Raw genomic sequence first — 72089 nt, 5'->3', positions numbered from 1 at the left:
TACATCACTACTGGGAAAACCATAGCTTTAACTATACGGACCTTTGTCGGCAAGGTGATGTCTGTGCTTTTTAAGATGCTGTCTAGGTTTGTCATTGCTTTTCTCCCAAGAAGCAGGCGTCTTTTAATTTCGTGACTGCTGTCACCATCTGCAGTGATCAAGGAGCCCAAGAAGGTAAAATCTCTCACTGCCTCCATTTCTTCCCCTTCTATTTGCCAGGAGGTGATGGGACCAGTGGCCATGATCTTGGTTTTTTTGATGTTGAGCTTCAGACCATAATTTGCGCTCTCCTCTTTCACCCTCATTAAAAGGTTCTTTAATTCCTCCTCGCTTTCTGCCATCAAGGTTGTGTCATCTGCATATCTGAGGTTGTTGATATTTCTTCCGGCAATCTTAATTCCGTCTTGGGATTCATCTAGTCCAGCCTTTCGCATGATGAATTCTGCATATAAGTTAAATAAGCAGGGAGACAATATACAACCTTGTCGTACTCCTTTCCCAATTTTGAACCACTCAGTTGTTCCATATCCAGTTCTAACTGTAGCTTCTTGCCCCACATAGAGATTTCTCAGGAGACAGATGAGGTGATCAGGCACTCCCATTTCTTTAAGAACTTGCCATAGTTTGCTGTGGTCGACACAGTCAAAGGCTTTTGCATAGTCAATGAAGCAGAAGTAGACGTTTTTCTGGAACTCTCTAGCTTTCTCCATAATCCAGCGCATGTTTGCTATTTGGTCTCTGGTTCCTCTGCCCTTTCGAAATCCAGCTTGCACTTCTGGGAGTTCTCGGTCCACATACTGCCTAAGCCTGCCTTGTAGAATTTTAAGCATAACCTTGCTAGCGTGTGAAATGAGCGCAATTGTGCGGTAGTTGGAGCATTCTTTGGCACTGCCCTTCTTTGGAATTGGGATGTAGACTGATCTTCTCCAATCCTTATCTTACCTGGGAGTAAGCCCCATTGAACTACCGCTTACCAAACCTACTTAGGGTTGCACTGTATATTGGTCCTGTTTATAGTGTTGTCTCAGTGAATCCCTTGATACTATGCTCCCTTGGTTCCCTGAATGACTGGATTGTATGTTACTTCCCAAACTGGGCAACTCTGTCATCAAAAAGATTGCCTTCAGCACAAACTTAAAAACAACTGGACTAGACTACGGATTGCTGGTGAGCAGCTAGTTTTCACCATTATGACAGCACTGGCGGACTAAAGACAAACAGGTGCACATAAGGCTTAGGCATCATTTTAGAGATCCCTTCCCACAATCCCATCCCATATATCAAATCTCATGTATGAAAAGCTCATTTCTGAAATTACACTGTGGACCATTCTTGGCCTTTTCCAGTCCTTTATTTTCTTCTACTTCTCTTTGTTTAACCTTCCCAGGTTTCTGGCTGTCTGGTATTTCTAGGCAGACACACCAGATTGGTGTGTTTGTTTCTGTGTAAGCATGTGGAGCAGATATTTACTTACCTATATTTTCTGGATCCATAGATCCTACCCTCTAATCTCTGGAATCATTGAGGTTGTCCCTGCTGAAGTCCTTGTGCAAGTGGACTGACTTCCACTCATGCAGTGGAACATCTCCCTTCGGACACCCGGAGTGGCAACCCGTAGCATTGCTCCGTACGGCGCATGCACAGCGTCATACAGAGCGGTTTGCCGGTGGAGGCGCTCGAGCGCCGTGATCCTCTGCTCACATCCTGGTGCTAGAGTGGCGGCGGCGGCAAACCGCGAACAAGCCACGGAGCGAAGTTTTTTTAAAAAAAACTTCACCTGCTAGGTGCGCTCAAGCTCAAGTGGAGGCGAGGGGCAGGCCAGGGAGGGGCATCAGCCCCTCTCTGGCTCGTCCCTCGCCTCCACCCCAGCAGGAAGAAGCAAAGCGTGGCGGCCAAGCAAGTGAGCAAGCAGCCAGCTGCTGAGCGAGGCTTTTTACCGGGTGGTGGCTGGCTGCTCGCTTGCGGGTGGGGCACGCCCAGTGTCACCCCCCCTCCAGAGTGGCACCCGGGGCAGCCCACCCCCTACACCCCCTTGCTACGCCACGGCTCCTTCCCCCTCATGTACCTCCCCAAATCTGGGGTGGGATGCAGCAGCATGTGAGCAGGAGAGGAAGTGGAGGGGAAGTTCTGCTGCATGAGCAAAAGTCATTCTACCTGCACAATACCTTTGTGGGATCCAACCCCAATGTCCATGACCGTCCTAGTGCTTCATCCTTCTCACTGACTGTTGCTCAGATGCCATCTACAGTTATAGTGCTGTGGCAAAGCTGAGATAAGGTCAGCCATTCCTCCTGCAAGCTGCCACATAAACCGAGCTTGTTGCAAAAGACCCTTGTTTGAGACCCTTGACATCTTGCACATTATTCCCCAAGTACTGATACAATCCGCGGTTATGATACTCTCATGTTCATCATTGCTTGGCATCTCTCAAAGTCAAATTGAAAATATGATTTTTAGTGAGCACATTCTTGATGTTTCTGTTGTATCCTGATTATACGTTCCCCTTCAGTATCACCACGATTGAATTCTTTCTTTTATTTTTAAAAAACCCATTCTATATTTCTTCAAGCTTGGCCCTTGACTCTTCTGAATCATTGCAAGGTACTCATGGTGCTATACAGGGCTGTCTCAAGCATGTCGGGCGCCCTGGCACCGTGGTGCAGAGATTGCTCTGGCGCCGTGGTGCAGAGATTGCTCTGGCGCCCCCGCCCTGGTGGGCAGGCGCAGTGTGCAGCGCGGAGCCCCCCTGCCGGCCCCGCGCCACCCAGCCTACCCCTAGAGCCAGCCCTGGTGCTATAATATCCTTTAGAAATGAATTGAGGAGTAGCTTTAAGTTAATGCTGGGACCCATCAAAAGAGCTCTTTTTTTCTGCTTCTGACTTTTAGGAATTTTTTAGCATCCTTTATGCATCACAAAACTACATATAACATACAAACAAACAAACACCTCCCAACCTCCTTTTGCCTTAATTGTACTTGCCTTGCAATACCGTAAGTATAAATGATGCATGGTAATGCCCCCTTTTGTAATTGCTTTAAATTAAAAATCAATTAGAAGCTTGCTAATTACAGGCTAGTGACTTTAGGTCAGGACTGAGATCAGTGGTTGAACAGATAGAGGGCATGCATTTACACATCTTCAGTTTCATGGAGGCCACATTTCTACTGGAGGTGGGTTTGTAATTACTACTACTGACAGGGCTTAAAAAAGAAAGAAAGAAAGAAAGAAAGAAAGAAAGAAAGAAAGAAAGAAAGAAAGAAAGAAAGAAGGAAGGGGAAACCTCTGAACAGGACAAATATGTTTGTTTATTTCCCAGTTTAGTGCTAATACCAGGTGTGGCAGTGCATGACAACATCACTGTTGTATGCTGGGCTGGCTCTTTCTTGTACCTCCCCTAGGTGATCATATTAACTTCATGCTGCTATAGTGCTTAGGTACCGAAATCATCTGATGGAGGGCATCAAAAACAGCTTGACATTGAGCTGGTCAAACCATTTCCTCCCTTTATATCAAACCAACTTGCACACATTGTTCTTTGATTTACTGTGTTCAAACCATTGATTAAGATCAACATCTGCTTCTCTCTCAAAATTTGGAAGGCATCTTTTCCATGATGCTTTATTGTCATTCTATGAAATATTTAAAAAAATTATTCTGAACATTTATGCCTCTGCATTTCCGTTTCAGCTCGTTCCAAGTTTATATTCACAACATGAGATCCACAAAAAAATTAAGTGAAAGCGGAGATTCTCAGGAAGGAATGATTATTGCCCATATTTTAGTGGTTCTGTGTGCCAGGCTCGCCAGCTGGGGCTTGGCAACCACAGCACCCATGAAAATCCTGTTGTAATATTAATTAGATGTAAAACATATATACAGTACATGATTTTTCCGCATTGTAACAGCATCATGGCATGTTTCAAAGGTAACTCTTGACACCAATGAAACCAACACACACCACACACCACACACACACACAGCATCCCACTTCAGTATCAAATTTCCATCAATCACTTGTGGTTGCATTATTTGGAGTATTGTCTCTTTGCCTTTCTTCATCTTCTTGGCATGGATTCTAGCATCTATTAGTTTTTAGACCTTTGAAACTCTTCCCTAAAATGCCCCTTTTCTGCCTTCTGGCTGAAATGTGTGACTCTTCTGGCTGAAATGTGTGACTCTTCCCTAGTGAAGTTGGTAATCTGTGTACAACGCAGTCGGACTGGGCAACAGGCTGTGATGATGGGTTTCCTTCTTGGTCTGCATCAAATCAGAATAAGAACATAAGAAGAGCTTGCTGGATCAGTCCAATGACCAGAATCCTGTTTTCTCAATGGTCAACCAGATACCGGAGGGAAAACCATAAGCGAGGCCTGAGCACAAGAGTACCCCCCCCCCACTCCTTGTGGCTTCCAGCAACTGGTATTCAGAACCATACAGAGTCCAACTGTAGAAGCAGAGCATAGCCATCAAGACTACTAACCATTAAACTATACTACCAGCTCTGTTGCACACCAGAGGCAGAAATTTCATTTCATTATGGGAGGAAAATGTTTTTGTTAGGTCAGAATAGGTCTACTGCTTTATCTGTTTCTGCTTCCTTCCACCTAGACCCTCTCGTGCAATATCCAGAAATTAAAATGCATAGTTAAAACTAACCGAGGGTCCAATCCGTTGCAATGCAGTAATCACAACTAAAGAATCCATGGCAGATGGCCCCCCGACCTTTGTTTTAAAACATCCAATGAAGAAGAGTTCACCATTTTCCTAGACGGTCTGTTCCCCCATCAGAGAGCTCTTACTGCCAGAAAATTCATCCCAATATTTAGTTAGAATCTCCTTTCTTGTAACGTGAATCCATTGGTTTGGGTCCTACCCTCTGGAGCAGCAGAAAACAAGCTTGATCCATCTTCCATATAACAGCCTTTCAGATATTTCAAGATGGCTCTCATCTCACTTGTCAAGGCTTATCCACATTCCTGTTTGCCCTGTGATTTTGTCTGAGAGGTTTCCTTTTTGTTCTACTGCTTTCCCTGGGAAAACCCACTATTTACTGCTGAATCCCCACAGAAAACCTGATTGACATTTGTTCCAATTCACGGGACAAACAGAAGTGCTGCTGGCCTTCGGCCTTCTCTTTTCCATGCTCAACATACCCAACAACTCCAACCATTCCTCATAAGGTTTGGATTCGAGAACCTTGATCATCTTGGTTGCCTCTGCACACATTCCAGCTTGACAATATCCTTCTGAAACTGTGGCACCCAGAACTGGACAAAGTATTCCAGGCGTGGTCTGATCAGACCTGACCAGAATAGAGTGGTAATATTTCTTTCCTTGATCTGGACACTATACTTCTGTTGATGCAACCTAGAATAGCATTATGGGTGGGTTTTTTTGTTTGTTTTTGTTTTGCTACTGCATCACAGTGTCGACTCACATTAAGCTTGAAAAAAAAGAACATAAGCAAAGGAGGCTGGGAGCCCTTTGGTTGGGGTGATGAATTAGGCATCCTTGATCGCTTCATTCAAACAGTTTGACCACTTTCAAGGGATTTCAATGTTTGATTGGGCCGCTTGTGGGGATGTGTTTTTGAAGGAAGGAAGCCTCCTGCTTGCTCATTTATGGAAATTATACCATAGCATAGGCAATTTGGCAACCAAAGGAGAGAGACAGAAAGAAAGAAAGAGACTTGGAGAAGATGCCACTCATCTCTCAAGGGAACTACTGGTGGTTTATAAGGGTGCGCAATGAATGGCAACACAGCTCAGTGAGGAAAGATAATGAAAATATCTTGTGTTTCAAGGCCTAAGGCAATTTCAGCCCTTGTTTCTTTTTATTACAAGAACCCAAAGCTAGGCTTTGTTTACTAAATCTTGCTTCGAAATTATTTACTTGCTTTGAAGGGAAAAGAAAAGATCCTGGATTTGACCCCAGTCCTACCCGCTTCATTTGCCAATCTCTTGCCAGGAAAGAAAATGACTGGCAAGCAAAAGCAGCCCATCTCCGCCCCCCTTGGCATCCAGATCTCATGCCGAGTCCAGCTCAGGGTTCACAGGCAATTTAGGTTTTTAAACACCAGTCCTTGGAAAAAAGATATCGGAAGTTATGAACCTCCCTTCTACCTGGTCAGATGATTTGCCCATTGAGCCAAGCCTTGTCTAATTTGAATGGCAGTGTTTGAGAAGCATTGCCTGCTCTTTGGCAGAGGTCTTTCGCATCCTCTGCTGCCATTTTCCAGGGTTGGCAGGGATTGAAGTATAGATCTCCGGCATGCAAAAGGTGTGCCTACCACCAAAGTATACACCTCCCTCCCCCGAAAAAAATATATAACAGAAGTTCTACTCCCTTCCTAATCAGGTCATGTAAAGAAATGATTCCACACCTGCCTCCCCGGGAGACTGCATCAGCAGCTTGAGTTGCTGACTCAGGAATCCTGCTACTAACAAATTTCTCTCTTCTGACATTTAATATGCATAAAAGGTTGCCAATACATTCTGAAATACGTGATTAATCTAATTTATTTTTAATCATATTTGGAAGTACTGTTCCCCTCCTATTAGCAAATTTTCTACTTTTCTTAACCATTTTAAAGCTTTCATAAAGGTCTCGTTTCTCCATTTAGCTGGTCCTGGAGCTGTCACCAAGCCACAATCAAACTTCGGTTGTCCCCAGTGAAGTGAATTGGGATTGTAAAGGGAAAATCAAGTATAAACACTATAGTCTTCTAGTGAACTTCTGCTGTAGTTCATAAATAATGGTCAGATTGAACCACTTGATTGATTGATTGATTGAAATGACAGGCTTCATATAGGAATTTTCCCTACTCATAATACCTGGAACTTTTCAGAAGGTATCTACTGCTGTAAAACTCTTTCCTGCGTTCCCAAGAGATACTGTGTGTGAAAGCACATGTGGCCTGTAAAAGATGCATATACGCACCAAGAAATGTGAACCAATTTAGAACTTGCAAAATTCACCACACTCCACCCCGATTCTTCAACGACACCTGGATTTGTGAATGAAATCCCAAATGGAGCTGAGAGAAGTTTGTCCATCTCTGAGTGCCATTGGTTGGCGAGGTCCTCCTGCCGCTGTCTTTTCTGGGTTTTTTATTAATAGGTTTTCATTCTACAGTTTCTTTTGAAAGCCCAATTTACACACACCCCAGCAAGGAACTTGAAAATGCAAAGAGAAGGTATTTCATATGCACAAGGTAAATAAATGGAAGGTATTTCTTTTTTCCTTTGACAAATTACAACTATACCATATGCTAAGTTTCTATTTGCAGCAACAGTAGTAGGCAAACTTCAAACAGAAGGCTTTTTTAAAAAAGAAAAGCTTGATGGGCCCTTATAAACTGCATACAGACACATTACGTTTTATAGTGTAGGAAGGAAAAACAAAATAAGAGAAATTAAGTCTGGAATGCTTGATTATCACACAAGGTTTCCATTTGAGTTTTGTTGAATGACTTGAGTAAGAACAGTACAGCCTCACTCCCACAATCTAAGCAATTTGAGGGCTCCCTTGAATCGCCCACTCCTTGATGCCTCATGTTGGGAATTATCCACCTTCCACCACAGGGAATAAAGGTACTCATCCTGAAGTACATCCACTCTAATTTGGGGGTCGGTGCTTCCAGTCTCTACAGTCCAGGCTTGCAAAGTCTGTCAACCTGTGCTAATCTCCCCTGTACATACACACAGCTCGTGGCAACGAGCAGTCACGCTTTATAGTGTGGGTGCCCTTTGCGGGATCGCTCACAGTGCTGCAGTTCCCAGGGAGCTTACTAGTAGAAGGGGGGCTGGCTTGCCTCTCAGTGTTATTATTTGGAGGTTCACGCCCAGCCTCAGTAATCAAGTTTTTTGCTGGGAGGTGGGACCAGCCCCATTTATAAATTGGGGGTGGAGCCGACGATAGCCAGGCAGTCGACTCTGGAGATTCACCCTCCCTTTGTTTAATGTTTTCTTGTTTGCAGGTTAACTTTTCCTTCCTGTTTACCGGGTGCTGCTACGGTCTTTGACTGGTTGCTGTTGAAGGACCGGGGAGAAATTTTCCTGCATTGGCAGGTTTTGTCTTCCCTGTAGCAATTCGTCACAACTTTGGAAGTTATGGCCCTGGGTGGAATCCTTTAGTCTTTTCTTCCCTTTAATGGGGGGGGGGGGGCGTGAAGTGGTGATTCATCCCCCTGCGGCAGCAATTCCAGGGTTAAAGGGGTTATATAATGGGTGGCACTGGCCATACACTGAAAGGTTGTCAGTGAACTACCCTGCATGTGGGGATATGGGCTGGGCTGCCTGCTACACTTGCAGAGCACCCCCAAATCCCACTTACCCTGATGTGCCCCAGTTCCCCCAGCTGGGGGGCTGGGAGGGATACATGCCCAAGGCCTAAGACAAGGTCTTCCTACATTCAGAAGTTTAATAAAGTTGTGGCCTAATTTTTAATTCCATAACGTTTTCAGAGTCTTTATTCCTTTTTTATAATCTCTGGGGGCTGGGGCTGTCACGCCTGGTCATGCAAGAGCCAGGACTGCATGCACAGTGTATGTGGTTTGCTCCATTTAAACAGCACGTGGTTATGCAGGACAGGAAGGGGGGAGAATTTCTGTCGCCATAGTCTGACTGTGCACTCCTGCAAGCTAATAGTCAAGCATTCTCTTTACATTTCTCTCTTTTCCTGTCATGAGACCTGTTTTCCTACTTTTTTTCTTCCCATTGCCAGACCTATGACAGAAGAGCACACTGGAAAATACTTTCACTGTCTCCTTGCACCCTGCTGATTGGCAGGTGTAAAAAAAAGAGGACAATGGGGGAAAGTGTCTTCACCATCACCTGCCCAGGTAGAGATAATGTCGCCAGTGAAGTGGGGAACACCCAGTGATTTTGATGTCCCTTCTCACTAGTTGCAGATCCTTTCTCTGTTTGATTTTTGCGTGTTTAGACCTTTAAACCTCCCCCCTTAAATAAATTGAGACAAGACTCAAATTTTGGTTTGGTTTTTGGCAGAATTTAGATCACAACTTTATTGATTACATCAGGTGAGTGGGGAAAATTCCTGCCATGCCCCTGTCCCAATGACAGACAACACACGACGGCATAGGTCAAGTGTGCAAACCCTAAAAGTAGGGAGAGGTGGGCGGGTGTTCTGATGCAGTGACCGAAAGAGGAAGCTCTGAGTCATGTGCATGGGCATATAATGGTCCCTTGATCGGTTTGGCTAGCGTCCCATTGGCCTGATTAAACCTAGCATCGAGGGACCTACCAATAGGGTGTTGTGGCTATCCAATCGTACCCACCCACAACACAGGGTTCGGTTGCCAGGTCCCACCGCAACACATGCCCTCTTTGTGAGGGAGGACACGATATACCCCACCTTTTAATTTGGGAGTAGGTCATGACACTTAAAACACAATACACAATTAAAACAAAATAACATACACTTTAAACCAAAACCATCTTCCATCTATCCATCAATTACACCAGTCAGAAAAAACATGTCATTCAGTGCACAAATAACTTTCAGGGACCATTCAGGAAGCCCAGCCGAGGAGAAGAGTTTTCAGTTGGTATCAAAAAATAACCAAGGTTTGAAGCAGAAATGTATTATGTTAATCTTACACTTATATCCTGCTTCATAGTCCTAAAGGGTTTTGAAAAGCGGTTTATGAATGGTTTTCACAATAAAAACAGCTTTCAAGTATAGCACCAGGAATGGAAATGTTTCCGTGGTGAGGTGAATATTCAAGTGGCATTTCCCACCCTCATCTTTGATCTTCCTTCATGTTGCCCTTCAGCCTCTGCTCACTAGGAGGTGTTTTGAGGTGAGAGAGTGGATCTGAGCAGCTAGATCTCTCTCAGGCCACGAAGGATGCAAGTTTTCCTTTCAGATCAGCGAAACGTATTTGTCAGGATCGGGATGCAAGTGACTAAGGCTTCAATCCTTAACTTGCCTGTGCTAGAGGAGCTTTGTTGACTTTAATAGGATTACATAGGTAATTAGGAAACTTAAAATTAATCCAGAATAGCTGCCTTTAAGAATTAGGCCAAGAACAGGTATCAGTTGGCCTTGAAAAACTTTCCCCAGCAATGCCTAGGATGTACATTTTTTGTTTGTTTTAAACATTTTGTGATATATATGTTATTAGAGGCAGTCTCTGGAATCAGAAGAGTTGGATGCTGCGGGCATTGTATGCAGTTTCAGTATTTAATTTGTTTTGAAATGAAAAGTTTACTTACTCTGAACACAGACACAAATCAAGGAATGAAGCCCTGCAACAAGCAGATGTTCATTGTCTCTTTATTTTCTTGCCTTCTGCCTGGCTCTTCATTTCCTCACCTCCAATATCTGACTAGTTTGTTGTTGTTTTCCTTCTCATTTTTATTCAGTAATTATTCAACCACAGGCTTACATGCTGTCCATTTCAAAAGAAGCAATACTATTAGAACATACATTATCTCCTAGCCTATGACTTCGGCTAGACATTTGAACCAACTTCTCACCGTATTGTACTAGCATGGAAGCCTCTACCCATGATGCTGGGATAGCCATGCGTGTGCCTGATCCTTAGCGGTGGGGCAAATGAAATGGTTTCTTCCTACCCAGTCGTTGTAATCCTTTCCACTAGGGATGAGCGGCACTGTAGTCTAAACCACTGAGCCCCTTCGGTTTGCGGATCGGAAAGTCAGAAGTTTGAATCTGTGTGATGTGGTGAGCTCCCATTGCTCTGTCCCAGCTTTTGCCAACCTAGCAACTCAAAAGCACACTAGTGCAAGTAGATTAATAGGTATGCAGCGGGAAGGCAAATGGCATTTCCATGCACTCTGGCATTTGTCACAGTCCTCCATGAGCTAGTAGTGGTTTAGTCATGCTGGCCACATGACCTGGAAAGCTGTCTGTGGACAAAGCCGGCTCCCTTGGCCTGAAAAGCCCCATAGTCGCCTTTGACTGGACTTAACTGTCCAGGGGTCCTTTACCTTTACCTTACTAGGGATGAAAAACATATTTTGCCCCACCTACATGGTTCCAGTGTACATATGGTTACCACAATAGTAATCCATGGGAAAGCAGTTTCTCATATGGCTAGCCTAGTAAATCCTTGGTAAGCCTTGTGTATGAGCCCTTGGCATTGCTTGATTTCTCAATTCCTCAACGTGTTTCATGATTCTATACAAAATTGTGGGATCACTACTTAAAGACTGACCACTTCCATAATAACTTTGCTACAGTTAATACTCTTTACTTGCCCCAGGAGCGACAAACACCATTCATACCTTGACACTTGACACCTAAGAGGGCAAATGTAAGATGGGTAGAAAAAAATTCATAGTAGACAGTCTGTATATGGCTTTGTTCAAGTGTTGCCCTGTGACTATTAAGGCTATTTGATGGCTTTTAAAGATCTGGCTTGTTGCCAATGAGTTAGAATCTTTCTTCTCCCCCTCTATGAATTTGGAATGTTTTGCGCTTCAGTAATGGATACCTCCTGCAGGAAGACAAGATATGACTATTTCAAACAAAGCAATAAACAGTAATGTCTTTTCTCCTCTTAATTCGAGTTGTAAGCATGCCAGTTACCTAGAATGTTTGAAGTATGAACTTTGCTGATAAGAGTCTAGGCCATTTTGAGTGCTATTGACTAGGTGTTCAGTTTTTGTATATTAACGAAGATGTATAATGCATAGAGATTTCTTTTCCTTGTTTAGATTGCAGCCCATACTTCATTGCCTAAGTGCTACTCCAGCATCAATTGGAAGTATATAAATAATATGTATGGTTATATATTTGTTTGTCTAGGTCTTGAACAGCAGTAAATCAGAAACCTTTCTTGGGCTAACTTCAATTCCCAGAATGAGACCAATACATTTGAACTACTGTAGATTATTTGGATGTTGCTTGTCAAGATGGTTATTTAAATCAGGCACCAGTTCCTTCTCCCCACCCCCACCAACGCAGCAGCCTCCTGCAGTTTAAATTACTGCTATACATTTCTAAAACCAGTTATGAGCAGTTGTGGGGAAGTGAGTACTGCAAGTTCATGCATTCTTCAGTGGATGCATTCAAAATAGGCAGTCCTTGGTTGAGAAGAAGGAAGGAGAAATCTGCCGGCATTACTAGATCAATATTAAAACACCCTTCTGCTCTTAAACTATACACATCTTTATTACTTTGGGTTAAGTAAGAGCAAGAATGGCTAGCTTTCAATTCAGTTTAGGTTTGAAGATTTTTCTGATGTGGATAGTTATTTCACTACTTGACTACATTTGAATACATCTTCAGTCTGACTGCCTGAAGAGGGCTTCTTTCTTTGTTACATGTCTAACAAGTTAATGCTTTACATATACTTGAATAGCCAGTGGTGCAAGTATGTTTTATGAGTCAACATACTTTTGAGCCTCTGTTCAATTTTCTTCTGTTCTAGGTGCACCATTTATTCAGCAGATTTCATGTGCAACTTTCGGAGGTTGAGAGTGTCACTATCTTTACCAAGGGCATAAGGCCTGAACAATGGGGTCTTGGGGTCTGAGGAGGGATGGTGGAGAAATTGTTTTCATTTTTTGAACCAATATGTGAATTGAAGCACAATTATCCTTTGAAATGTGCACTTTAACACTTTGCAGCGCAGTTCTCCAACCACAAAATGTGCATAAAATGGGTATATTAGGGCAAGGTGAGCATAAAAATACATGCATTCATGAAACTGCTGGCAAACAAATGAGGGCAGGTTAGTCAAAATTCCATGAACAATGTGTCTATTAGGGAAAGTTCACATAAAATTATGGTTAATTTTAACGAGGATTTTCTTAAAAAAGAAACCCAAACAAACCATAAATCATTGTAGAAATGCAGAGAATTGAATTTAAGATTGGGAAAATGAGAAACAGAGAGTAGCTGAGATTGACAGATTCACCCATCTCTGGGTCTGAGGCCAAGTCTTAGCTTATGTCAATACCTGGGGATATCTGTATTTTGGTATCAAAGTTCCCTTTTGGTGCACAAGGGCCTACAAGTGTAGCAGCCCTTATAACTGGCAGGCAATATGAAATTTATTGGTATATATTGGTATATATACTAGTTCTTCAATCTTTGTCTTGTCTACGTAACAGTAGTCTCTCCACAATGCAGGCTCTTCTACATCTCAAGGCCTAGACTCAGGGATGTTGAGCTGGAAAATACACTCTCCCAGTCTAGATTTGGATATGACAAATCACAGCTCCAGCCTTGCTTACAATCCTTTCTAAAGTGGTTGTACTTGGTGGTACAGTTTAATAGCAATAATCTAGTTAGTGCTGCTGAAAGGCTGAATTCTGCTATTAAAGAAGTTTTGCTATTTGGCTTCTGGTGGTCAGACTTCTCTTATTTCAGAGAACAATCAACTGTGGGTTGTTGTTTTTTAAAAAAAAGTTTGGCTCTTCACTGTTGTTCCTCACCTACGTTTTATCCAAACCATAGAAAGAATAGACTTCTGCCACAAACTCATTAAAATAGATCGGTTATTTCTGGGTGTTGTGTGTGCGTGTTTCTGAAAGTGCTTTATTTTCCTCAAAACTTTCTAGCTAGCATGTTTTAAAAGCCATTCATTTTAAGCCAGCTGAAATCTTCAAAAAATATATGTTGATAAATTTCAGGCCTCAGACATATAATTAATCTTCATATATTTTCCGGTAATGTAAACACACCTGTGGGATGTTTTCCATTGAAAACATGAAAAGAAAACCTGTAATATATCTCAGAGTGATAGCTTTATCATGACTGACAGAGCGGCTGGAGGCCTCTCTTTTAGGAGAATAATTTGGAAGTGTATAAAGGAGAGATTGATTTCTGCAATGCCCATTCTTTTCTTTCTAACATTCATCCCCAGTGTGTAAAATCCTCCCTCTTTTCTATGTGCAAAAGTCCAAAAAGGAATCTTTCCTCATATGTAGCACAGGCCAAGGCATGCACAATTTAATCAGTACCTTGTAGATGGGCAAAGTCCAAATTCCAGTGGAGTGTGCAATTTGCCAGTGTCGTGCTGTTTCAATCAAACTCTGTCTTGTCAAAACTTGTTCTTATTTTGGACATTTGGAAGAAGAAAGTTTAACATGCAGAGCTTTTCAGGAAGTGCAGGATAGAAAAAAGCATGTTTTTGGCCCTCATCAGATTTGTATTTATTTATTTATTTATTTAAAAACATCTAACATCAGAAATGCCATATTCCACCACACTGCTCCTGCTACAAGAAACTAAGAAAAGCCTATAGGGTGATGAAGAGGAAAAAGCCCATTGCGGCCATTACAGAGCCGAGCCTTGGGGAACACTCCTTGGGGAGAGAGAGTGCCTGTGAACAGTTCCTCCAATCCCTTGGGGTGTTTACTTGACTTACCTACCATTAGGTAAGTCGGAGCTGGTCCTGACCCAAAGGGGTCAGATGGACTTGGTCCTGCCCAACCAGGGCAGATGGAATGGTCCTGACCCAACGGGGGTCAGATGGAAATGGTCCTGTCCCTTAGAGTGGACAGATGGATTAACCAAAGCCTAAGCCAACACTCAGAATTAATATGTATTTTAAATAAAGTTGTGGCCAAAACCCAAACCTAAAATATCGTGTCAGTTGTGAGTTATTTCGGGATTTCTGGGAGCTTTGTCACACAATTGCCCCCTCTCCACTCTAGTGGGGAGGCAGTGGTGGGGTTTAAGGAGCAGAGCCTAGATCAGGGGTCCCCAGACTATGGCCCGCGGGCCAGATGCGGCCCAATTGGCCACCCAATCCGGCCCGCGACGACCCCCGCCGCCCGCTGCCGCCGCCCGCTCTCACAACGTGCTGCGCAGCGGCGCCATTCCAGGTCTGAAAAAATCGCCTAAAATCGTTTCTGCGCATGCGTATGGGCCTCTCCCGACCCAGAAGAGGTCATTTCCGGTGCACCTCCGGGTCGGGGGAGCTGCACTTCCGGGTCTGGGATGCCCATACGCATGCGCACAAACAATCTTCGGCGATTTTTTCGGCCTGGAAGCGTGCCACCGTGCCAGTAAATGGGTGTGCGCATGCGCACTGGCGCGCACCCCCCACCCTCCGGCCCGCCACGCGATCGGCGCGGCGGGCACCGGCCCAAAGGTGGGTAAGTCTGGGGACCCCTGGCCTAGATGATCTCTCTCTCTCTCTCTCTCTCTCTCTCTCTCTCTCTCTCTCTCTCTCTCTCTCTCTGTGTGTGTGTGTGTGTGTGTGTGTTGTTATGTAGAGAGGGTGTGTATGGTGAGCATGTGTGTGCTCAAAGTGTGATCTTTACGTATGTTGGAGGACCTGTATGTTGTTGTTAGTGCCTAAATCGAAGCAGGCTCTTGGTGACTTACAAGAGATTTAAAAACATACAAAAAAAATCAAAAAAGAAACTTTATTAACCATTGCAGCATTCTAGAAACCAAACACTGAAAAATGTAGTGTATAATCAGCAGCTCAGAACTGTTCCAGTAAATAAACCATAGGAGCCCATACACGTGATCACAATAGACCTATCTACCCAGGCAGTTTAAAAACACATCATATTATCTCTCACTTTTTTTCTCCAAGGAACTCAAGATGGCCTACAGAGTTCTCCCCATTTTATCCTCACAACAAGTCTGGGGGGTAGGTCATAGCTGCCTCCTGTTGAAAAGTCTCCTGTTGAAAAATCTGGGATCAGCATGACTTCCGGTGCCGGCGCTGCCCGATTTTTGGTGCCCAGACATGGGCAGAGTGGCATGTCCAGACATGCGCAGAAGTAGCCTCCCTGGCAGGTAGGAAATCAGGGGATTTACAGGATTTTTTTCTATTCGGGATAACAGTGGGAAACGGATTAAAATCCGGGGGTTTCCCGTGAAAAACGGGAGACTTGGCAGCTATGGGGTAGGTTACTCTGTGAGTGAGAGAAACTAGGCCAAGATCACCCAGTGAGCTTCATCATGGCCGAGTGGGAATTCGAACCCAGTTTTCCAGGTCTTAGTCCAACGCTCCAACTAGTACACCATACTGGATCACATTTATGTGTGTGCTAGGTGTTGTGTGTAAGAGAGAGAAGGTGTGGTGCAGCAGACTTTAGCTTTGGTGATGTGCATGTATCCCTCAGACCAAAAAGGGTTAGCCAGCCCTGCTTCAGATTTATACTCTAGACCAGGCATCCCCAAACTTCGGCCCTCCAGATGTTTTGGACTACAATTCCCATCTTCCCCGACCACTGGTCCTGTTAGCTAGGGATCATGGGAGTTGTAGGCCAAAACATCTGGAGGGCCGCAGTTTGGCGATGCCTGCTCTAGACTGTGCCCTTGGGAAAATAACTGAGGAATATTCCCAATTTTAGGAGGAATAAATGACATCCCAAGTCCAGTGAAGGCAAAAGGGCTGCATAGAAAACCCACAGAGATAACCTGCAGAAATACATTTCATGTAATATATAGAAAGAATCAAGATTTGGTTCAAACCTCGATAGGAAAAGAGAGCTACGGAGAGAAAATAAAAAAGAAAATGTTGCCATCTCCAGAGCTATTTGAAGCTGTGCAAAAATGAAAATAAGCATGTTTAACAGCAAAGGCTGTACACCGTTCAATAAAAGGTTGCCCTACCTGATCAAATAAATACAATTTGCCATAGTGTGTAAAGAGGATCTTTTCCAATTTAGCTATTTCCATTAATGTCTGAGTCTACTGATCAATAATAAGCTTTGCTTAGCTTCTCTCTTCATAAGAATCATCTCCTTGGCAGCTCCAGCTGTATTTTTGCAAAGTAACTATTGACAAGACCAAAAAACGAAACAAAACAAAAACCTCCCACCACAAACAAGTTCAATAATGAAGTTATAAATATGTTTGGATTTCGACTAAATTAATTATTTTGCTTTGCACTGCCAAAATGGTGAAACCACAGGGTCACTGGGGAGCTTTAGGAAGGAAAGTCAATCATCTCTATATCCACAATCACAAAAAGCAGTTTATTTGCAGCCATGGAAGAGTTCTGCTTGCAGCGACTGGGATGAATCACTGATTTAGATTAATTTTTTCCTCATGTATATTTGGCTCTTTTAAAAAACTTGAGGCAATGTAAGAAAATGCCTGGCAGGAGGAAGAGAAAGCTCAGTTGGTAAAATCTTAATGTCAGGGTTATGGGTTCAAACCCTATGTTGGGCAAAAGATTCCTGCATTGCAGCTGGTCGAACTAGATGACCTTCGTGGTTGCTTCCAACTCTATGATTCTTGCACCTCTACATCTATACTTCTGGAAATGTTCAGGCTCCATCAGCTCAGAAAAGGCTACTATGCCTGAAAAATTCATTCAGTTTTACTATGAATTTTTCTTTTAAAAACAAGGCTTTTTTCAAGACTTTACACCTGGCACAAAACCTATTGAACCTATTTATCTGAAATTATCCACTCATTGGGGCTAATTTTAAATAGCAACAGCAACCACCCATACATATTAGTTACTTTCGCAATGGAGATACCCAGCTGGGAAGGAGGAGAAAGAATAGCATGTTGAATACCATGTTGAATACCACGTTGAACTTTAAATCAGGACATTTGTTTATAAAAGCTGTAGGTTTTCATCAGCATTGAAAATTAATACAGTGGTACCTCGGGTTACAAACACCTCAGGTTAGAAACATTTCGGGTTACAGATTCCGCTAACCCGGAAGTAGTACCTTGGGTTAAGAACTTTACCTCAGGATGAGAACAGAAATTATTGTGCGGCGGCGGTGGCACAGCGGCAGTGGGAGGCCCCATTAGTGACACAGCGGCAGTGGCACAGCGGCAGTGGGAGGCCCCATTTGATTAAGAACGGTTTCAGGTTAAGAACGGACCTCTGGAACGAATTAAGTTCGTAACCAGAGGTACCACTGTATTTTTAAGATAGAGAATTATTTACAAGGAACCATGTAGACACAAGCAGAATGCTAAGCAGATGCCTAACACTGAACTCTCATCACATACCGGTACATGTTTAGTGAAGTTTATAGGCACAAGGGAGTGGACCTCCATGGTGGCCCCATGGCTCTGGAATTCATTTCCAGCAGACCTCCATGAAATTATTACATTGCAGATCTTTAGAAAGGCCCTGAAGCCCCCTTTCCTCCCTTGGTAGCTTACTCTTGAGAGAGATCTTTCTGCTCTTTGAGGCTGCTGAAGCTGTTAAATTGTACTTTAGTCTCTGGTTGAATGAGGTTTTATTACTATTGGTTTATTAATGCTGTGAATGTACAAGAAGTAGTAGTATTTTTTTCCCTTGTCTCTATTAGAAGCTGTATTTTCATATTTTCTGGTGTAAGCCGCCTTGAGTGAGTCATGAAGGTGGCCTATAAACATTTTTATGAACAGTAGCAGGAGGAGAGTGCAGCTAATCATGGTAATAAATATATAGCTGAACCGAGTGCATGGGAGACAGCATTGCACCCTCCCAGGCAGCACCCTGCGCTTTTGTACAAATGCTTTAAGATTCAGTGACCCACATCACAGTTTCATTAGTGGCTTTGGTCCAGTTTTAATTAGGTGATGATATGTGCATTATAGTCGTTTAATGGCGGGGAGGGTAATGGTGATTATATGGATACTGCTGAAAGTCCCCCTCAAATATTATGCTTATGATAGTCTACATTAAGCCTTGGGCTTTTCTGGGTCACCTCCATTTTAAGTGGGAAAGTGTGTAAGAATGTTAAAGTTCATTGAAATGGAGATCATTGCAGCAGTAGCACTCCAAATGCCGTGGCATGTAAGTGCATCAGCTTCCCTTGACAGTTGGATACCCAAATTTCTCTCTGTAATTAACTGTATTCTAAGGGTCCATTAAGATGGCAAGCGATAGCCCTAGGCTGCAGATTACTGGCATATTCATGGCCTTGGAAAGATTAGGACACCAGAAAAATAATTTCAGTATGTACGCCACAAGACTGAAATGTGAGAACACTCTTTGCTAGTGAGGGAAAAGACAAGTGGAAGGTCACTGCGAGAAGGATGGAAGACTTGATAGCTTTATTCAACAGATATTTCTTTTAAAAAATAAAAGTAAACCACCACTTTAACCAACTAAAACTCATGGATGGATGACATTTCATAGATGTTTGGAATGACAAGAACAACAAGAATCTAAAGGCCATTATGTCCAACCAAGGATTTGTGTATCTGAAGAAGTGTGCATGCACATGAAAGCTCATACCAACGACAAACTTAGTTGGTCTCTAAGGTGCTACTGGAAGGATTTTTTTGTTGTTGTTTCGACTACGCCAGACCTACACGGCTACCTACCTGTAACAAGGATCTCAAGGCAGCATCCTCTGAATAACCCCCAGAAAAACCACCACAGTGTATTACAATCGCAGTAGCAAAGCCGTGTCAATGTCAGTAGTGAAGATAACTTTAGGTGATTTAGACAAAAAAGCCCAGACTCTTTAATAACATGTATTTCCTTCACTTTCACCATAGCATCAGTTATCATAGCATTTCTATTTATATGGCTTATTTGACTACCTAGCATTAAAAAAAAAACAATTCATATTGCATTATCAGAAAGAAACAGAAGTTACCAAACAAAAAAATTAGCAGGTGATGACAATGGCTTAACAACTATAAAAGAACTGATAAGTTTATTCCTGTCTCTCACTTTGGTAGACTTAATTCAGCCTGGAACGCCCACTCTTCTCCTCCACATGGACTTGTTTGCAAAAGAAACAAAAGATGGAAATAAGTTGGCCTTCTAGCAGCTAGCAGCTGTATTTTTAATTTACTAAATATCTAACTCACGATTTCAATGCTTCAACTTTCCTAATTAAAAACACACACATTGAGAATTGAGAAATGCCAGGGTAAATAAATATCTAATGAAAGTTGGAAACATTCACAAAAAATGGAACAACTAAGGAAGATGGCTACCAAAAGAGAAAAACTTTATTCTTCTTAATTCTTTTGGGCATTCAAACCTCAAAAAGATATATTCTTTTATGTTTCTCCAGTCATAAGGCTTTGGTGGCTTTTGTGTTTTGTTTTGTTTTTTACTTTTTCACTATGGCCCAGTTTTGCTCCTTCTGTGATAATATTTCATGTGCAATTTGAAGAGATGCTTGATTTTTCCAAATCCTAGAAGTGGACTTCCTACAGAGAAAAGCTAACAAATGCCTTCAACAGATGTATTTAGTTAAGAGCACAAACTCTGCTGACCTGCTCTTAAAACTCCAAAATGGGTTCAGTGTGCCCTCCTGGATGCCTAATGATAATACACTGCTTTTGCTCCATTAACTGCTGTGTACGTGCAGCCATCATGCTGACTGGCTGCTAAGCACTTTACTGCCCATCTACATCTAAGTCAGTGATACTTAAAGCTAATCACATACTAACTACATATCCTAGTGACAAAGCTGCATTCCCACTCTGTCTGTATTGATCTCCCATCAGTCATTTGTAAGTGACCATGCTAGACACGGCCCTTGGGCATTTTTCCAATACAGAAGCCACTTAACATTAAAATTGCAGGATCTCTCTTGGCTGTTTTACAAGCCTTTATCAAAACCATTTAAAAACCTACCCTTAATCATAACGACTCTATGAATTCTTTTCACCTTTGAGCCTTGACCCCTTTAACATAACAGGAACATTTCTGTCCCTTGTTGCTTATTCACTGGTTTTATGCATTTTTTCTGTCCCCTCCACTCCACCTTTTCTCAAAATGCACCTGACTATTTGCTATTTCAGATTTAGCACTGTCCCCCAAAATTTAGGGGTCATGTAAATGAAATACTCGTTGTTGTTGTTGTTTATTGAATTTATATACTGTACTCATTTATGCTAAATCATTCCATACTGTCCTCTTATTTGTAAAAATGGGTCTATAAAGTTAAAGGGACCCCTGACCATTAGGTCCAGTCGTGACTGACTCTGGGGTTGCAGTGCTCATCTCGCGTTATTGGCCAAGCGAGCTGGCGTACAGCTTCCAGGTCATGTGGCCAGCATGACAAAGCCACTTCTGACAAACCAGAGCAGCGCACGGAAATGCCGTTTACCTTCCGGCTGTAGCGGTACCTATTTATCTACTTGCACTTTGATGTGCTTTCGAACTGCTAGGTTGGCAGGAGCTGGGACCGAGCAACGGGAGCTCACCCCGTCGCAGGGATTCGAACTGCCGACCTTCTGATTGGCAAGCCCTAGGCTCTGTGGTTTAACCCACAGTGCCACCCACATCCTATACAGATGGCTTAGTTTCAGGAGCTAAGAGGATTCCTAAAATGGTGCTTTCTAAAAGCATATGATTTGGTGTACTACTTCAGTAAAGCAAATATGTGCTTGGAATTGTGTTGGTCTAGCAGTCCCTTGTAGGTGTGGAGTACTCCATTAGTTTTGATGGTGATGTACCCAGTAAAATGAGTGTTCAGAGGTAGCCTTTTCATTAAAATGAATTGACAAGATTACACAGAAAATTCAGAATGGGATGGCACATGGGTATATATTTGTGTAACCCAAAGATGCACATAACAGGCATGGGATTGCAGCAGTATATCTTTATTTTAATCCATAATCATATGAATCTTTATTTTAATCCATAAGCAAGGATTCTTAGTATAGCTGAAGGCAATATATAGCACTGACATTATCAACTAGGAGCAGCATGTCAAAAAATAAAATACTCAGGCCAAGTCATCTTCATTTCTACTGGATATACATTTCAGATGATATATTTTGATTTATGTCTCCTGACATGCATTTGTTACATAAAGGTTGAGATTCTCTACAGAAAGAAATAGACCACACAGGATAGCAGTAGACAGGAAAGGGTAAAAAGTCTCACGACCCTTCTTTTGAAAATAACATCTTGGGAAATATGGATTTAAAACATCCAACTTTAGAGTAGAGAAAGTTAAAAAAACATACATGCCACATTTGATTCTGATTATCCACTGGAAAAATATATAAGGATTTGCACATTATATGAATCAGCTCTAAAGGTGTAGATTATCCTGTGAACTGCCCTGAGATGTGGGTAGAGGGTAGAAAGTTCATAACCACCATGCAAGTTTCATACATTTTCTAGGGTCAATCCTACCATTAGACAGAGTGCCTCAGTTTTTGATTGTCTTGAAAGGGATCCAAATAGTGATCACTCACTTTACGTAACAACCAGTGTTCAACATTCATAGTGTATGGAACAAGCATATAGAATAGAGATAATAGGGAGTCCTGACTCCTGAAGCATGCAAGCATGATGGAAGCAAGGGACAGAAGAAGGCAGAATTAGTATGAGAATAATGCAACAATATTTTTTTGAAGAAGTGTTGACTCTGGAAATAATGGGGTCCCATTTCAGGCAGAACACTTTCTTGGACCATCCCTGAACCAGTGTTTTACCAGCCCTGCTCTATATCAAGGAATGGTAGGAATAAGAGTACTTATGGTTGGTTCAAGCTCCTCAGAGATGAAATATTTGCAGTTCTTTTAAAAAAGTGACACTATGTTCAATGCTGATATATATGTCCATCAAAAAGCAAGCTCAGAGTGTTGATTATTATCTATGTCTTAATATTTCTTATCTTTTCTCCCATCTGATTCACTTTATCCTTAAATTTCATAACCTTGCTTCTGAGTAGATTGAGTTTAAAATAGGGTTCATTTTGTTCCATCTACAGAAACCCAATATTTGGCTATTGAATGTTGAATTTAAGGAAGCGGGTATGAAGCTCTTTGACCCCTACAAATCTATTTCTGGATTTTTATTTCTTTGCCCATACTTTAACAAAAGGGTAAATAAATAAATCTTCATTACCCAGAATCAGTAGATTCTTGTCTCATGTACCGGTATCTACTGTGCACTCTCTCTGCAGTGAAGCTACCCTGAATTAAAATGACTAGATACAAGCTTTTTAAAGTGCTAATCTGAGAGAAAGGAAAATCAACATTCAAATGGTAATTATTTAGAAAGTAAATTGATCAATTTGTTCTAAGCTCCATGAAGATGAACTGAGGTCAATCCACTTTGCCTATTAAGATTGTGAAGATATCTAGTTGGATTAGTTTCACAGTAAAAGCATGTTTTCCACTGGGGTTTCACAAGAAAATAGAACACCAAACTCTGTTAGGCATCAAGAAAAACAAAGTTTATATTTTACTGCAAATTGCCCAGTCAGTCTCCAGTACACTGACTATGTAAATAACCTCCCGGTTATTAGTTTCTAATACAGTAGCCCTCCCTGAGGTCAACGTAACTAAACAGAGCTACTTACCTTGGCTTCAATTTTTATCATTTAAATAAACTTTAAACTATACTTAGGATTATGAAAATTGTAGATTGTAAATGATTCAAAGAGGCTCGCTCCTTCAGCTTTGTGTAGGAGGTAGGAGGAAGCCTCCTTTAAAATCCACCAGAATGAGCAACTTAGAATGCAGGGGATCTGCAGCTCAACAGGCTGTTTCCTGGCTCAGCCAACCTTAAGTCCCCAATACCAGCTCAACAAAAGAGACATCTCTGTATCTTGTTCATTCTGGCTCAGATGGGGTTCAGATGGCAGAGCTGAAGCAGACTGAGCAGATGCCAGTGTAAATCCTAAAATGGGGCATTCTGGGAGGTCTGGTGGGGGGTTAGAATGAAGAGAGGAGATTTATGCTGGATCCTAAGCCCAATCAGTTCAGTCACATGACCTGGAAAGATGGCATAGAACACTACAACAGTATAGTTTTTCTTCTGCCATGCTAAGGCCCTGCTACTGAATGGGGTTTGGGTCTGAGTAATTTTACGCTGCCTTAACTTGCACTGGCCTGCTTTGTGCCAGATTCTTGTGCATAGGATTGCTCACAACATATACAGCCATCACAAATGCAAAGGCAGAAATCAACCAGCAAAGTGCAGAGAGCAGTAAACCTAAATTCAGACAAAGGAAAGCCGGGTGGTTGTGGTGAGGAGAGTTTTCAGCTGGCATCAAAACCTAAAGGCGTCAATGCTGATGATATATAAATGTGCATTTCTCTGTTTTCCCTAACCAATTCCCTGAGCTAGCCAGCCTCCATATTCCCTTCAAGGTCTGTGAAGTCCAAAGATGATCACACTTATTATTTATCTCAGCAATTTGGCAAGGAAGAGTTACCTGCGCCATTTCTATTGTCATCAAAGACGCTGATAATATTAAGAGAATGCTTTGTTGTTCACAATTCCTGATCTCGTTATCTGCACAAGAAAGCAGGGCATTTTTAAAAAAAGAAAGAAAGAAAATGTTTATTCCTGTGATGATCCCAGTATCCAATAGGCATTTCTTGTTGAATAAGCCTTGTTTCTCTTCTGCACAGCATGGGAGAAGCAATGCTATCATAAGAGTGGAAAAGAATCATTCATTGATGGGAGAAAAATTCAGCACAGCACTGATAAAAATTGCTGTTTCTCTTCACCACAGATCCCAGACAAGTACTGGATTTATTTATTTATTTATTTATTTATTGGTGGTTTTTTATTCCAGCATTTCTAGCTGTGACCTGAAACCTGCATATCACTTAAGGGAACTACATGTTCTTAGATTCTTGCTTAAGGCTGAGAACAGCTCCTCCCAACAATCACTTAACATCGAACCTGGAGAACTCAGAACCTTGTTCGCTATTTTGTAATATTTGGGTTAGCCTAACAAAGGTACAAGTTTGCAATGTTTTGTTTTGTTTGGAATCCAGCATGGCCTCTGCTACTGAAATTGATGTGACTTACTGTTCAGTCCTAGGCATGCCTATCCTGAAGTACCGGTAAGTCATAGTGAGCTCAATGAGACTTCCTTCCAAGTATATATTTGTCACATTGCAGCCTTAAGTTGCCTATTACCTTGACCTGAAGTGCATTCTGTATAGGTTGGGTTACAGCGAACATTCAAAAATCGGTATATGGGCTGCTCCCATTTTGAGGCCTTCGAAATATTATTGAAAGTAGTTAGTTAGTTACCGCTTAACTGCCATGTATTCATCATCTATGAATAGACCTGGTGTGTGTGCATGTAATTCTCACAATGGCATTCTTAAAAAAAAACAACCCCCAAAAACCCAATGAAGCTACAAAATTTCAACTGGTTCCAGGCTGTTTATAAAAGAAGCATCCTGATAAAGGATGGGTTCTCATTTTCGTGTGGGCAGGCAATCAATAATTTACTGCAGGTTTTTGTTTTGCTGCTGGACCCCTGACAAGGTGGCTTATTCTACAGCTTGGAAAAACCTCAGATTGTGTAACTGGGTGGTGCTCCAATACTGTATAAGTTTTCCAGATGTTACCACAAGATAACAGTCTAATAAAATGCCCACTTGACCATATCAGGAAACTACCACCCAATACAGAATGACTGACAGGGCAAATTAGGTGGAGGAGAGAACATAACTGATATCATGTTTGGATTTTATGGGTGCACAATTTGCTGTGTGTGTGTGTGTGTGTGTGTGTGTGTGTGTGTGTGTGTGTGTGTTGGAGTCCATACAAAACAAAAAGCCCTGAGCAAAGATTTGCACAAATTCATGGAAACTGAAAGGCATTGGTGAACTCCATATACTGTCTCCATTCTTCTCTATGCCTACCCTATCTTGGTCTCGTGATCCAACTCAGTCCCCCCTTCCCCCCAGTGGGAATATGCACACTGGAATGTACTGACACATAGCAGTCATCTATTCTTCACATATTTGCTGTGTGTAACACCAGCCTAAAGGTAAAGGTAAAGGGACCCCTGACCATTAGGTCCAGTCGTGGCCGACTCTGGGGTTGCAGCGCTCATCTCGCGTTATTGGCCAAGGGAGCTGGCATACAGCTTCCGGGTCATGTCGCCAGCATGACTAAGCCGCTTCTGGCAAAACCAGAGCAGCACACGGAAACGCCGTTTACCTTCCCGCTGTAGCGGTACCTATTTATCTACTTGCACTTTGAGGTGCTTTCAAACTGCTAGGTTGGCAGGAGCTGGGACCGAGCAACGGGAGCTCACCCCGTCACAGGGATTTGAACCGCCGACCTTCTGATCGGCAAGCCCTAGGCTCTGTGGTTTAACCCACAGCGCCACCCGCGTCCAGCCTAGTGTCTGCCAAATAGAAAAATGTCCTAAACTACATGCCTAATTTGGCAAATTTTATCCTTAGCATAAATAATCAGTTTTGGGGTTGTTGTTGGTTTTTTTTGCTATGGTCATAATACAATATTTGAATAACTGTACTAGATAACTCACACATTTCACCTTCATATTTTTATTGCTATGAAATTGGTGGAGGCAGAGAATCCAATCCTCCCTTATTGTTTTCTTTGCTTAAAAAAATGTTCCTCTTCTTTTCTGAAAAGTTCCCTTTATATTTATTTTTTCTCTTTTTTTAAAAAAATGAGTGAATTATTTAGTAACTAATATGAATTCTGAAAGCAGAAGGAAAGGCAGCAAATGCATTTTAAAGGCTACTTAAATCACTGTTGGTTGATCCTTCCCTTGAAATTTGCTGAGCCTTCCTCTAAATGCTAATTGTAACCTGGATTATTATTTGCACATCTTAAACCTTTGATACAATTCATGGGTGTGTTTTTTTCTTTAATGAAACTTGATGTAAGTACTATAGCATATTTACCTAAGTAGCACAGAAATCTGATTTGGCATATGGCTAGTATATGCTCTTAAACCCCAAGGCGCCAGGAAAAGGCATTAGACACAGTGACTAGTATATGTCAGGTGGTGAGGGAAGCTCTTTTGCTAACTGCAAACCAGTCAACCTCAAAATTCATTAAATTGGTATGAGTTCCAGCACTTATGATGATGAAGTTCCATCAAGTTCATCTTATGTGCAAAGTCAACTTTCATATACTTTGTTATGTAAGGAGGGAAGGGATGTGTTCTCAGCCACCATGCTAATGTTGACCTTTCTGTTGAGTTTCTGTGAAAAAGGGGACGAGCCCCTCAATCTGATTCTGGCTCTCTTTTCATCTTACATATCAAATGTGGCAGTTGCCATATTCAGACTTGCCCGTATCATTTTGTGTGCATAATCTCTTCTACGTGTGTCTCATACACTAGGGCTGTACAACTTGAACTGGGTCAAAGGTTTGGAGGGAATGGTGGCATTGAGAGCCAGTAAACCCACCCACTGGGATAATGAGGCAGTGGTGGTGGCGGCACATTACCTGGCAGAGCCCATGGAAGGCACCGCCACAGACCCTGTGAACTACTGGACAGCCCATCTCCAGGTTTGGTAGGATCTAGATTGGGTTGCCCAAGAACATGTTTCTTGCCACTCACCACCATCTCAAGCAAGAGGGTTTTCCAACTTGTGGTGGGCAACATAGTTACATGCCACTGCACCAGCTTAGATGCTGAGTTGGTGGAACAGTTAGTCTTCCTGAAAATAACTTTCCACTGCTGGAACATCAGCCTGATCAGCGCTTGTGAGCTAGTGGCTGGTCAAGGCACCCTCTGACTGTTGCTTCTACTTCTGTCCTCTCTCTCTCTCTCTCTCTCTCTCTCTCTCTCTCTCTCTCTCTCTCTGTCTCTCTCTCTCCCACCTTCCACCTGCCCACTTTTCTGTCCACCTCTGCTACCCTCTTCCTTCCACTGCCCTCCTTGCTGCCTTTCCAAGCAGCAACATTCGGTGTTTTTCAGATGTAAGCAGACCCACCCTCCCTGACAGAGCACACACATGCAGCCCTGATACTTCCACATGGTAATGGAGCCTCATGAGTGAGCATGGAGCATGCCGCACCTTGTCATTAAAAAAAAAATTGGCAGGAGGGGCAGGAAAACTGGTTGGGACATCTTCATTGCATCGGCCCAGTTCTGAACAGCTTTGCTTTGTTCCTGAACTCCTGGATCATGACTCCTCAGCACTGTGTCTGCTGCTGAGCCTGCACCATTTCTTGCTTGTAGGAAGATCTCTTTCTTACTTCCAGGTGTGTGTTGAGTGGGAGCCAAGACTAATTTTGGCATTGTTCAGAGTGGGTATAAACACTTTCCAGGTCACAAAGTTCTTGGAGTGATCAGCAAGCAGTAGTGCAAATTACAGATAGATCACTTTGAAGATTAGCCATATTTTAGAGACTTTGCATGCATAGATAGATAGATGATAGATAGAGATAGATAGATAGATAGATAGATAGATATAGATAGATAGATAGATAGATAGATAGATAGATAGATAGATAGATAGCTGATAGATATCCCAGAATACTAATTAGCAGGACTACCTAGCAATAATTTTAAATTATTACAGCACATCAACATACACCTGTGAGGTATGCCCTGCCAACCAATAGTATTCTACAGTCCCTTGTGCTGTCCAGGTGTTTGTTTTTAAATTACACCATAATCTGACTGAAAAGTAAAGTTCCAGCAAGTTCACTGAGAGTTATTCCCAGGACATGTGGCTACCATAATATAAATGCTTAACTGGTAGTCCATCCAATTGATTTGAACTCAGTTTGGCTTACTTCTGAGTAGACATGTTTAGGATTATCCCACATGATGTTTCAAAGATGGGAGGACCTTGCAAAGCAAATATATTTTAGGTTATTTTAAAATCCAACTTCCTCTTCTGCACTCTCTCCCATAAGCAGTTGTTTGAATCTGACATGAGTGTTGAAGATTACCATGCTGTGCCTTCTGAACATAGTGAATTTGGTGATCTGGTTCAACTGGACTTTTCCCACCGTTTTCCTTTTAAAAACAAAACAAAAACCCAGCCACTCTCATTAGCATCTGCCTCAAAAAGATTTCTTTGTGACCAGAAACATAACCTGATGCCACATTTGTGGAAAGGAGCGAAGAGCCTGTAAAGGGGAACACAGGCAGAATGACTGTTATGGCTTCTATCAAGTTTTCTCTGTCCAAAATAAAGGTTAAAAAGAGTGTGGAGCATGTGCTACCTCCAAACTGAGGCTGGCTGCTGAGGGCTTGGCGTATTGCCAGCCATGAATTTCTCTTCCAAGAGTTCTCTGCTGTTTTATTTATACCCTCTCAACATGTCTAAGTATTCTCCAACCGTCTACCCCTAGAAAATTAAGGGGAAAGCCTTTGCTCTCACTAGAGTATTTTTGATATTTAGCAGATCATTTAATTCTGGTGAGAAGGGCATTTACTGCTGCAGAACAGAGGCCAGAACCTCATTGTCAATAGACAAGCTCCACTTACATTCCTGGCCCTTCAGATTTACTGCTAACACACTGGCAGGCAGCAGCAGTGGATGTGATGTAATATTGGAAATGTTTCTGGCTGTTGGATGATATCTATGTATTGCCTGGCAATTATGACCAAACAGTCCAGATTTTTCAGAGGCAATGACCCTCCCTCCCTTCTGTTGGAAGTTCTTATTTCATCTGTGTTCCTTGCTTGTTCCTGTCTGTCCCCTTGGTTGAAATATCTCCCCTCCTCTTCTTTTGCCAATGCTGAATAGCAATCAGGATTCAAGTTTAAAACTAAAATCCTAAATGCAAGGTATAGCTGGGCCAAGGAGGATGCTACGGTTCTTTCTTTAGCTTGCATCTAATGAAAAGGAATGCAAATGAGATGCTATAAATACCATAATAATATAAAGGGTTTTCAAAAAGTAGCAGTTAACACTAAGAAAGTCTTACATGCAAACTTGGGGGGGGGGGAAGACTTATCAACCCAATTTTTGCAGCCACAAGGCATTCTGATCAATAAAAATAAAACATAACATACTCGCACATATATATTTGTATAATGCAGGAAGCTGTTCTTCCCAGTTCTCTCTGGAGTGCAGAAATGAGAAAGCATCTCTAAAACCTGGCTTTATTTACCTCTGAGGTTTGCAAAAGTGAAGGCGAAGTGAGTGATTTAGAATGTTAATTTTATTTAAAGCAGAACTAAAGCTTCAACAAACACGCCATGCTTATAGCTTGATATAAGAGGAAATTAGTGATATCTTCATACTTAAATAAATGTCTTTAGAAATAAAATATATTTTCTGTGTTTTGTTTCTATGATCTGCTTTGTTTCCGTGACATCAAATAGCAATTTAGGAAATCACAGCTTGGTTATCACCAGTGTCTAATTTTATTGATTTGTAATTTCAATATGGCAATGGTGTATGTGTCAGTATATTTCTCACTGTGTGATGGGGAGTTAATTTGGGTTGCTCCATGTGTGGCCACCAATTTAATATCCCCTTGGCATATACTTGTGAATGCAAAGCGAGATATACTCAGGGAATTTTCAGACATGGTATTTGTTCCATCTCTGATGCTCCAGCATCACAAGCCATATAGTTATTCTGCTTATCTACCCTCTTCTGAGGGACCCAGGTGGCACTGTGGGTTAAACCACAGAGCCTAGGGCTTGCTGATCAGAAGGTCAGCGGTTCGAATCCCTGTGACGGGGTGAGCTCCCGTTGCTTGGTCCCAGCTCCTGCCAACCTAGCAGTTCGAAAGTACATCAAAGTGCAAGTAGATAAATAGGTACCGCTACAGCGGGAAGGTAAACATTGTTTCTGTGTGCTGTGCTGCTCTGGTTCACCAGAAGTGGCTTTGTCATGCTGGCCACCTGGAAGCTATACGCCGACTCCCTCGGCCAATAATGCGAGATGAGCGCGCAACCCCAGAGTTGGGGACCTAATGGTCAGGGGTCCCTTTACCTTTTTACCCTCTTCTGACCCGTTACCCTGCCTCCCTCCAGGAAGAAAACTGGAGAATGAGGTCATTGTATTTGGCAGGGGTTACCAATGTGGCTCCCATGGGTTGACATATATCCACAGAGGTATTCCCTGTTGCACAGAGAGTCCCCTCACTTTCCCTGCTGAAATTAGGCATGGAAAAAAGCATTTGATTGTTACCAAGATAATTGGTAGAGTGGTCTTGGTTGTGGTGTGGGTGGGGGAAGGTGCCCATGAAAATTTAGTTTGCAAATGTGGCAATGGGCCAAAAAGGTTGGTGACCCCTGATACATGGTGTAACCTGCACAAAGTAATATTACATGATGTTATGGGAAATGGTGTGATATGATGCACCTGATTTTTGTGGGTGCCACTTCCTATTATTCTGCTTGTTGCTCATGGATGGAGGAACTGAGAAAAACCAACATACCTGCAAAGACCAAAATAGCAAGTTGTCTAGTAACTTTAGATATCATGCCTGCCATGAATTTGTTGAGAACCCAACTTGTTGAGTTTTGCTACTCAACTTTCTTCAAATTAAAACTGCATCAGAAGATTTTGCTTTAAAAAAATTAAAAAATAATAATGCACAACTTCATCCCAGGGCAAAAGGAGTCCTTGGAGGACCTCCTTCCTGGGACCTTGGGTATTGCACTTTGCAAGTGTTCGTTATCCTACATCAGGGGAATGAACATGCCCTGCCAACATTTCCTTCCATAACCTTTATTAAACACAAATGACAGGCTTGTGAAACCATTCACTTAATTAATTTCTTCTTAGTGTCATTCTGTAATGTCTTGATCTGTGTCCAAAATGTACATTTACCCATTTTCCCCATGGGATGAAGAACCTTAAAGTTCCTTTTGTTTTACAAAAGAAAAAAGTAATGGAGTCGTTCTTTTTAAATATATATAGAAGTCCTGTTTGCTCATTGTACTGTCAAATAAACCTCACATTAAACAGCTAGTAACATGATAATGGCATAGCTGCCAAGTTTTCCCTTTTCTCGCGAGGAAGCCTATTCAGCATAAGGGAATTTCCCTTAAAAAAAGGGAGAACTTGGCAGCTATGGATAATGGACCAGAATATGTTTTTGCCCATGCATATAAAAGTGTATCATGTTGATACAAGAGTTGCTCTTTCCTTAGTCCCTGGGCTTGACTTACAGAAATCTATTTAAATTTCAACTCAAATTGTCATTTTCTCTTTTCTCAGTTTAGGGGTTTTAATATTTGCAGTTGACCTTATACAGCAACCTATGAACCACGGTGCTTAATGTGAGCAAAATTACATCATGTAAGAAATTTCCTTTGGCCCGTTATCCTGGTCAGTGCAATGTCAAGGCTTAGAAAAAGTCACAAGGCTGCAAATTACCTGGTGGGAGGTATATGGAGAAAGGATGGTGGGAGGCATCTCCTTAAGTCTAGCACCGAAGTTCCTAATATTCTTAATGCTGTTGCAAGATCATAGTGAAGAATGGTCATTAGGTGTTCCATCTTGGCACCCTGTCAATGTGGAATATTTTATGCAAATTGAAATATCTTGTTCCGAGAAATAATAGATCTGTAGTGATATCATTCCCGTGTTACAGTGTGAAGGTTTTCATTGGAAAGATGGGTTGGCCACAACTAGGACATCTTGTTGAGCCTTAGAGGGATATATCAGATGACATTAAGCTAATGGCAAGAATCACATATACAAGAAAGAGGTCATAGACCAATTTTTTTATATTAAAAAAATTGATAAGGGATAATTGATTATCCAGATTTGCTTAACTAGGCAGAGGAAATTTCCGGAGAGTATGAATGTCAGAGGAACAGAAGCCAGAATAGGGGTCGTGATCACATGTATACCCAATAGTCTTTGGTGGATCATCAGATCTGGTACTCTAACACTAAGCAATGCTAGGGAAGAATATGTAATTGAGCAAATAAAAGAGGCACGGAAGCTCAAGCTACTTGCACACTTGAGCTTTAATAATGGGGACTAATGAGAGATGTCCTCTCAATTATAGTGAAGTGAATGGAGGTGGTGGCAGGGAGGGGGGCTTATAGGAGTGTTAATGCCTTTCAGGTTTTGGTATGTAACAAGTAAGTACCTAAATGCATCTGGATAAGAAGTAACAGTCCTCCCCATATTTCACTAGGAAACAACACACAAACACACACACAAACACAGCCTCTTGAACTACAAAGAAAATGCCTTTTTTGAGAGAAGAAAGATATACTATGGGCTTCCGGGTTCAGCGCCAGCGTCGATCGGCGGGGCTTTGTCTCGTCTCCGAGACGGCCCGTCTCTGCTAGGAGTGGGGAGGGCAGCGAGAGCGACGCTGCGCCCCTTAGAACCTCGGGAAGGGCGTCCCGAGGGCAATTTGCTCGGCACAGACCCAATCCGGACTCCCCAACTCTTCGGCTAGCTCTAATAAGAGCTCCGGAGCGAGGAGGGTAGAAGTCGCGGGGGCCATTTTGAGCGGCAACGTTATTCTAGCAGGGAGAAGCTTCAAGCCGAAGGCGGAGAGCGCTGGATTCTTCCGAAAATAAAACGATTGGAAAAGACTGTAAGTAACCTCATGATTTGGATTATTATAAAACAATTTGGATCTGGGAGAGAGGGGAGAAAAGAGGAAGCCACCCCCCCCCACGGCAACAAAAGAGACAGTAAATAGAAATCCGAAGCCATAAACAGAAGATTTACAATTCAAAGGATCCCTCAAAGGCATCAAAGAGAATCTCCCCTTTGATGCAGGGTGAAAAGGGGAGAGAGACTGCGGTTTATGACTGCTCTGCAATAAGAGGCACAGCCTAAGAAAAAAACCTTTCCACTCGGGAGCCGGCAGCCCAGACAACCCAGTGAGTTGTCAGGTTTTATAAGTCAAATTTTACTTCACTTTGTATTTCTGGACTTTGTGGAATTTCTTTTTTGGCTTAAGTGTTTGTGAAATGTGAGTTCGAACTTTATTGTCAATAAGACTTGAAGAATGCAGCCAGCTTGTTAAAATGGAGTCGAAAAATAAACTGTGATCATATTCCACCCCACGTGACAAGTTTTGACCTTGGCAGGACTGAAATATGTCAACAAAAAAGTGTTCCCCTGAGTTCCAGCGGTCTGTTTTGACCTTAATGTGGGAAACAAGAATAGAGTTATGTCAAGAGGAGACACGACGGCAAGAGTTACAGGAAAAATTCCAGGAGGTGATGGCGGAATATGATTTTTTAGGAGATGAAGCTTTTGACGCTGAAAAAGATGAATGTGAGAATGACAATGATGGGGAAGGAAAAGAAGAAGATGAGGATTGTGATGATTCAACACAAAATGAAGCACACCACGAAAAAAATGATGACTTTACTCTACAAAAAGTTGGATGGAGTGCCCTGCTTTTGAGGGGGGCACGATTGGTATCATTGGAACTCCAGAACGCCCACAGGGAAGAAGGAAAAAATATGCAGAGAAGAGAAGAAATTCAGGGGTCCTGTATGGTGGCCTGGATGACAAAAGACCGTAAACAGGGGGTGGGGTGAAGGGAAAGTGATGTTGTGATTAAGGATGGATTAACAGGTTTATAACTGGTCTGCTGATTTTGGAATTTACTGGATTGGGGGGGGAAGCCGGCAATCGGGGATGTAAGGTTAAATTGAGAATAGTTATAGTTTTAAAAGTGAATGGATTTTGGAAAATGTGGAAATATGGAGGCTTATAGAGGGAGAAAAAACAAAAATTAGGCACGGGAAGAGAAAATGGGAGTTTGATTTCTCAGTGATTTGAATATTAGATGAAAATGTTAACAATTGATTTATAAGTTGTATAAGATGCAAAGGTGTATTTTTATAAAGTAAGAAACTGTTGCAGATGATAAAAAAGGGATGAAAACCGGGGAAGGGGGGGGAGGGGAAGCCCATAAAATATGGTTTTACAACTATGAATGCAAGAAAAAATTTTTTTGTTTTGTATTGTTTTTTCTTTTTTCTTTTTTCGCCCTTTCTTTTTTTCCCCTTTTTTCCTATTTCTATTTTTCTCTTTTTCTCTTTTTTTTTTTTTTTTTGGTATGACAATAGATGGTTGGATGGATGTCCTCCTGCGTACTGCCCTGGTTTGCTGGAGCTCCCTGGTGGCAGGGGGGGGCTTTGGGGCCAGGGGAGGGGGGGAGGACAGAAACCCAAGCATAAAATGGACCATCTCTGACTGTTCACATACATGGGATACTTCTGTGGCAGGGGAGGACCCATGTGGGTGGGTAGGAAGGAGGTGGAAAAGGGGTTTAAGTATGTACCTTTTTTTTTTTGCTTTTTTGTATTTTGTAAAATTAATAAAAAGTATGTTCAAAAAAAAAAAAAAAAGAAAGATATACTATGGAATCTTGTCTTTTGGCATTTCATTTAAATAGCACTGCTTTCTCAAATTTATATTGCTAGGCAAACAAGTTGTCTACAACAAGGGGGGAATTTTCAGATAATCTTTTTATGTCACGCGAGAACAGTACACTATGCCTATTGACAGCATAGTAAAATGTAGGAGAAATGAGGAGTTGGGATGAGTGTGAAAGATTAGGGGTATTATATGGCCAAGCTTTTTACCTGAATCTTTTAAAAATAACTACTCTTTAGTGCCCCGTCTGTTTCCAGCAAAAGACAAAAACATACTGCTCTTCAGAAGCACTTTGGGAAACCCTGGGGAGTCTGATTGGCAAGGCCAGTTTTGCATTAAATTGTGAGTGACTCCATCAGATATGTGAAGTGACGCAAGCTCTCCTTTCATTTTGTAAAATGCACTTGAGCGCCAGGTACCCAAGAGATTACAAAAGCCCCTAAACTTTAGAAAAGAAAACCCAACTCCTTTCAGAGATTGGGATCAGGGAATGTGAATATGTCATTGAACGAAATGTGAACAACCTTATTTGAAAGGGGAATTTTAATTCTGAAAGGGCTACCCTTCTTGCCATGAATCAGTGATAAATTCTGAGGTGTGGGAATTTATCATGACGCCTCCTAAAGCCACGCCTGCAAAAAAGAAAAAAAATGTTCCTCATTTTTTCACATCCTTCTTGGTCTAGGGGGCTACATTTTTATGGGTCAATTTTGACAGGTAGGTGAAACAACCTACCTGTCAATCACCTGGCATCATTATTGTATCTGTTGGTCGACATGTGTATTGTTCTACCCCCCCCCCCCGGCCAACATTTTAATTGAAACTGTGTGGGACAGGTGATGTAGGCCAGCTGGACATGGCCTCACAGGCCCAACTGGGACCACTGCTGAGCTGAATTTGACCCATGGGGCAGAGGTTTACCGCTCTAATTTAATCTGATTCAAACTTGAATATTTCAATTTCACTCCACTTACTTGCCAGAGCAAGGAAAAACTATATGGCAGGTGACATCATCACACCTCTTCTGAAAATAGTGTTGAAACTGTGCTCCCCTGTTGTGCCCCTCCACCACAGCACTGCACACTGGACCCCAAGCTAGTCTCATTTTCATCAGGTGGTGATGATGTGCCTCATTGTCCTGTCCCCATGGCCTTCTGCTGTCCCACCATGCAGTCTGTCGTGACAGCGGCTCCACCATTTTGCAAAGCCCTGCCAGCAGACAATGGAAGTTGCGGCCTAAGTATGTAAATCAATGTGTACTTTTCAGTGGGACTTACCTTATGTCCATAGGATTTCTTCCCTAAGCTTTTATATTTAGGCATACATTTCATTGAAATAAATGGGGCATACTTTTGGGTCGGACTGTCTGAGGAATCCAGTGATAATGAATTACAAAAAGAACTGACCTCAGCTGCATTTCCCATATGGATCAGAACTTGGATCAACCAGCTTTCACACTTTCCAAATGTTCTGACACAGTTCTCAGCTGGAAAAAAGGGATATCAAAATACATTTGAAAATGTTTATTTTAAGACAAAATACATTTAGATGTTCTTATTTTGAGAGAAAAAAAATCAATTTTTTTGAAAGAAAATACATTTTTAATTATTTTCTCACTGGCATGACTAGCACCCCTGTTGAGGCTCTAGTGGGGTAAAAAGGCACATTGACATGGTTGCTCCAGCACTGTAGACCATTGCAAGCATCACAGAGAATGGGACTGAGCACAGGTCAGAGCACAAAATCATACCTATTGTGTGGTAGGGATGGTGATGAGTAAGGATTACTTCCGTGTCATCACTGGATTAGTCACCCAGCAGAGCACATTCAGGTGGTGAAGTTTGCAATGCCCTTCAAGGGCAAAGCCACTTGCATCTGGTCTGATCTTGGCTCTAGTGAAGTGTGGCAGGTTTTATAACATCGGCTGAAAGTAGTTCTCTTTCTCCAGACCTCTGGATAGGTATTTCAATATCTGGGGGGAAATATGACAAATGCAGTTGTTAACAATATGTACCTCCACATGTGGTGGGAATGCCTCAAAATCCAACTATTATGGATAACAACCATACGAGAAATATGCAAAATAACTAGAAATTACCCCAGAAATAGCCCTACTAAACATCTTCCAAGACAATCATGCCCACTCACATCACAAAGAGCTCATCACCCACCTACTCTCAGCAGCCAGAAACATCATAGCCAGACACTGGAGAGACCTGTCAGGAGTAAGCACGGACCAGTGGTACCAAATAGTATGGGAAACAGCCCTACTGGAAAAATTAACCAATAAACTGAAACTGACACAGGGACAAATAAAAGAAGAAGCCTTTACCCCGGTATGGCTCCCCTTTATCACATACACATCCCAACAAGACAACAACTAGAATCCACCAACAGCATATGAATCGATATGGCTAACCTGATTCAAAAACACCCACCCATCACACTCGCACATGAAAGCAAAGTTCACCATAGCCAGTCACAAACAACCACACCCTAGGCCAACCCCAACCTCTCTCATCATCAAATGAACACAAATGAATAGAGAAGAGAACCCACACAAGCGACACTGACACAAAACCCCCACACATACATTAAATAAAATAGAAACTTTGCCACCTGACCCCACCCCCACTCACCATGACCCCCTCCACCTCTTTCCCGCTTTTCTTCCTAATGTAACACTAATGTCTCAACAAATGAAACTGATCTGTAGAAAATGTAACTTGAAAAAGAGACATTGCGCATACTTTTGTAAACCAAGAAATCTTTAATAAAAAATACACATATATAGTTACAGTGTCTTTTATTTTGTTAGGATCTGCCCTTGGATCTCTTGTGCTGAGGGAAAGAATATAAACTATTCTAAGCAACTAAATAAATAAATGCAATTTTTCATGCAGACTTTACAGAAGTCACAGATTCATATCAAAATGGGATGGGTGTCTGGGACAACACCTGCAAAGATGACATAGAATGGAAATAGACTGATTTGCTCACCCGTAATTCTGGGTACACCATGCTTAGAAAAGAGGAAATGCTATGCCCACTGTAGTTTTAAAGACATCAAAAGGTTGTTGGCAAAGCCAATTTTGTGGCAGCAGTATGAAGGCATACAGGCAGGAATTCCTCTGTGAAACACACCAGATCCTGCACACTATTCCTGCAAATGACTGGGAACTGTAGTGAGTGCCCATTTAACCTAATTTAACAGGTTATCCTTTGACCTTTGAAAATATGGAAATGATTTCCATCTACTTTGTTTGCACTTAACTGAAACATCTAACCAAAAGTGGGTATTTGCTGCCAATATTTGGTCTTCTCATCTCTTACTAGTTTCTGGAAACAAGGCAAGCACTCTCTGCCTCCTCAGCTCCATCTTGATTTTGTTTTAATCCTACCTGTAAATGGTTTCATATGGTGTAAAGCCTTATTCCTGAAGCCTGCTTTTCATTGCACAAATTCAGGGATTCTATCTGAGATCGACAGTACTGACAGAATGTGATACAAGTTCCCCTTCACCTTGTTGACTGTCGGCATTCACAAGACGCTGGAAATCAGACTGAAAAGTTTGAAGAGGAAATTGAGAAAGAAGAGGCTAAATATGTTAGAAGCAAAATGAAATACAAGACTCCCGTGTTTTCCTGCTCCCACTTTCCTGTCTCATTCACCACAAATGTAAGGACCTCTTTTTGTGGAGATAAAACAAAGCTAAAAACAATTTTAAATTGCACAAATCCCCAGGTTTTTACTGCTGGAGTTTTCCCTTACCTGTTTCACTGCCATATCAAAGCATGGCTTTAGCCACTTTCCTCTGTGCTGATCAGAGAATGTGCTTTGAAGAGAGTCCTGGGACTGCCTCACCTCCCCTGCCACATGCTTGTTTTTTTTTCCTGAAGTGAGGTTCAACCTATGACAGACAATAAAATCACAGTAGAGTTGCCAAGTGGACAGAAAGCAACTGGCTCATGCCTCCATGTCTATGTGGTTCCCATTCACTGCCTCTGCCTTTTATGGTCCTTTGGTAGATGTTGAATTGCACATATCAAAACATTCTGCCTAGATTGCAGGGTAGGGATGGGGAGAAGTTCAATTCAGTTCCCATTGAAACATGAACATATCTAATTTCCTCCTTCCAGAACATTCTGAGGATCAAAGTGTAATCACCCTTCAAAATTCGCTCTTCTCTGAATTTTGCAATGTAGTTCCCCAGCCAAGAAATGTGTACAAAACTGCATATACTAGAGCAGGCATCCCCAAACTTTGGCCCTCCAGATGTTTTGGACTACAGTTCCCATCTTCCTTGACCACTGGTCCTGTTAGCTAAGGATCATGGGAGTTGTAGGCCAAAACATCTAGAGGGCCGCAGTTTGGGGATGCCTGTACTAGAGCAAGTTGTACTTATAAAATGCATATGTTGGTGAAAATAGCATACAAAAACACATTCTATTTGAGAAATGGTTTTGTAAGAATTTGGCTATTAGGTAAAATTGTAGACACAGGTGTGTATATTGGGAGAAATTTGCACTAAAATGCTGAAATTTTTTCAGGGTGTTTTTTTAATTTTTTAAACCACAAACTAATGTGGAGAACATAATTTAGGCTTAGAAAAATGAGAAACTGAGAGAAACCAAAATTGGCATATTCATCCATCTATAGTGGCAACTGCCAACTAGCTGAGAGGTGTCAAATGCAGTAAAAGTAGCAGCTACTTCTACGAATTTGACCCCAACTTGAAGAATAGGGAGGTACATACATGTAAGGGAAGAACTCTTGATATGTGGCATTGTCTGGCTTGGAGTGCCAAAACAACAGCCAGGAACAAAGTTGCCATGTGTGTTTTGTCATAAGCTTTGATAGGGAAACTGTCATTAATTTTGAAGAAGCAGGTATGGTATTGGGAGACGCATCTGTGTCTTTACAAAACACAGGTATTGGAATAGGTAATATATATGTCTCCTTCTTGATGATGGACACAAAATAACAATTTATGGACACTTTATATCCAAGGCAAATGGATATATAATGCAATTCTGGTATGATGTGTTTGTTTATCTTCACAACTTGGTGTGCTTTCCAAGAATGTAACCATGTCTTGCAAAATGCCACGAGAAGTAGCCCTTTGGGAATCTCCTTCCGTTAAACTCGCCGCACTTCACCCCTAATCTGTGAGAGTGAACAGCCTCTCGAATGATGTTGTTTGACAGTGGCTCAAGTCGGCTTTTGAATTCGGCAGCACCCCTGTTCGCATTCAGTGAATTATGGCTGCTGCTTAAATAAATATTTATATCGCTAACTGTTGAGCACTTTATTGTGACATTTTATTGTTTAGACTTCTTGGGGAGAAAAAGGTTAAATATAATTACCTCTTTGTTCTTAAATGATAAAAAGTGGGTAACATCTGTGCCGACTGCTGCGTGTGCAGCAATAATAGCTGAGTGTTAACAATAACACAATGACCCACTCATGTGAATGTCACTGCCTTTTACCTGAGTGTCTCCAGCAGCTAGGAAAATAATTTCTATTCACCAAAGACTAATTTTCACATTTAAAAAATCTTTATTATGGGTCTAGTGCAGCAGAATTGCTTGACACAGTAGGGAACCCATACTTAGAGTGGCAATATAAAGTATGAGGAAACGCCTCAAGTCACAATCAAGCTGGGCAGTAATTCAGGCTCCAGCATCTCCCAATTACACCAGAACGCCAGCAGATGGCGCAAAGCATCTCAGAATAAAACTGAGCATGCTCACTCATCCAGATACAATCAGTGGCTCAAAGGTGATGTTTATATTTATTTATTTATTTATTTATCTATGAGATGTGTGTGTGTTTGCCTACTCTGCCTTGAAGGCTATAGGCAGGCTCTAAAGTAAGGGTATATATAAATGCTAGCATGCCTACGCTTAAGGCAGCTCAACCACGGTCACCAAAACGTTGCAGCAAAATGAAAATTATCAACTCAACCGCCTTGGTAACTGCACCATCCCAGTTGCTAAAAGGCTGGCCAAGCAGAAATGGGTCAAAACGATTCCAGAAGACGCACAGGTTCAGATATTATCGGTGCACACACACTTAGTACCTACCTATTGTCTCCAGTCCAACTAACATTGATCATGACTAGGCCACATTGAAAACGACAGTAAACCGAGTGTGCTGAAGCCCCCTTTAAGACTGTTACAGGACATTGGGGGGGGGGTCTTTTATTTCTTAGGTATTCCAGGCTCCTGGTCTGGGAAGATATGGGAAAAGAATATCATGCTAGATCCATGGTTTCCATTATGGAGTCAAGAGCTATATTGTGAATACTACAGAGCTAAATTCATCTCGATTTTTTTTTCTTGCATTACTTTATCATTCTTTACCCTTATGATGTCCTTGAAGCCTTGATGGAGCTTTTAATTCATCCTATTGGTTAAGGGAGAAGATTGGAAGACATGACTTTTTTCTCCCTTTTAATTATTTTTTCCACATTCTTTGCCTTAGGATATATCATAGTGCCTTTAGGAACTTTAGTAACATGGTCTGTGAGATTTAATCATGGGGTGTAAATTGCTTTGAGAATCTCAGATGAAAACAGCTGCTGTCAAATGCCCAGACTGTTCTTGAAAGATGGACAAGGAAGTGGTCCATTTCAGTGTCCTTTGTGCAACAGCCTCATGATCCACAGTGAGCTCAGTCAGGCCTGCAAAAGGTGAACTTGATGTCTAAGGATTGACCATAAATGAAGCATCAGTTTATGACAAACTGGATAATTCTATAGGCCCCACATGCCTGTTTGATTTTGGCAAAGTGCAGGAAATTTTGTGATGCTTCACTGATGGAACATCTATCCAAATAACGTTGTATTACACAGAGTCAGCTGGGAGCAAAAGGCAAAAGAAGCATTCTAGTTTGGAAAAATTAAATCTGTTAAAGGAGCCCAAATGCCTCTACTCAAGCATCTTGCAGTGGTCAACCAGATACCTACAGAAAGAGGATATGGGTGCAATAGTCCCTTCTCTGCTCAGAGGTAGGTCCCATTTAATGCAGGGGGACCTATTCCCAGGTAAATGGCCATAGGACTACAGCTTCAATTGTTTTATTTTAGCCCAGCATTCTGTCTAGGAAGAGATACTTTCAGATAATCAGGAGAAATTAGGAGATGTTTCTGGGTCAGTGAAGTCATCCAGTTTCAGGCTTTAAAGGTCTGAGTAGCAAGAGCGCATGATGGTACCCTCGGATCATTCCTGGTCTTGTCATCTATAGCTTTGTCTTCGGTGGCTGGTCCTACTGTCAAACCCTCTTTCACACAAAGGGAATGAATCATTTCTTCAAGGTCACAGAGGATATCAATAGAAAAAGGCTTGAGATAGAAAACAGACCATGTGCGGCTGTAGGAGAAAATCCACCTCAGTGGCTCATCGGGCCATAGCAGAAGGACTGTTCTGAAAATTAAGAGTGACTGTGCAGCCAAAGAGCCATTTAGGTTTAGAGACAGTGATTACTGACTGTCTGATTGAAATGTGGGGGGATTTTTTTTTCGTCTATTGGATTTTTTTTTCTTCCACCTTCCATCTGAGATGTGACCAGTTGTATATTTTATTCATTAATTATATCATTTTTGGGCTGTTCAATTTTCCGATGATTTTCAATGAAAGAGACCAACATTTTTTGACATACATTACAGAGGTGAGTGCCTACTGTCTTCCGACATAGTAGGAGCATAAAGATTTAAATCACTAAGGTCAAGGGTTTTGCAAAGCTGGTCTTCCTAGAGCAAAAGAGAGTCACAATCTGAAAAGCCACTTAACAACTCTCATCAGGAACATTTTAAGGGGACAGGGAAGCCTCAAACCCACAGAAAAAAATCAGAAGCAGAATAATTCTCATGGTCCCCTCAGTGTGTATAAGCTGCGTGTTACTTTATTTTGCCCAGGTCAACAAATCTTTTGCCCCATGCCTCAGATCTGGCTGATAAAAGATTTATTCTCTATAGTTTATGTGAACAAAACATACTTGGCTACTAGGCGCAATGGCTATTTTTTACCTCCAAGGTTGGAGACAGGAATGCTTCTGACTACCAGTTTTTGGAAACCACAGGAGGAGTGGTTTGCTCTTGTACTCAGGCCCTCCTTGAGAATTTCACAAAGGCATCTGTGTGGCCAATGTGAGAACAGGACGCTGGACTAGATGGGGCAATAATCTAGCAGGCTCTTCTTATGTTTTAATGTTATATTACTAGAAATCTCTACCATCTCCTAGAGAACTAACTCACAATTATTAGATATTGGATTGAATCCCAAAGTACATTCTGATTTATTAAAGGAGTTCTTCCATGGATGGAATGTCATGTGATGCAGTGAAGGCTTCTGCTAGTGGAAGGATGCAGTTTTGGCCAAACCCCTCCTTTCTGCAGCCACCCGCCCCCATGCTTCCTCTCACACTGTTCAGCAGTGTCCCTTGCTCTCCAGAAGATATTTCCAGGAAGGAAGGAAGGAAGGAAGGAAGGAAGGAAGGAAGGAAGGAAGGAAGGAAGGAAGGAAGGAAGGGCTGCTGCAAAAAAACAGGTGCTAAGGGTACTCTTTCCATAAACTGAAGTCCACTCATGGCATCTTTGGGTCCAGTGCATTATATTTTAATAGATATTGTCTTTGAGTGCTGATTCCAGGCAAACCGCCCTGGAAGCTTTTATGATTGAATGCGTAATATTTACATTTATAAAGAAAACCAATAAAATAGTTCACAGCCAATATCTTGCTCTGTGTGCAGACACTAGAGCAGCCAGTTGGGAAGACTTGCTCAAGATTTTTCCTGATGCTCATATAAGTGTTGGGGAGGAGCCAAGTGCTGCCTGGGAAATCCCTTTATTTCTGTGTGACTTACACCATGCTTGTAGTACCACCCCATAAGGCTAATTTAGAAATACTCTTCCCAATATAATACATTTATTTTGCATAGACTTTTCCTTGTGAGCAATTCTCTCTAGCATTGTCATGTTTAGACCCATATTTCTATTTGGACTGATACAGTCTTATTTCCTAGAATGCTGCTAAGTAGAGATTGGCAATGTGTAAAGGCAAGTGAAGGAGCAATGGTGTCCCCTGGGTGACATCACTAGCAAGTCCAATAAAGTCCTACCCCCATTAAGATATCTGTGAGACAAATTTTTTAGCACCTTGAAAAAATTCCCAGCCAGCTGCTGCTGTAGAGGATCAATGAAGCTACTGAAGAACTTGTCAGAAGGACAAAGCTACACAAATATTGTCTTGTTGTGATCCTTATCAGTTAAAGAACTTTTGAGGAAATACCTCAGTGGAATGGTGACTAGCCACTGTCCTCCATGAGGCTGAGAGACAAATGTGGAGAGAGAGGGAATCCATAGCTCCCAGCTTAGGTGACACACCGTCCAATTCATTGCTAACCACCTCCCCATGACAGGAGATTACAGAATAGGGTCATGGCCATTCCAAAAAAAAAACACCACACAAAAACCCAGAGTGCTCCTCAGAATCCTCAGAAGAGGTGGGGCTAATAGGAAGTTCAGGCCAACCAGAAGGCCCCAGAGAGCATCATCCTGCTACCAAGGTGACAACTTTCCATGACTGAAATCTACTGATATCTGCTGTGAACTCTCCAAGGTGCTGACAACCCTGCTTTCTTTATTGGGATTTGACTGGATGATCAGAGTTGCCTTATTGTGACTCTGCTCTTCAAGACATAGCCTATGTTTCATCACTAACTGCCCTTAATATCAACCCAACCTCCCTGGGGCCCTAAGATAGAATGAAGGAAAGATGGCGGTACATTAGACTGTGATTCAAACTGGAGGATCTGAGTTACAAAGTCTAAATTAACACCTTGTGGAAGAGCTGTGAGTTTTAGGAGGACTCTGTAGTTTATCCCTTTCATTTGCATCATAATTTTGAGTAGCATTTGAGCCTTGTGCATACAAATAACAGGCAGGTGCAAGCCCCAGCTGTTGTTTGGGGTTATCATAATGAAAGGGGCTGGTAGAGCCCAGGGGGAGTGTAGAATGGGGGCAGAATGGTCTTGGGGAAGGGCTTGGTAGGTTGTGGGGCCCGCCGCTGTGTGAGAGAAAATCAGAAAGTAGTGCTAGAACATTTTACTCAGAAAGAGTCTATCCATCAGATCTCTAGGGAGTCGGTCAAAATCACATGTGATATAAGGGGGACTGTTGAAGAGCCAATGGGATACTGGATTTGAGGTAGAACACCATATATGGAATCCAAGGTTTAAGAACTGTATAAAAAGGAGAAGAACATAAGCTTGGGGGCATGAGTTCTTCTGGATGTGGACCATCAACTCTGTGGGCTGAGTGTGAAGTTGAGTGAAGTTGTGTGCAAGTATCTTTTAAATAAAGACAATCTTATTTGTTCTGATTGCACCACATATGCCACAAGTGATCAGCTCCAAGGGCCAGGTGGTTATGAAATTTCATAGGAGCTTCCAGATCAAACTTCTGGTACCAAATTGAAAGTCTCATAAGAATAGAATTATTATAGTATATTTGCTGTGCCCACCCAGCACCTTTCATAAACTGGAGGGTGATGCTGTGCAGTGGAAAACTCATGTGCAAAGTAGAACTTTGGTTTTCCAGGATTCTGCATCACAACAAAAGCTTACATACATGAGTAGAGCAGGCTCCCCATTGCAGATGTTATCCCTCCAATTTGCAGGAGGCAATGGCAGGTAGAGCTAATACCCTCATCCCTATTCTAGTATACTGATTTTACCTAGAAGATGAATGCCTGAAAAGGACTAAGGTGCCCTACAAACCCTTTCCATTTCTGGTCATCTTTAGAGGAAGAGTTGTGGTTATGGGTATTGCAGTGAGCACAAGAGGTTGCACAGTGTGCTTAACAATAACTTGTACTCCATTTTGCTTAAAAACCTTTCCTCCACTATTTTCATGTTGACTTGATTTAACATTGCACTGGAGTAAAATTAAGGGTGAAGGGGTAACATTAAAACCTTGATAAGAGTTAGAATTTACACTTCTGAAGACATACTTTGCCAATGAAAAGCATGCGATCTTATCGATCTAACCTTTAATCAACCCTGCCCTCTTTCTCTCCCTGTGTTCATTTTATTGAATTGTGTCTGAAACGACAGGTTCAGGATCTACATTATGTGGCACATAAAACATACTTCTTAGGACTACATAACAATAGTAGCCCACATAAACAGCCACACTGTTAATTAACACACACACACACACACACACACACACACACACACACACACACACACCAAGAACCCAGTGCAGCCTGGTATTTGGGGTTGCATAAGAGCTGTTTTACTTTTTAAAGAGTATTGGGGTGTGCATGTTACATCTACAGTTTCCCTGCCATGCAAATTTGCTTAAGTAATGCACAATTTGTATAAAGTACCTATATTAATATAATGCACTTTCTAATACCACTAAGAACAAATCTGGATCAGATAATATCCCTCAAACAACAGCAAAATACTATGTTTAGTTTTGCTTCCCTTGCCAAGAATTTTCCTTTGTCCATCAAAGGTTTCATCTCCCTCAGCTCAGAACTCTCTCTCTCTCTCACACACACACACACACGCACTATAATACTAAAAATGAAATTGCTTCTCAACAACAGAAACCAAACAGTTCAATATGTACTGCTAACTGCTAGAGTGGGGAGCCCTTTGACAGTTGCATTCCATGGCGGGGGTGATCTATAATTGGCCTGCATGCTAGCAGTGGTTTGGAGGCGCCAAAATATGAGTGGGGCCACCCTTTTCCTCTCTTTATGCTACCCCCTTCTATATCCCTCTCTCTCCTCCTATTTCCGTCACCCATTCTCTGTTTAGGGAAGTTTTTAATGTTTGGTGTTGTATTGTGTTTAATATTCAGTTGGAAGCCACCCAGAGTGGCTGGGGAAACCCAGCCAGATGGGTGGGGTATAAATAAAAAATTGTATTATTATTATTATTATTATTATTATTATTATTATTATTATTTCCTCTTGCCGAGGGAGCTATTGTTGTTTAGTCGTTTAGTCGTGTCAGACTCTTCATGACTCCATGGACCAGAGCACGCCAGGCACTCCTGTCTTCCACTGCCTCCCACAGTTTGGTCAGACTCATGTTGGTGGCTTCGAGAACACTATCCAACCATCTTGTCCTCTGTCATCCCCTTCTCCTTGTGCCCTCCATCTTTCCCAACATCAGGGTCTTTTCCAGGGAGTCTTCTCTTCTCATGAGGTGGCCAAAGTATTGGAGCCTCAGCTTCAGGTTCTGTCCTTACAATGAGCACTTAGGGCTTATTTCCTTAAGAATGGAGAGGTTTGATCTTCTTGCAGTCCATGGGACTCTCAAGAGTCTCCTCCAGCACCATAATTCAAAAGCATCAGTTCGTCAGCAATCAGCCTTCTTTATGGTCACACAGGGAGCTATAGAGACTACAGTGGTACCTCGGTTTACAAACACAATTGGTTATGGAAGTCTGTACTTAACCTGAAGCGTACTTAACCTGAAGCGAACTTTCCCATTGAAAGTAATGGAAAGTGGATTAATCTGTTCCAGACGGTCCATGGAGTACTTCAACTGAAGCGTACTTAACCTGAAGCGAACTTTCCCATTGAAAGTAATGGAAAGTAGATTAATCTGTTCCAGACAGGTCCGCAGAGTACTCAACCTGAAGTGTACTTAACCCGAGGTATGAGTGTAATTGGTTCCGGAAGTCCATAATTAACCTGAAGCGTACTTAACCTGAAGTGAACTTTCCCATTGAAAGTAATGGAAAGTGGTCCATTCCAGACAGGTCCGTGGAGTACTTAAACTGAAAATACTCAAACCGAGGCGTACTTAAGCCGAGGTATGACTGTACTAGAACTGATTGCTTGCAGACAGCTTCCCCTCTCTCATCCTCATGTCCATTTTGTCCCCCATTTCCCCCTTGCATCCATCCACCTTCTGTGCTCCCCCAACCTACGTGAAATTAGGTTGAGGACACGGGTGGCACATCCCTCTTCAAAAGCACAGTGCTTGAGTTTACTGAGGGCAGCTGCTCCTATTATGTCACAATAGCTGAACTTCTTTTTTGTATTATAATTCCCAACAGGCCAATGAAGAGGTTCTTCCTGAAGATTCTGATGAACACTAAGAGCTTGAACATTCAACATTCAGTGAGTTGGTCATAACAAAGAAGATGTGAGCTTTCCAGCTTTCTCTTTCACTCTCTGTGACAGTCCTAACACTTCATCTGAACATTTGGAAAGTCCATCCTCTCCAACATATGTCCATTCTCTCCAACAGTCGTTCCCTAACATTCATTGACTGTCATCATACCACTAAAAGGGGAATTACACTGCTGACCTTGACAAACAAATACAGAGAATTTTAAAGTTGGAATTGTATGCTAACACAATGCCTTAGAGTCTATGGCTCAGATACTGCAAGGAATTCCTAGTCATCTTCCAAACACATACCACTGAAGATACATTTTGTTTGGGTCTTTGCTTCCAAAATGAATAAATCAGCAAATAAGGGGGAATCAATTATCCATGCAAAATCTTTTATGTACAGAACTCCATAGAAATCAGTAGCAAATCCTTGCCAAGGTGGATGGCACAAATGACCCTAAATAGCCCAACACAGGTACATGATGGCTTCGTGACTTCTTAGTGAATTCCTGTGCTGATGTATTACCCTAATATCAGCACTTCTGCTAAAAGAGACTTGCATTCCCCCTGAGATGTAAGTAGGATATTTTCCAAGCAAGGAATGGAAAAACCCTTACCTTGTTAATAAATTATATACATTGATTAGTTATCTATCTATTTGGGTTCATTAGCCTGTTAAAATGCTATTTGGCAGAAAGACAAAAGTGTCCCTCTGTTTATTAAATAGAGTAGTGTGCTCAGCCCAGTGGAGTGATACTAATTTACATCCACAAGGAATTTGAATTAGGGTACTTTTCATTCTCTTTTCTTTCCAGTCTTCTGCTTTGGCCCTGACTTTCCAAAGCTCAAAGCTCAGCAAATGTAGAGCACACCTAAGAGAAATGATAGAAGTATTTTATATGCTGATAACCATCACAGTAAACTTCAGTAACTTCCAAATAGTAGGGTTTGGGGGGGGGGGACAGAAAAAACTATGAGTTGAATTGTACAACTCACACAATTGGTAAAAGAATAAACTACTGTTACTGTCATTCAAGGGTAGCAAAAAGGGGAAATAAATATTGCACAATGTTCTGTAACTTCAAAATCAGGAATGATGTGACACAACCCAAAGCCAGCAGAACCCCCTGAAGGTGGACAGATTCCTCCAATAGCACCATCACACCAGGTAACAGGACTCCCTTAAAAGGATGCTTCCAGCTTAGTTACATCATGTGACATAGTGCTGATGTGTCACTGAGTTACAATGTAGTACAGGATCACTGGAATGGGCTGTGCAGAGGCAATGAGTTGTTCTGAGCGACATACCTAGTTCTGTCATAAACAGAAGGTCCAAGCTGCTTTGTGGGTGAAACTGAGAGTCCACCTTTTAGATTTTTGTGGCTGAAATCCATTGATCAAATGCAACCCAAGTACAACCGCTGAAACTGTTACTGAGGAAGAAGCAGCTGATGGTTTGTACCTTGCCTAATATAGACATGACTGAAGGCGTTAACGCATAAACAGAAATGCCATCTGATGTTGTCATCTCTGTATTTTTCTGAATTTATCGAAATTAAGGAGTGTGGCTGAGGGAGTCAGCTCAGCAGTCAGTCATAGTTTAGGTTTTGCATTAATAATGTTTCTGCCAGATGGGCTTGGATACATAAAAAGATGTGGGAATGTGGCAATTTCAGGTAGTTTCTTCTATCAGGGTGGAAATGGAAAACCATAGCTCCCAAGTGTCTAATTGTTGTGATTTGAGCCATTTAAATATACGAGGCTGCATCCCCTGTTCACTCACCCATCTTTCCTGGAACATAGATCAGAACCATATCCATAAGGCTCATTTTGGCTTCTCAATAAGAAAGGGCAGCCAGGCAAGCCTCATCAATGTAAATAATGGATGCTCAAAGAAAACTGGTTAGCCTTCTCAAATCAGAGGTAACACTGAAGAGGAAGAGGGAATGCTTTATGATCGGCTTGTGTACTCATTCCAATGTCTGCATCTTGGTACAAGAAAAGTTAACTTGCCCATCTCAGAAAATGTTCCTTTGACTTTGGGGTTCTTACCCCCACATTAGAAAGGGAGTTCCCTAGCAACAGGTCTTTTCAGCTGGAAAAATAAGGTTCTCCATCCTGCCTTCTGATCTAAAACCTTACTATATTTGGAAACTACAGTATATGAAAAGGACACGTTGAGGTGCTTCTTATATAACAGTTACTTTCAGGAAATAACAAAACCAACAATGAGCTATATGCATATTGTGGCAAACCCCAAAGTTCTGGACAGCAACAATTATGGATATGAAACAAGAGACAATTTTTGGTGCAAAGATTACAAGCTGTTGGGGGTGGTACTATTGGAAGAGTGGCAAATGGTCAGTTGGGATGGTAAAATTTTACCATCAAGAATTTAAGACAGGAGGAAAAACCACATCTGGAAGTTTTGAATGTAGAGGTAGGTAGAGTTTCAAGCCCTATTCAAGCATGTGAGGCAGACCACAACAGGTTTATGCTTGAGTTTATACAGACATGCAGAGAATGATATCCATCAACACTTTAAAGAAATTCAGCTGAAAGTACAGAATTAGAACTGACAAAAGATGCCCTGATAGAAAGATCAAGCAGGAGCTTAAAAGAATCGATCCAAAGATCAAAGTTTTGCAGAGAATGAGAGCCATCATAAATGAGAAGATAATAGAAACTTGTCATTTTATCTATCTGAGAAAGATTAATCGAAACTACAAGCACATGGCTCAGGAGGGCATGGCGATGGTAAGCCTGAATGTCAGGTGTATAGGTGGGCAAAGTGGAGAAGTGGAGATGGGCAACAAGGAGGAATTACAATGTACCTATACAAATTGAAAATTCTAAAATTCAACACATGAAGATTAGATTTTTGATTGCCTGATACCTGCCTAGTCAATTACTAGCAATGAAAATGGAGTGATTGTTTCCATCTAAGAAGAGTTAGTATCTGTGGTTTTTAGAGCTGAAATATGGGGTTCCTTTCACAGCAGTTAAAAAAAAACAGCATTGAAAAGTGCCTACTTTCCGGAGTTTTTTGTTGATTGGTTTTCTTTGGGGATTTCCATCGGATATGCAGAAGGGTTTAAATCTTTCCTTTCCATGCAGTCCCTCTTGAGCTGCTCAGCTGATTGAGGTGAAGGTGAGAGTGCTGAGAATGGGGCTGGATTGTGGGGGGGGGGGTTGTTGCCTGGAGCCCACTGGGATGACCTGCTTGGGATGCAGTGGATCTCCAGCTTAGCTGGCTGATTCCTGTTTCATTTGGGGCTCAAATGACATTGTTCCCTGGCTCAGCTCAATATATGCTTGCCTAATTTGTCCATCCCAGCTCAGCCAGGCATCAGCTTGCTGAGCCAAAGCTGGTGGAGCTGAGACTGGTGTAAGCCCCCCCCCCCAAAGGAAACATAATGGGGGCGTGGCAGGATTTGGATCAGCAACCAGAGACTTGGGTTGGCTCCTAAGCCCATTAACCTCCATCATGTGATCTGGCAACCCACCATAAATGGCTTGTTTTACCTCTTCCAGGCTTAGGCAGAGAAGCAGCCTCAACGCTGAATGGGGGTTTGGATCTGATGTAACGTTACACCAGCTTAACTTAAGAACCATAATCTTCCACTAAATTTATGCCAACACCTACAGTGTTCAAGAAGGTTCCTTCCATTTGCAAGCCAACACTGGTAAGAGGCATCAAGGCTAGAGCTTTCATATCAATGTGACTACACTAAGTACAGTGGAGTCTGGAATTGCACCAACATACCAGCTGGAAATCTGTTCCTCTAGCTTCTTCCATGCACCCCAATGTATAGCAGAAATTGCAATATACATCTATTATCAAGAACTAGGGTTTTAAGATGGCAATTTGGTATTTGGGCTTTAAAGGGCATCCTGTGATGACAGACCATATGGTCATCTTCTGCCCTTTAATGTTCCTATGCAATAATGTATTTACAAGGCAACAGAGAGGCTAGGAAGATAATGCCATCTGCTGCCACTGAGACAGGAAGCACAAAATAGATTAGAAAGCTAATAAATGAAAGACTCCCAAGAAACTACCAGGCACCAACAGATATGTTTAATTTTTTATTCTTTCCATTTGCATAGTATTGAACAAGGTATACAGGGAGGGCAATTTGCTTGCTAGTAGAACAAATGGCCAAGCCCACAAATTTGATCTTTCTTTGATGGCAAAAAATAAATTAATGATACAAATTACTCGTTAATCTATTCAGTATTAAAGAATGGGTGGCTAGGGAGGTCTAGCAGTGGATCATTCATGTTTGAGTATTCATCATGTTATTGACTCAGTTGTGATCTGTTCAACAGTCTCGGCATAATTAAGTCTCCCGGCTTGCTTTTGTCAAAGCGACTGTATTTAGGTCACACTGAATTGCCATAAACACAGCTGGATTCCAGTAGACCAACCTCTCACAACCCAATATCCTCCAGATGTTTTTGACTACAAATCCCATCAACCCCAACCAATCAGGGATGATTATTTTATATGCATTTCATAGATTTATATACAGTGGTACCTCTACTTACGAATAACTCTACTTACGAATGTTTCTACTTACGAATGGAGCTCCGTCCACCATATTGGATGTGATTTAGATAGGATTTTTTCTACTTATTTTTAGATAGGGTTGCTTCTACTTACGAATTTTTTTCTCCCAATGCATTCCTATGGGATTCAACTTACAATTTTTTTCGACTTACGAATTTGCGTTCGGAACGCATTAAATTCGTAAGTAGAGGTACCACTGTATACTGCTTAATATCAGTCTCTAAGGGCACAACCCTAACCCTTTGCATTGCCTTCTTATACTTAGGATCGCTCCCTTAATCTAGCACATCATTTGACCCCAAGTTTCCTGGAATATAAACTTGTAAAAGATAAAAACTGCCACGGATCTGGCATAAATTATGCTGGCTGGGCATAATTTTGCTCCTTTATGCTGGCTGGGCGTAAGATTGCTCCTTTAGCGGGTTACAAAAAAATCAAGAGAGAATCTAAATCAAACAGCTGTAAACAAATCCATAGCTGCCAAGTTTTCCCTTTTCTCGTGAGGAAGCCTATTCAGCATAAGGGAAAATCCCTTTAAAAAAGGGATAACTTGGCAGCTATGCAAATCTGATCTAAAATGTGTCAGAAAAAGACCGTAGCAAAAATGGTCCAATAAACACTCCCAAACTAGATATCCTTCCATTAAACCCTGCACCTGGGAATGATACACGCACAGAGCCAGTGTGGTGTAGTGGTTAGAGTGCTGGACAAGGACCTGGGAGACCAGGATTCAAATCCTCACTTGACCATGAAGCTCACTGGGTGACCCTAGGCCAGTCACTGCCTCTTAACCTAAGCTACCCTACTAAGTTGTTGTGGGAATTAAATGAGGAGAGGGAGAACCATATATGCCACCTGGAGATGCTTAGAGAAAGTTGTGAGATACAAGTGCATATGAGGGATTTGACACACACACACACACACACACACACACACACACACACACAGCCCCTGAAATTCAGTGGAAGGGGTGATCTAAAAGTTACAGTCATAAATATTGGCGCTCCTGAGGTATAACCATTTGTGAATTTGTAACCCAGGTTATCCTGACCCAGACAACTTTCTAACTCATCTGTTTGGCAGCATACTAATATTGTTTAATTTGGATTATTAATTATCTCTATCCTGAAATACTGAAGGAAGATTTGAGTGGAAAAAACCGAAAAGTTTTTTAAAAAATCAGTGTTGATCAAGCACTACCCAGAGGAAAATCCCAGAATGACCTGAAATATTAAGATTAGGATGATTTCCAGAAGATTGTTGCTGGTCCCCAAAATGTCTGCCTAAACTAGAGGTTTTATAGAGTTTTTGGGAAATGCCAAGAAATTCCTAGAGCATTTCTAGGAATATCTGCTGCAGACCCAGATTCTAATATGGCTGAGATCATGCTGTCCTCTACATGATGCAAACAAAGCAAGGCCAGCTGTAGCATTTAGAAATGATGCTCTAAAATCCTGAAGGAAGTGCTGCAGCTTCCTTCACATTAACCTAATATGAAATAATCAAAGCAGGGTTAGATTACCCCTCTGCATTGTTTCAGTAGTGATTCCTTTAATCTACAAAATGAAGCCATTTCACATGATTAAACCAAATAGAAATAGTTCCGTTTAACTGATTCCACAGTCTCCAGCTGAACTTCTGCAGCCGAGGCTTCTTCCAAATATGGAGACAAGGACTTGAGAAAGCTGCCCCCAGGGAGAAAGAAGCTCCTGTTCCCCTGTGTCAGGCGACTATTAAAGGCATAGCCACTGAGCCAGTAGACAAGGTGGCAACTATAATTCCAATTCATGGATTTCACTGTGCATTTTCAACAGCCGCAGCGTGGGTGCTTGACAGGGGAATTACAAAGCAGGGAACAGGTACAAAATCTATGCTTCATGTAGCCTGAGAAATGACCCAGGCATTGCTGAAATCCCCTTGTTCTTTCATTACAGCGAAGTAGATCAGGGAACAAACAGCCTCCTCCTCTGGTGCCACCGAGTCAATCTGTTACAAAAATGCAGAGCCAAGAGTTGACACCCTTGTCATAAACAAATATCCAACCTAGTTTCCAATTTTGAAGGCAATGCCATCAATACAGAAAACATACTGACACAACTGTGGATATATATATATATATATATATATATATATATATATATATATATCCTCCTTTTTATGTTGTATCTGCCTCCTTCCCTCAGGAAAATTCATCAGCAAGGTGGTTGCGGAGAATTCATTGGCACCCGCCTCAGAAGCAAGGTGTTTCCCAGCCCTGTCCGGTGGTCTAAATAAAGCACCCAAGGAGTTAATGGAGTCTGCTGCTGAGTGTTTGCTTTCTTCTGTTTGAAATCAAACATCTGATCTTTATCTGAGGTGACAGGTTTAATGCCTTTCTTCTCTGACAAATTTTGAGCTGAAGAGGAATGCAAACACATATATCGGTGTGGTTTTATAAGTGCTCATTGGAGCAAGCCAATATTGGCAGACTTGCTCTCTAATAAACAGCCGAGCCATGAGCTGGTGCCACATGGTTAAAAAATAAAATAAAAAATGTATCTTTTACATCATTTACATGGCTTTGGTGGGATTTATCAGAGGTCAGGTAATTCAACATGGATTTGGGCTAGCAGGGAGGCGGATTGCTAGTTTCTTCATATTTGAGATTTTTAAAACCCAACCTTTATAATGCAATGGAATATCGCACTCATGAAAGGTTAACATTTTCGGTGCCAAGAGACTAAAAGACCATTGAAAATAGATGTAATTCGTATTACAAAGAGGCATGAAGGCAAAAGGCAACTATATTCAAATGTGAAATCTAGGGTCAAAGACACACATGAGGTGGGAATTGCAAACTGTTTGGCGGATGTGATTGAAAACCAACAAGGGAGCACAATCACATGACATGATTCTAAATACACATAATGGCTAACTATAGCACACCAGTATTTGGGCAAAAAGGAGTATGTAGGGGTGTGTGCACCAGGTCTATCCCAACATCTCTGTGTACTCTGGCCACCATTTCCTCCTCTCCCAACCTTTTACGTGATGACCACAAAGGTCTGCAAGAATATTCTTACCCTATTCAGCTGAATATGGTTACAACCCTTCCTTCATTCAAAGAGCATTGATTGTGTGAAGGGTCAAGAGAGGAGGGAAGACTAGGAATATTTCGCTAAGGAAGGGTACAATGCAGGTTCCCTAGCTTTTAAGATGACAGAGTTGATAGACTGGTCAATGGCTGTCACACTTAAAAATATTGTTGAGAGAGGCATCACTTATTAACCTCTTCCCTACATCACAATGTTAGTCAAGGCCTTCCTTTAGAGGGCAGCTTTTAGAACTTGACAGATGTAGTGGAACAGCCATTCCATGCCTTATGCTGTCTTTTTTATTTGGCATTGTTTATTCTCATTTTATAACTCTGTTCTATTAATTTTGATATGTGTTTTATGGGGCTTTTTAAACCATTGGACACTTCAGGGGCGTTTTGAGGCTGATAACAATAATACTAATTGCCAAGGGGAATCCCTACAGGGAGCCTCCTCCCGTCATCCTGACCTTCACCCAATGATACCATGAGCAGCGAGTCAGGAGGAGGGAATGAGGAATGGAGCGGAATGGAGGGAGGGCTCAGTGAGGCATCCGAGCCCTGGCTACGCTCTGGGGAACAGAGCGGGCAGGAAGGGCTTAGGGACGTGTCAGAGCCTTGGCACTGCTTCGATCGAGGGACAGCAGGTGAGGGGCTCAGCGAGACGCCGGAACCCAGGCACTGCCCCAGCCAGCAAGAGGGGAGACCTCTCATTCCGGCACCCAAATTGAGTCGCAAGCACACACGTAGGGCTAAGGGGCGGCGTTTTGGGGTGCCCAGGCTTTTATGCTGGCCCCGAAGCAGACAGAAGTCATTGCCGGATTCTGAAAGTAACTAGGTGGTCATGTTTTCTGCTATCTCTGCACTGTAAATAGTAAGCACAATAAAACTCTTAAAGACAGCGCGGACTGGAGCGTCTTTACTCGAGAGTAGCCACAACAACCCCCTGACACTAATCATAAATGGTTCAACGTATTCAGTTTAACTACCACATTTCAAGAAAGCAGGATTCAGACTGAAGGATTTTCACAGAAAAGTGACAAAGTTGGATGTCAAAGGACAAGTTGAAGACATCAAGATGTGTAGAGTCTGAGAAGGACAGATTAAGAGACACATGCTGTCTTCAACCATTTAAAGATGCTAAGAACTGGTTCGTAGAATCAAATTTATCACTTGAGTTCTCTGCAACTATTTATTACACACTTGCTTCTTGTTCACACATGCTTGCCATCACTTAATTTCTGTACGCTAGAATCCTGTTAGGCCAAACCAGATGCACGGTAAATATGCACTTGTCACTTGGGCTGTAACACAGTTGATTTTGCCATAATCCAAATGATAAACATGAATCTATGAACAAGTTCTCGAGGGCTATCAGTAGAATGAGTAAGCCAACTCTATTGCAAAACATTGTGTTGGGGACAATATGAAAATGTTCTGCGATGGTCCTATTCACGCATTCGTTGCTGAGAATCTCAGTTCAACTGGAACATCACTGCATGGGACCCAAATCTATGTGTACACTTAACACTGCCCTGACCAATGAGTGCAGCACTCTTGCAAAGGAAGCAGGGGGAACTGATAAAATTCAAGCTAAGAATCAGTAGTTAATGCCAAACATTCTCCCCATAGTAGTTACTGTACAGGGGAGTTTCCCTATCATAACTAATATTCTGTAAGTGCCCCTGGAACTTCAACCATATTTAATACATGCCAATGCCCTTATTTTGTATTAATTAATTCTGTATAGTAATCCGGATCTACAAATGTTGCTGGAGAGGACAAAGGTCTGCAATGCCCACCCGCTCTTCTCCCCCCACTCCCAGCATGTTTCCCATAGCTGTGGAAATGGTGGCAGCAGCAGCAGCAGCAGCAGTGAACAGCATGAGGAGAAAGAATGATTTCTTCCCTCCCACTGCTGCCATTGCTGCTGCCAAGGAAAGCCTGGGTCACAGATCACAACCATAGGTAAATCTCTTTCCTACAACTGGTACTCCTCTCAGTCCCAAATTTGTTCAGTCCCTTAGGCAGGGCTCAGCAAACGTTTCCAGCAGGGGGCCGGTCCACTGCTCAGACCTTGTGGGGGGGGGCGGACTATATTTTTAGGCATTGCATTTGTTGGACTGTTCCACCTTTCTCTTCTTAAGCCTAATACAGCACCATGGATTATTGTGGGACCTGGTCTTCTTCCAATTTCTAGGCTCCCCTACCCTTGACTTCTTTTCCTATCTCCCTGACACTCAGCTGTGTTTGTTGTTTTCCTCTTTTGCATTAGTCAAGACCTTTCAGGAAGCCACTTTAAACCCCAAATAAAGCTCTTTTTCTACTTTTGAACCATAAAAGGATGGTTTCTACGTGGACCAAATTGAAATTGTCTCTGTTGGGCCGTATAGCAACGGTTAAGATGAATGTATTGCCAAAAATGTTGTTTATGTTTCAATCATTGCCAATAATTGAAAAGATGACTTGTTTTAAGGAATGGCAAAAGGTGCTATCGAAATTTATATGGCAAGGGAAGAAGCCAAGAATTAAATATAAGATATTGACAGATGAAAAGCAAAGAGGAGGCTTCTCCCTGCCTGAGTTTAAAATTTATTATGAAGCAGCTGCCTTTTGCTGGTTGAAAGAGTGGTTTACATTGGAAAATGCAGATATTTTGGATTTAGAAGGTTATGATAATGTCTATGGTTGGCATGCATATGTGTGGTATGACAAGGTAAAGGCCCACGGAGGCTTTAAAAGGCATATAATTAGAAATTCATTGTATAAGGTTTGGTTCAGATATAAAAATTTATTAGAGAGGAAAACACCTAAATGGATTTCACCGTTGGAGGCCAAGGCTCGCAAAAGGTTAAACACGGAGGCCGGTTGGCCGAAATATAGAGATTTGCTGATTGAAGATGGAGACCAATTTAAGTTAAAAACATATGAGGAGTTGAAAGGTAAACTAGATGATTGGCTCCAATATCATCAGATAAATGAAGTGTATAAAATGGATAGAGTAATTGGTTTTCAAACAGAGAAGTCAAAGGTGGAAACAGAATTAATAGAACCTAAGACGAAAATACTTTCTAGAATGTACAAACTGTTGCTAGAATGGCATACAAAAGATGAGCAAACTAAAAATGCTATGATTTTGTGGGCAAAGGATGTGGGACATAACATTATGATGGAGGATTGGGAAAAGTTGTGGAAGGAGAATATTAAGTTTACTGTGTGTAGTTTATTAAAGGAGAATATAATGAAGAAGATGTACAGATGGTATCTTACACCAGTAAAGTTAGCAAAGATATACCACAACCATGATGACAAATGTTGGAAATGTAAGAAAGAAATAGGTTCATTTTACCACATGTGGTGGACATGTCCACTAGTGAATGACTTCTGGAACAAGATTTATAATGAACTTAAGAAAGTGTGGAAAAACACATTTGTTAAGAAACCAGAGGCATTCCTAGTGGGCATTGTAGGAAAGGAGATCCCTAAGAAGAAGGTTGTATATTGTCTCCCTGCTTATTTAACTTATATGCAGAATTCATCATGCGAAAGGCTGGACTAGATGAATCCCAAACCGGAATTAAGATTGCCGGAAGAAATATCAACAACCTCAGATATGCAGATGACACAACCTTGATGGCAGAAAGTGAGGAGGAATTAAAGAACCTTTTAATGAGGGTGAAAGAGGAGAGCGCAAAATATGGTCTGAAGCTCAACATCAAAAAAACCAAGATCATGGCCACCGGTCCCATCACCTCCTGGCAAATAGAAGGGGAAGAAATGGAGGCAGTGAGAGATTTTACTTTCTTGGGCTCCTTGATCACTGCAGATGGTGACAGCAGTCACGAAATTAAAAGACGCCTGCTTCTTGGGAGAAAAGCAATGACAAACCTAGACAGCATCTTAAAAAGCAGAGACATCACCTTGCCGACAAAGGTCCGTATAGTTAAAGCTATGGTTTTCCCAGTAGTGATGTATGGAAGTGAGAGCTGGACCATAAAGAAGGCTGATCGCCGAAGAATTGATGCTTTTGAATTATGGTGCTGGAGGAGACTCTTGAGAGTCCCATGGACTGCTAGAAGATCAAACCTATCCATTCTTAAGGAAATCAGCCCTGAGTGCTCCCTGGAAGGACAGATCGTGAAGCTGAGGCTCCAATACTTTGGCCACCTCATGAGAAGAGAAGAATCCTTGGAAAAGACCCTGATGTTGGGAAAGATTGAGGGCACTAGGAGAAGGGGACGACAGAGGACAAGATGGTTGGACAGTGTTCTCGAAGCTACGAACATGAGTTTGACCAAACTGCGGGAGGCAGTGGAAGACAGGAGTGCCTGGCGTGCTATGGTCCATGGGGTCACGAAGAGTCGGACACGACTAAACGACTAAACAACAACAAAAGAAGAAGGTATCTTTTTTTATGTATGCCACTACAGCAGCGAGACTTTTGATTGCTAAATATTGGAAGCAGCAAACATTACCAACGATCGACGAATGGCAGGTGAAGATGATGGAATTTATGGAACTGGCGGAGATGACCGGACGAATCCGCAACCAGGGAGAACAAGCGATTGAAAAGGAGTGGAAAGATTTTAAATTGTATTTAAAAAAGTATGCTAAAGTAATATTTTAGAATAGAAATTAAGTGGTAAATAAAACTGTGGAATAGTGGAAGAAGTTATCTAGAACAGGAAAATAAGAGATATATTATAAAAGGTGATTATTTGAAGGTAGAATTTGCTATTTAGAAATGTGAATAAGAACCACAGGGATGGGATGGGAATCCAAGGAGGTCCCAATTTACACTGTGATGAAGATAAGAGGTAATGGTATATATGTTTTTGTTTTTTGTTTCTTTTTTGTATTTTTCTATTTTCTATTTTTGTATTTGTCTTTTTTCTTATTGTTTCAAAATCTTGTTAACCTTTTGTTGGAAAATTAATAAAATATTAACATAAAAAAAGGATGGTTTCTAAGAACCCAAAGGAACTTGGCTTAAGTAAATGAAGCCTGGAGCCTGGTTGAATGTTTTGAGCAGCTAAGAGAATACTGGCAGCTTTCAAAATAAAGTCAGAGTGATTTGTTTCATTTTGAAAACTTAAGGAAAAAAAACTTTACTTTTACAGGTAAAATAGTAAGGCAGAGCATCCTGTCAATACTTTCCCTAACCCTTTCACCGTGAACCCTTCACAAGAAAGCCAAGTCTGCAATCCTGTATCCACTTACCTGGGTGTGGCCAGATGGGGACAGGATGGGCAGCAACTTAAGGCAGGAATGGCTACAAAGTGGCACCTCATTATCAATGTCCCAGGAGCTGCTGAATCTCCATTGTGTTAATGTTTAACAAAGTTCTGGCCCTAATTTAACTCAATGACCAGTGTTCCCCTCATCACTGTATTCTGAGCATGGACACAGAATCATAGAATCATAGAGTTGGAAGAGACCACAAGGGCCATCCAGTCCAACCCCCTGCCAAGCAGGAAACACCATCAAAGCATTCTTGACATATGGCTGTCAAGCCTCTGCTTAAAGACCTCCAAAGAAGGAGACTCCACCACACTCCTTGGTAGCAAATTCCACTGCTGAACAGCTCTTACTGCCAGGAAGTTCTTCCTATTGTCTAGGTGGAATCTTCTTTCTTGTAGTTTGAATCCATTGTTCTGTGTCCACTTCTCTGGAGCAGTAGAAAACAATCTTTCTCCCTCCTCTATATGACATCCTTTTATATATTTGAACATGGCTATCATATCACCCCTTAACCTTCTCTTCTCCAGGCTAAACATACCCAGCTCCCTAAGCCGTTCCTCATAAGGCATCATTTCCAGGCCTTTGACCAGTTTGGTTGCCCTCTTCTGGACACGTTCCAGCTTGTCAGAATCCTTCTACGGTGCTGCATTTCACAGACAAGGTTAGGCACTTTGGTAGTGATTAGTCTGGATGATGGGCCCTGGTTCTATACTGTTCACACACTTCCATTGTAATCCTATACACACGCACACAAAAATGGTGTACTGGGTATAACGTTGCAACCTTTAAGAAGAAGCAGAAATAGTAATCGTCTCCTTTCCTGCCCTCTCCTGGTGAAGCACATACAGTGAAACAATACAGGGCTCTTCCAGATTTCTTCTTCACTGGGCTTCCTTCAATATTGTATTAAAATCTGCATTTCCTTTTAGAGACAGAGGCATCCCCAGGAAAGGAAAGACTCCTGGAATATTCCTGTAATCAAACAGGACAGGAATTAAGTTACTCTTTGTTAACAGGAGAATATCTCCTCTTCCTTCATAACACACACACACCCCAATCTTTTAATTGATTTTCCAATGGGATACAATACCAATGAGAATTCAGATGAAAACAAAGAAACCATATCCAAGTTTGAGAGGAAAATATATTAAGTAACAAAGTTGATTGGATAGATCTGAACAGAGAGGTACCATCAACTTATAAAAGTGCAAAAGGATTGATGAAGCTAAAGAGAAAGATTCCCTGTCCCCCCATTACTTCCTATGTGTTCAGACATGACATCCAAAGCAAATGTACCATCTGTGTACTTAAGTACACAAATACAGTACGGTAATTCATATGTAATGTTCAATTATTGTGTACCTGAGTACACAATAGCTGAGGTGTTCAAATGAACAAGTGTACAGTCTTTTGCAGAAACACTTGTATGTGTGTAGAGAGATACCATGCCCCTGTGTTCAGTTAATGTATGAATGACCCCTTCAAGTCCCCTCAACATACAGTACAAGAGTTAAAGGGCACTGAAGCAGTAAAGTATGTTTGAAGTAACTGTTTGTGTGAACATGACCTAAGTTTGCCAGATCACAACTCTTAGCTTTCATCTAATTTAGAAAACTAATTCTGGTCAGATCACTTCCAACTGTATTGGATCACCCCTTCACATCCTCCTCCAGTTACTAAACACATGTTAGTATTTATATATTAGCTGCATCAGGGCAAGTGTCTAAGATGACATGAGCCAAGAGAATACAGATTGTGTGTGTGTGTGTGTGTGTGTGTGTGTGTGTGACATTCTCACACAAAAAAAGAAAGATCAGGCTTGCTCAATGGCATCCAAAAACTTTTCCATCTGCTGAGGTACATGATAATTGACATGTCTCCGGCAGGACTGTCGGACCACATGGATTCCAAACAATTACATTCCTCAGCTGTTAGATTTTCAAACGTGATCTATAGAGCGATGCTGACAGTAGATTTTCTGCCAGCAATAAAGGTGGCCTGATTCAGAGAATAATTATTGTATGCAAATGAATGCGATTTTCCTCTGCCCTTTTATGGATGGCTCCACTCTGCCATTCATCAGGGCCACAAATTTCAGTTGGTAGGATTTAAAGAGACAGGCGCCTCTAGAGCTTTGTCTGGACTTACTAAATCCCTGCTTAAGTATCTTCATAAATAGGTGGGCATATGCTATACGTGGATGCCTGATTTCTACCTCTTATCTATATATTACTGCTTAGGAAATGGTCAAGGAAAAAAACATCAGAGTACCTGTCCGTAAACTTCATGAATCTAATAGTAGTATCATTATTATTTTTTCAAAGCATGTCTAGTGTATAATCCTGAAATGGTAATATATACATAGTCAATTGCTATGTATGTACCTATCTGCTTTCCAGCCTATAGGATTTCTCCGGCACAATGCTTTTCTGATCTCAAATCATCCAGTAATAGGTGTGATGTCATCAATTCTTGGACGAAAGATGAGGAAAAAAATGTTGGATGCTCATGGTTCACCTTCCCTTTTGATGCCATTGTTATATCCCTGTAAAAACTGAGTTTGTGAGCCGAACGAGTAAATGTGAGTTGTAGGTGAGAACGAAAGGCAATCGTAACCAAGTCACTCTCTGATGCTGGCCACAAGAACATGAAAGCAAGCTCATAGGAAATTTGTAGTGCATAATGTGTCATTGTTAAATATCAGTTTCTGCATTTGTTCCCAGCATGTGGTGTGCATCCTCCTCCTTTGAGTATGGAGGGAAGAAGAATGTGACTGATATAAATGGAACCGGTCCATCTGTCAGTGGGCTGTCTTGTTACTCATCCTGTAACAATACACTGATGTCACAGTAGATGCAGAATGCTTCTCCTCTCCAGTACCACTGAAAAGCAAAGAGGATGTGTGTGAAGTGTTGTGTGTGTGTGTGTGTGTGTGTGTGTGTGTAGTAATATTTGTATATATATGTAGTAAGCACCACTAGAGGCCATCATACACTTGCCTAAATAAATGCCACATTAATACATTCATTTCAGGGAGAAACCAGAGGCAGAAGAATGGTCTCTTACATTGCCAGAATAAAATTGTTGAGTTGAATGAATAGTTCCTTCCAGTTCAGTGCAGCACAAAACATTTTTTTAATCAGGAAAAGGTTACAAATAACCATTAAGTGAGGAAAGACACAGTGATGTGAAATGCATTCTCATAGGAAGTGTGAAAAAGCACATTTATACTACTTAGGAGACTACATCAAAGCCAGTGCGTAAGTCTACATTGTGCCCCAGATATATCAAGCTGACATGCATAATTTGTCAACCGAGGTGAAATAGAAATTAATTATTTTCTAATTTCAAGTTGAAAAATTGGTATTGCGTAGCATTGTAGAGCAATGTGAAATTTCTGCTTACCTTCCCAAATTCAGCATATCTTTCAATGGACCCCAAACGATGGACCCCCTTCTAAGTCTCTATGCACCATTGTTGTTGTTGTTGTTGTTTAGTCGTTTAGTCGTGTCCGACTCTTCGTGACCCCATGGACCATAGCACGCCAGGCACTCCTGTCTTCCACTGCCTCCCGCAGTTTGGTCAAACTCATGTTGGTAGCTTCGAGAACACTGTCCAACCATCTTGTCCTCTGACGTCCCCTTCTCCTAGTGCCCTCAATCTTTCCCAACATCAGGGTCTTTTCCAAGGATTCTTCTCTTCTCATGAGGTGGCCAAAGTATTGGAGCCTCAGCTTCACGATCTGTCCTTCCAGGGAGCACTCAGGGCTGATTTCCTTAAGAATGGATAGGTTTGATCTTCTTGCAGTCCATGGGACTCTCAAGAGTCTCCTCCAGCACCATAATTCAAAAGCATCAATTCTTCGGCGATCAGCCTTCTTTATGGTCCAACTCTCACTTCCATACATCACTACTGGGAAAACCATAGCTTTAACTATACGGACCTTTGTCGGCAAGGTGATGTCTCTGCTTTTTAAGATGCTGTCTACGTTTGTCATTGCTTTTCTCCCAAGAAGCAGGCGTCTTTTAATTTCGTGACTGCTGTCACCATCTGCAGTGATCAAGGAGCCCAAGAAGGTAAAATCTCTCACTGCCTCCATTTCTTCCCCTTCTATTTGCCAGGAGGTGATGGGACCAGTGGCCATGATCTTGGTTTTTTTGATGTTGAGCTTCAGACCATATTTTGCGCTCTCCTCTTTCACCCTCATTAAAAGGTTCTTTAATTCCTCCTCGCTTTCTGCCATCAAGGTTGTGTCATCTGCATATCTGAGGTTGTTGATATTTCTTCCGGCAATCTTAATTCCGGCTTGGGATTCATCTAGTCCAGCCTTTCGCATGATGAATTCTGCATATAAGTTAAATAAGCAGGGAGACAATATACAACCTTGTCGTACTCCTTTCCCAATTTTGAACCACTCAGTTGTTCCATATCCAGTTCTAACTGTAGCTTCTTGTCCCACATAGAGATTTCTCAGGAGACAGATGAGGTGATCAGGCACACCCATTTCTTTAAGAACTTGCCATAGTTTGCTGTGGTCGACATAGTCAAAGGCTTTTGCATAGTCAATGAAGCAGAAGTAGACGTTTTTCTGGAACTCTCTAGCTTTCTCCATAATCCATCGCATGTTTGCTATTTGGTCTCTGGTTCCTCTGCCCTTTCGAAAACCAGCTTGCACTTCTGGGAGTTCTCGGTCCACATACTGCTTAAGCCTGCCTTGTAGAATTTTAAGCATAACCTTGCTAGCGTGTGAAATGAGCGCAATTGTGCGGTAGTTGGAGCATTCTTTGGCACTGCCCTTCTTTGGAATTGGGATGTAGACTGATCTTCTCCAATCCTCTGGCCATTGCTGAGTTTTCCAAACTTGCTGGCATATTGGGTGTAGCACCTTAACAGCATCATCTTTTAAAATTTTAAATAGTTCAGCTGGAATATCATCAGTTCAGCTGGAATATCATCAGTTCAGCTGGAATATGCACCATTAGGCATGGTGAAATTGCACCACATGTGGGTATCTTTCTGCATGAAGCCCTTTAAGTTTGCCACAGTCAATAGAAGTTTTGATAAATATTGTTACTGGGCATGTCTCAGGATCTTAACACTTTCTTCAGAGTTCACTATGGATCAGATGTAACCCACTCCAATTTGGAAACAGTGGCCACATATTGTGGCATTGGCAGCCATTTCCAGGGGTTGTGTGTTTCCTTGAGGCCTACAACACCTTGATAGAGAATGAATGGGAACATTGCTTCTGGGAAAGGCTGGAAATTTCTTGTTTGCTGGGCCTATAGAGTTGGTGAGAGGAGTCAAAGCTATCCACAGAGCAGAACATTGATTGGTGACATCCATATTTTCAGAGGTGAGGTGTTTTTGTAGGACTACCATAAGTTGCTAACAAAAAGGAAAACGCCAATGTGTAATTTAAACAGAATACCTCATTTGCATAGATGCTTTCCATTTTTTGGTTCAGGGTAACTTTACCATTAAGGATACAATTAAGGATGGCCTTACCGTGATCCTGGTAGATGATTGTACAAGATTGGGCAAGATATATCTCTAAAGGGGATTGATCCTATTAAGGAAGGGATGGTTAGTTGCCCATTTCAGATTCTAGGGTGGAACCGAGGGTTCCAACTGAGGAAGACATCTTTCCTGAGTGGACACAGAGCCTGTTGCATTCTGTCAGACTCTGCTCCTTTTATTGATAGCTTCATGGTCAAGGACCTAAACTAGAAAACCAATACGCTGTCAAAAGGCTCCTGAAGGCACCAGAGACCCTGAGATTGATGAGACTTTCTGCCTTAAATGTCTCAAGAAAGCAGCCATCCTAGAATCTTCTCCTGATGATATGTTTATGGATCAAGAGAGAGAAGAACCGCAGAAACTCTACTTCCTTCATCATTTGCCTCTAAGATACTTTCTGGTGACATCTTTGGATACTTTTGCCTTTCCCCCTGAAATTTCTTCAGTTCCTGCCTTTGCTATCGTGCCATTCCCAGGGTTCTTCAGGAGACTTACTAGCATTGTTGAAGATGTTTCTGAACCAGAGTGTAACATTATTAGCTGGCAGTTGATCTTTTCCAGGGGGACATAGTGAGGGTCCTAGTGGTTTGAAGTGTGCAATGCAGAAAACAACAATAAAACAACAACAATAACAACAACAACAATAACAACAACAACAACATGGCAGAAGTCAAACTTAATGGACAATAATAATAATAATAATAATAATAATAATAATAATTTATTATTTATACCCCGCCCATCTGGCCGGGTTCCCCCAGCCACTCTGGGACAACAATAAAAAATCATAAGTCCATCAAATCCAGACACAATAAAAAGATGCATAGTTGTGGTCAGGTTCACCACATAATCCATTATTTTCATTAGAATGTTTGATGTAGAGAAGAATTTCTGAGAGGGTGCAATTGGAGAAAAAATGGTTCAGTAAGAAAGACCACTATACTTCAGCTATGCTAAAGGTAGCTTTTTCCAATGTTAATAAATAACATGGAAGATATTATTTAAAGAATGGTTCTAACATATCCCATTCATAAAGCTCTGATTCAAGCAAAAATTATTAGACAGGAAAAGACTGATTATACTAGCACTTTTAATGGGCAATTGGAGAATGTTGTCAAATTAAATCTGTACCCCAAGCACTGCTTGCTGTTGTAAATATGATTCTTTATGGAACATGCATAAAAATGATGGCATTATCACTCAAACAGCTTTCACAATATCACAGCTTGTTTTTATTTTCATTATTGCAAGCAAAATTATAAGCCAACTGGAAGTATGCACTGGAATGACATAATACCTCCTATCACAGTGAGTTTGTGACTTTCAATATGGATAAAATAAATTCTATTATTATTATACTACCTTTTGCTTTAAACAGGGTCCTTCAAAGAGTTTACACAAGAGAATAAAACCAAACACCATCAAACAACAAGAATTAAAATTTGCTTGATATTGTTAAAAAATCTCAATCACATATTAAAAACAGTGAAAAGCCACACAGAATAAAATGTTTGCACCGCCCACCTTAGAGTCAGAATCTTACTTGCTTTGTGGGTGGGGGTATTCTGAAAGCAGGGGGCTACCACTCTTGTATTCTCACAAACTACTCTTTTGTTATTGGGATATAGAAGAAGTCCTCCTGTACTATTATGCAACCACGGCTTGTCAGCCTCATTCGCACACGTGTTGGAAAGACTGTCTTCTCTGTGTGTCAACATGGAAACCCCTTTGTCTGAGGAAAGAAAAACTTGCCTGACATTGTCTATGCCTTCATAGGGTGTGATGCCAGTTAATGAAAAAGGGTTTGGGGGGTGGGAATCATGGAAGACGTAGATGGACATTGATCAAATTACAGTTGCATTTGATTCATTTCCATGCCTACACAGTTTAATTTACAGTGACACCTTATTCATTCTCGAACAGTTAGTCATTCATCAGTGCTGTTCTGCAAGTGATGTTGGCAATATGTTTGAGCCAAGATAGGTAAGATAAGTTTGCAAAAAAAAAAATTAAAAATCCAGCAGTGGCAGAAGATGTGGTCCTCCTACCCCTCCTCTTTCACACACGTAAATTTTCTCATAATTGCCATCCTTCACCCATAAGCACCCTTCTTGGTGCTTAGTGGCAGTTCTGCTGGGAAGTCCCTTTTCCTCTCCTAAACTCCCCTCACCCACTTTGTGGTATGTGCTCCGGCAGTGAAGACTTTTTATACTTCTCTCTCATTTCCACTCCCTCTCTGGCAACTGAACAGCTCTATGACTTTTTTGTGTGAAAACCATGCCCCCATCCTGAAAATGTGGTTTTGGCCCCTTTTCTTCTCCACCTGCCCACCACAATTTTAATGGAATATTTTGTTCACCTTAGGCTGGAAAGGTAGACTAGCAACATTTCAAATAAATATATGCCACAGAAAATGACTCCATGTTTATTCTCAGATATGATATGGACATGTTTAAAGGTAAAGGGACCCCTGACCATTAGGTCCAGTCGTGACCGACTCTGGGGTTGCGCGCTCATCTCGCATTATTGGCCGAGGGAGCCGGCGTAGCTTCCAGGTCATGTGGCCAACATGACAAAGCCGCTTCTGGCAAACCAGAGCAGCACATGGAAACGCCGTTTACCTTCCTGCTGTAGCGGTTCCTATTTATCTACTTGCATTTTGACGTGCTTTCGAACTGCTAGGTTGGCAGGAGCTGGGACCAAGCAACAGGAGCTCACCCCGTCACAGGGATTCGAACCGCCAACCTTCTGATCGGCAAGCCCTAGGCTCAGTGGTTTAACCACAGCACCACCTGGGTTTAAATAAAGCTTTTAATCTGCCATCTTATGTGGCTGCCCTGTTGAAATTTGTGCATTCTTCAAATTTTGTTTCATATCTGCAATATATTATCAGCAGCTGATATTCATCTATAACTGATATTGACATCCCTGCAAAAGGGAAACTTCTCATCACAATTTGCAGTCTTCTTGCCAGAAATTTCATTGCACACCACAACTGACAGGTCCAAGATCAAGCAGCTATTGTCATCCCTGACCATTGGCCATGCTGGCTGGAGCTGATGGGAATTTGAATCCAATAATATCTGAAGGTCACACATTGATTACGTATGCCCTGGATTCTTCGATGGCTCGGGGGACGGATGGACGGACGGACCCTAGTGTCAATGAGTGTCTAATTTCCAAACCACCTCTTCCATTTCCTTCCAATATTACTTACTGGGCCAGAGTCAGAAGAATGAATAGTTCATGTACATCCTTGGAATGTCATATAGTCATCCAAAGTGCCAACAGACATTTTGTTCTCACGCATTGAGTAACAGCACAAGGAACGCAGGGAAGGGGAGGGGACAAGTTAACAGTTCCCCTCCTTTCTCCCTCCCTGTCACCCCTGGCCAGATAAATGCAGAGTTTGGAGACTGGCAGGGAAGGTGGCTTAGAATCAGAGTCAGGAACAGGGAGAGTTGAGAGGAAATTCTGGAGTCAGTTTGGCTCAGAAAATAAGACAAATGAAAAGAGGAAATGAAAACCAAGCCGCTGTGCCATTATGAAGTTTCTCTGGCAATACATGATCCAGTATATACTTTCCAAACTTCTTTCTTCTCTTGGCATCAATATATAGATATGGCCCGCAAAGGTGCAATGGAATGGAAGGAAATTTCTTCATACAACAAGTAAGTATTTTCCTGACATGCTCAGACAAGGAATGGCTCCAGCCACACATGTGCTAAGTTTCCTCCCAACATACCAAAGAAGACTTACAGTATGTTCTTCAGCCCTACTGTAAAACAAGGAAATCACAGAAAAGGGCCACCTACATTGTATAGTCAAATTGAGGGGAACGCACCATGTGCCTTTTTATGATAATCTAGCAAGCAGGCAGAAAAAGCTTTTCAATTATATTCTAAAAAGAAAAAAACACTATAAAATATTACTTCTCACACCTTTATATTTATTTCAATATTTCCTGTTCCATCTCCCCCTTTTTAAAAAACTGATCAACATGACTTTCCTGGAAACTAATGATAGAAAGAGTTATATTTACAGCCTCACTCAGGAATTTAGCATTTTCTGAGAGCCACACTTATTAGCCTTTCCATCATGCAGAAAGAGAATCCCTTTTGCGACTGGTTCTTCTCATTCTGTTACCCACAATCCCCAGCAATTCCCTCTCCCGCCTTAAATGTCTCAGGCTCCCATCACTTCCAGACAAATGCTCTGCCAGCTGAGAAACAGCTGCACTACTTCAAGTCAGAGCTTCGTTTATCTGTTACCCACAATTCCTTAAAGTGGACAAAAGATATCTGAAACACACAGAGAGAGAGAGACACACCACGGGATAATAGTTTAAAGGAAAATAGAGCATCTTTTCAGTCAAAACATCCTGTAGTATCTCCACATAATGTTTCATGGCATATGACAGGAAGGAGATGACATGTTTCATCACAAGTCAAAAAAACACAACCATGTCAACTATAACTTTGGCATAGGGGAGGGGGGGGATACCAGCCACAAACACACAAAAGCAGCACATATGCAAAATGGAGTAAGCAGAAAAGCTGCCTTACTTTCTGGTTTTGTTCAAAACTTTTTCCCAACTTTGAGAAGTATGATGTCATTTTCTGGTACTATCATCAGCATTCTGTCTTTTCATCAGTCTTTACCACACACACCAAGAAATCCTTTGCGAAGATATACCTTGGATGAACTATTTGTACGGGGTAAGCAAAGGAGTGAAGTTTAGGGCAAAAGTACTTCTTACTGAGATATTTCAAGTGAAACAAAGGGAAGGCTTGATATATATTTTTCTGTCAATCACAACAAACTATTTGAAGTCTGTTTTAAGGATCCACACATTGTGATACCAGCTTTCCTTCTCCTGGATGATTTCTCCACTCAGTACCTTTACACACACACAGAGAGAGAGAGAGAGAGAGAGAGAGAGAGAGAGAGAGAGAGAGAGGAGAGAGAGAGAGAGAGAGAGAGAGAGAGAGAGAGAGAGAGAGAGAGAGAGAGAGAGAGAGAGAGGCTGTCCCATAAGAAATACTGTTCAACTGAGCCGCTGCCTGTCACCACTTCCCATCACATGCCTGGTAATTAAACTCTGACTGATTTATTGACTGACAGCCAACAAATCCCAACCCAGTTTTTATGATATACATACTTCCCCAGGCTAAACTCACTCAAACAACAGCCCAGCTGAAAAGGAAAAGGGGTAAGACTGGGGAGGGAGAAAAGGGAAGAGAAAGAGTGATGGGTGGCAAAGCAACACACACTTTCAAAATCTGGCCTTAGTAGATGAAGGGAATACATTTTGTTGTGGGGGGTGGGAGTAGCGGGGAACCACCCTGTCAAACATAACGTCTCTTTCAAAGCCTGGCTCGAAAGGGAGGAGGAGGAAAGAAGTAGTAAACATTATTACTTCAGCTTTAAGATTCATTTGAAACACCTCACGTACAAAAGATCTCTGAAGGGGAAAACAAGATGTGCTTGCAGCTAATATTACAGTCAAGTTCCAATTTTACCTAAGGGAAAGCAGCTTTATTAAAAGTCATGACTGAAATTGCGTGACAGGTGCCAATATTCTCCACCCTGACAGATGTGTCAGTTTGC

At 41.7% G+C, this 72089-nt stretch overlaps 1 long non-coding RNA gene across 3 annotated transcripts; it reads right to left on the bottom strand.

The window, feature by feature from the left end:
- Positions 1–24106: 24106 nt before the first annotated feature.
- LOC132592552 (uncharacterized) lies at positions 24107–38797 on the bottom strand. 3 transcript variants are annotated; one of them, XR_009558037.1, is made up of 7 exons: positions 38699–38797; positions 38329–38489; positions 36678–36899; positions 36334–36413; positions 31940–32070; positions 30920–30995; positions 24107–24143 (listed from the first exon to the last, which is right to left on the bottom strand). It is a non-coding gene; the product is annotated as an uncharacterized LOC132592552 (long non-coding RNA). The 3 variants fall into 3 exon arrangements; XR_009558036.1 differs by lacking the exon at positions 24107–24143 and having other exon boundaries at positions 30527–30995; XR_009558038.1 differs by lacking the exons at positions 24107–24143; positions 31940–32070 and having other exon boundaries at positions 30527–30995.
- Positions 38798–72089: the final 33292 nt, after the last annotated feature.

The sequence above is a fragment of the Zootoca vivipara genome, chromosome 8 (genome assembly GCF_963506605.1).
Source record: "Zootoca vivipara chromosome 8, rZooViv1.1, whole genome shotgun sequence".
Lineage (NCBI taxonomy): Eukaryota > Metazoa > Chordata > Lepidosauria > Squamata > Lacertidae > Zootoca > Zootoca vivipara.
This window is presented reverse-complemented; position numbering and strand designations above follow the sequence as displayed.